Source organism: Capsicum annuum, chromosome 4 (assembly GCF_002878395.1).
Source record: "Capsicum annuum cultivar UCD-10X-F1 chromosome 4, UCD10Xv1.1, whole genome shotgun sequence".
NCBI lineage: Eukaryota > Viridiplantae > Streptophyta > Magnoliopsida > Solanales > Solanaceae > Capsicum > Capsicum annuum.
In genome coordinates this window covers 228428201-228500289 of record NC_061114.1, presented here as the reverse complement: position 1 = coordinate 228500289, position 72089 = coordinate 228428201, and the positions used below count along the sequence as shown (strand labels likewise).

At 35.4% G+C, this 72089-nt stretch overlaps 7 protein-coding genes across 9 annotated transcripts in view; 3 read left to right on the top strand and 4 right to left on the bottom strand.

Moving 5' to 3' along the window:
* The first annotated feature begins 1008 nt into the window (after positions 1-1008).
* Positions 1009-2227, top strand: LOC107868538 (peroxidase 9-like). The gene is made up of 2 exons (XM_016715234.1): positions 1009-1230; positions 2024-2227. Exons 1-2 carry the CDS (start codon positions 1009-1011, stop codon positions 2225-2227), a joined length of 426 nt encoding a protein of 141 aa, XP_016570720.1.
* Positions 2228-26756: 24529 nt separating this feature from the next.
* Positions 26757-29918, bottom strand: LOC107866916 (uncharacterized TPR repeat-containing protein At1g05150). The gene has a single exon (XM_016712960.2). The coding sequence runs from the start codon at positions 29477-29479 to the stop codon at positions 27071-27073; it is 2409 nt and encodes an 802-aa protein (XP_016568446.1). The 5' UTR covers positions 29480-29918; the 3' UTR covers positions 26757-27070.
* Positions 29919-34287: 4369 nt separating this feature from the next.
* On the top strand, positions 34288-41108 carry LOC107866914 (kinesin-like protein KIN-7F). Of its 3 annotated transcripts, none has more exons than XM_016712958.2 (14): positions 34288-34505; positions 35433-35828; positions 35967-36056; positions 36140-36240; positions 36341-36454; positions 36538-36619; positions 36707-36774; positions 36867-36932; positions 37039-37163; positions 37285-37621; positions 37961-38044; positions 38129-39313; positions 39552-39862; positions 40417-41108. In XM_016712958.2, the coding sequence occupies exons 2-14, from the start codon at positions 35603-35605 to the stop codon at positions 40721-40723; spliced, it is 3096 nt and encodes a 1031-aa protein (XP_016568444.1). In that variant the 5' UTR covers positions 34288-34505; positions 35433-35602; the 3' UTR covers positions 40724-41108. The 3 variants fall into 3 exon arrangements, with proteins under 3 accessions (XP_016568444.1, XP_047267309.1, XP_016568442.1); XM_047411353.1 differs by having other exon boundaries at positions 34289-34505; positions 35567-35828; positions 39546-39862; XM_016712956.2 differs by having other exon boundaries at positions 34289-34505; positions 39546-39862.
* LOC107866915 (protein ACCUMULATION AND REPLICATION OF CHLOROPLASTS 6, chloroplastic) lies at positions 41062-47692 on the bottom strand. Its single transcript, XM_016712959.2, has 6 exons — positions 47087-47692; positions 45367-45591; positions 44661-44921; positions 43605-44568; positions 43223-43356; positions 41062-41548 (listed from the first exon to the last, which is right to left on the bottom strand). The coding sequence occupies exons 1-6, from the start codon at positions 47636-47638 to the stop codon at positions 41255-41257; spliced, it is 2430 nt and encodes an 809-aa protein (XP_016568445.2). The 5' UTR covers positions 47639-47692; the 3' UTR covers positions 41062-41254.
* A 5363-nt stretch (positions 47693-53055) lies between these two features.
* LOC107866913 (probable LRR receptor-like serine/threonine-protein kinase At4g36180) lies at positions 53056-56934 on the top strand. Its single transcript, XM_016712955.2, has one exon. The coding sequence runs from the start codon at positions 53322-53324 to the stop codon at positions 56697-56699; it is 3378 nt and encodes a 1125-aa protein (XP_016568441.1). The 5' UTR covers positions 53056-53321; the 3' UTR covers positions 56700-56934.
* A 4422-nt stretch (positions 56935-61356) lies between these two features.
* LOC107866912 (V-type proton ATPase 16 kDa proteolipid subunit) lies at positions 61357-65136 on the bottom strand. The gene is made up of 3 exons (XM_016712954.2): positions 64834-65136; positions 63597-63882; positions 61357-61737 (listed from the first exon to the last, which is right to left on the bottom strand). Exons 1-3 carry the CDS (start codon positions 64913-64915, stop codon positions 61605-61607), a joined length of 501 nt encoding a protein of 166 aa, XP_016568440.1. The 5' UTR covers positions 64916-65136; the 3' UTR covers positions 61357-61604.
* Positions 65137-67723: 2587 nt separating this feature from the next.
* Positions 67724-72089, bottom strand: part of LOC107866910 (lysine-specific histone demethylase 1 homolog 3) — a 15819-nt gene continuing 11453 nt past the window's right edge. Inside the window, exons 7-9 of the mRNA XM_016712953.2 lie at positions 71561-72089; positions 71356-71430; positions 67724-68362 (exon numbers count right to left, since the gene is read on the bottom strand). The exon at positions 71561-72089 is cut by the window's right edge and continues 188 nt beyond it. Of these exons, the coding sequence (XP_016568439.1) occupies positions 68297-68362; positions 71356-71430; positions 71561-72089 (670 nt within the window). The 3' untranslated portion in view covers positions 67724-68296. The remainder of the gene's footprint in view (positions 68363-71355; positions 71431-71560) is intronic.

Sequence of the window (72089 nt, the reverse complement as noted above, 5' to 3'; positions counted from 1 at the left end):
CAATCCCTTCTATTGCAAACAAGAAGGCACTGAGCAGAAGAAAATCAGGACCAATAACAGCATCATCATTATTGTCACTTGGATTGAAAACACATGGAATTGCAACCTCGTCTTCCATGAGAATACCAACTCTTATAACCGAGTCGAAAGTCGAATTAAGAATTTGAATTTTATGAGTTGATGAATGTTAATATTTTAAAATGGTGACATCCGGATATATACATATATTGTTAGGGTTTGTCTAATTTCTTATTTTATTTGGACTCTATACAAGTATTTTAATTCATAAAGGTTTTTTAATGAAAGGACACAATATAATCTACAAGGACACAATATACTAAATTAACTTCACGATCACTTATGATTTGCGATTTGCGACAAGGAAATTAAATTCACGATAGCAAATTTCTGGTCCAAAACTAGTTCATCTAAGTGATTAAAAAAATATATTGCTTACGTACTAGTTTGTGATCAGGTTGAAAGTAGGCAAAAAGAAAGTTATAGACATATTTGAACAAACAAATGTACGTTTAGCTTAAAAGACAAATTGCTCATATATATATATATATATATAAAACTCGTGAACAAAGTATTCCGCTTTAGCAAAGTTCCGGAGAAAATGAGCTGAGTATCCTAACCAGCTAGACTACAATGGATTTGCCTATACCACTTGCAACATTATACTTATAGTAAGGACTATCTACAAATCAAAAAGGTCAAATTTCTTCACTTTCGCTTGGAGCGGCTCACTCCCTTGTCACTTAAAAAAGGGTGAAGTCGCCGAAGCAAGTCAACAGTCCAAAGAGTCATCTTTGAAGGCTACTATGCATCCCTATTCATAATAGAGTGTAAGATAGGTTTAGGTATAGCAGAACTTGACCCTACAACCATTAGGTTAAACGCCCAATGCTTTACCAATTGAGCTATACACCCAAAAAAAAAGATGTAGTATCTAAATTTATCATACAAAAATTTGATTTTTCAATTTCGATCAAGTCACCAATTAATATGGCTTCTCTTGGACTAGTAATGTTTATTTTATCTTGTGCAATATTCCAAGCCTTTCTAGTTTCCAGTACCAATTATGGTGGTCTTTTACCAGAGTTGTACCAATTCTCAAGTCCTCAAGCAACTGAAATTGTAATCTCTGTTTTGGAAGAGGCAATTGCTAAAGATCCAAGAATGGCTGCTTCTTTGCTAAGACTTCACTTCCATGACTGCATTGTCCAGGTATAAAACTTTTAGACACATTTTTGTATACTCCATTGTATTTTGGAGTCATTCATATCCTTATCGTTAGCAATTCGTCTCATATTTTCTCCTAATGCTAATCACTAGTAAAAAATGTGAATTTCAGACACCCTGAAAAATATTAGATTTTATCATATTTCTAACAAGCCAATTTCTCACGAATTCCATGAAAAGTCACTTTTTTTTACCAGTGTAATGGAGCTCCAATTTGAAGTATACAAAGTAATTTTAAACCTTAGTCAAAAAATAGGGGTAAATTTTGACCTTTTTTCATTAAAAAAAAGTATTTTGACACGTAAAATTCAGTCAGTCCACACTAAACCTCCATTATGGTTAAAGACAAATACATGATCAGTTGTAAATGATTAGGTTATAAATAAGGGCAAACAACATAAATCTCGATAGTTGTAAGTTTAATTATAATCTTTTTTTGATATTTTGCATAATTACTGAAAATCTCGATTTTCGGTCGGTCGAGATACATAATTAGCTCCCGATATATTTTTTTCAATTTTGCATCTGTTGAGATATATAATTAGCTCCCAATACATCCAACGAAGATACAAAATTAGTTGGAATTTTTATAATTACTGTATAAGGATGAGACTTATGTAAATATGGTAAGTTAAGGTATATATTTATATTATTTTTCCTATAAATAATTCCAAAACATATATAATGAATGGTAAATTGAGATGTTTAAGATGAGTAAATTTGGACCTTTTTCCCTCAATAAATTCAATAATTTCATATATTTTTTCTTGCGTTATAGGGATGTGATGTATCCATATTATTGGATAAGAGTAGTGCATTCAAAAGTGAAAAGGAAGCAGGACCAAACAAGAATTCGCTAAGGGGATTTGAGGTAATTGATGAGATTAAAGCTAAATTAGAACAAGTTTGTCCTCACACTGTCTCTTGTGCTGACATTCTAGCACTTGCTGCTCGAGACTCTGTCGTCCTAGTAAGCATCTAAACTTCAAATTTGCTTTCTCATTTCATCTCAAAATAGATGCATGACCTACTGGGAACAATCTATGTTCATGCACCTTATCAATGTGGTACCCGATCCGCCATATACATATCCATACCGGCGTGGTACCCGATCCATCATATACATATCAGTACCGGCGTGGTACCCGATCCAACATATACATATCCGTACCAGCATGGTACCTGATCCAATATATACATATTTGTACCGGCGTGGTACCCAATCCATCATATACATATCTGTACCGGTGTGGTTCCCGGTCCAATATATACATATCCGTACAGGTGTGGTACCCGATCCAACATATACATATCCGTACCGGCGTGGTACCCGATCCAACATATACCTATCATTATCGACCAACCCACATTCTATACTCAATCATTCTATCAAAACTTTTTAAAATACAAAGATGCAAAGCCAACTATTTACACACGAATCACTTATTCTTCTTTCAACGGCCTAAGTATGAAACTTGAGTTTTACGAAAGCAAGATAAAGATGGTTAAAAGATTCACCTTGATGAAGACCAACATCCAAAAACACCTATTTTTCACTATCAAAGCTCCAGAGTCCCGAATTCAATTCTGAAAAGTGCTATGAGATTCTACATGAATCTACTATTCGAATTTCAACACTAAGCAAATCACACCTAATCCACCCAAAACACAAGCTCTCTTTGAGACACCTGACTCAGTTTCTAGCCAAGACTATCCTAATTTCTAACGGGGAGGTAAGTCTAGGCCAATTCTTTGCAGCTTTTGTCTTTTGGGGATCAACTCTAATGCCTTCGGCAGAAACAATATGACCAAGAAAAGCAACTGACCTTAGCCAAAAATCACACTTGCTAAATTTGGCGAATAATTGATGGTTTCTAAGAGTTTGCAAGACAATTCTAAGATGGTTGGCATGATCATCTTCACTTTGGGAATACACAAGAATATCGTCTATGAATACAATGACAAACATATCAAGGTCCTTCTTGAACATTCAATTCATAAGGTCCATGAAGGCTGTTGGAGCATTGGTTAACCCAAAATACATGACTAGAAACTCAAAGTAACCATAACGGGTTCGGAAGGCTGTCTTTGGAATATTACACTCTCTCACTTTAAGCTGATGATAGCCGGATCTAAGGTCTATCTTTGAGAAATAACTTGCACCTTGCAATTGATCAAACAAATCATCAATTCTAGGAAGAGGGTACTTATTCTTGACTGTGACTTAGTTAAGATGACGATAATCAATGCACATACGCAAAGAACCATCTTTCTTCCGCACGAATAGAATAGGTGCACCCCAAGGAGAGACACTGGGCCTTATGAAATCCTTATCTAAAAGATCTTTGAGTTGCTCTTTTAATTCCTTAAGCTCTGCGGGTGCTATACGGTTTGGAGGAATAGAAATAGGTTATGCATCAGGAAGAAGGTCAATCCCAAACTCTATCTCTCTATCGAGAGGTACCCCTGGGAGATTTTCCGGAAAAACATCAGGAAACTCATTAACTATGCTAACTGACAAAAGAGTTGAATTTTCAGACTTAGTGTCTTTAACTCAAACTAAATGATAGATGCAACATTTGAAAATAATCTTTCTGGCCCTAAGATAGGAAATAAAATGACTTTTGAGAGATACTGAACTCTCGAACCACTCGAAAATTGGTTTATCAAAAAACTGAAACTTGACTACACGGGTACGATAGTCTATAGATGCATAACAAGAGCAAAGCCAATCCATATCCAGAATAACATCAAAATCCACCATGTCTAACTGTATCAAGTCTGCAAGCATAACTCTATGAAAGACTGTAACAGGACACTTTTGTACACTTGCTTGGAAACAATTGACTCGCCTACGGGGGTAGAAACTAGAATGGGCTCGGAAATATTTTCAAAACTCACTTTAAAATTCACAGCAACCAATGGTGTCACATAAGAGAAACTTGACCCAGGGTCCAACAACACATAAACATCAAAGTGAAATACACGGAGCATACAAGTGACAACATCGGGAGAATCCTTCTGCTCCTGGCGGGATGATAGGGCATAAAATCTATTCTGGCGCTGTCACGCCTCAAAACCTATTGGGGCGGACTGGCACTCGTAATCGAGGAGGTCCAAGAGAACCAGCTGATAACCTTATACTTCTCATGCATATCTCTATGACAGCCCGAAATTCGGACAGCATCATGTCGCATATAAAAGGAAATAATCACCTGTATAAGCTCGAGTACACATATATATGTATATACAATACTTGGCCGTTGGAGCCATCACGTCTACTAACAAAACACCACCTTGACTGTACATTAGGTCTACAAAGCCTTTAAATAATACACAGAGTTTAACTAAGGTCGGGACACACCCCGCCATATAACTAACTTCTATACAATACCAAAAGTGACTGGATATGACACGGAAAGCCCCGAAGCAAACTGGATCTCACCAAAAGCAGCTGGATATCCTGGCTCCTACTTATGCGGTGTATGAGCTGAGGTACCTGTGCCTGCAGCATGAAATGCAGGTCCTCCGTGGGGGACGTCAGTACGAAATATGTACTGAGTATGTAAAACTGTAGATAATCACATATGATATAGGAGCTCAATAGAAATCAGAAATAAGTGAATAAATCATAATAGAAGTGGACCACACTTACTAGAACTTGTGACAACCTGTGCATTGTATTTATTCAATCACTTTACCTTCGTTCTTATCATCTTTGTAATCATTACTGTACTGTACTATGACCATTAGGCTGCCTCCAGTACATATCAACTGGGATCGACCCATGATAGGATTATGCCCCTGGGATACCACCCATAAACACATAAATAGGGATCGACCCATGATAGGATTATGCCCCTGGGATACCACCCGATAAGAGAGAACTTCCATCATTTAGTTCAATTAATCTTTGAGATTGTTATTTTGGTTGCCACCGCATTTTTGATACTTTGAAACAATGATACATCAATAAGATACATATAAATATACCATCAATGCAATAACAATGAAGTAAGAACTCATTGGCACATCAATGAAGTGTTTTGGAGTCATCAATGCCATAACAATGAAGTAGGAACTTATTGGTATATCAATGAAACGTTTTGGAGTCATTAATAGTACATGGATCTTGTTTGAGTAACCGAATACCTTCTGACATTCATTAGTGCAATAAACATGTAAGATTTGGAAGACAAGTAAGTATTGAAATGTCTTGACATCTTGTAGGGTGGAAACAAGTTCATTGGTAACGTAGGACATCATACAAAACCATTATGGATCACATGTTACTGAATAACTTTGGAAACTTTCTTAATAGAACAATTGTTCACTTTCATGCCAAAGATATGGTATAGAGTATGCTTTACATACCTGACTGTCAACCTTCAACACTAGTCCCAAATGGACTTCTCGTCTTTTAGGATTGCTTATCTACAATGAACATATATAGCAATCTAGTATTAGCGACCAAACGTTACAATTCAATTATTTGAATTCACCAAACTAGTGGTTAAGTAGTAAGCCTTAATTACACCATAAAGGGTGTCACTTTAACCCTCTTATACTCCAATTACATTCACATGCCATGCATATTCATACAACATCCTCCAATATCAACTTTGAATTCATTTATCCTTCCAACCAATCCATTAAACCAAATTGAGCCATAGACATAAATAATCATCAATTCAATAGTATATCACCATATCCACCTTCCATAAATCAATTACCATATCCACCTTCCATAATTCAATACAACCAAACCATGCAAAATAGTCCCTAACCCTATTTTCATCACCTTTCAATAACAACCAATACATATAATCCTCTATCACACATATACATATGGAAGAGAACAAAGGCAAACAATATTCATACCTTAGAATTCACCTCTTGATTATGCAATCCTGTTTGCACAAATAATAGGTGCCGTTCGAAGCTCTCGAGATGACAAACGCAATTATCGGATTACTTTGGAATTTCTACGGTTGAATCAAAAGTAATTTAAAGGTCAAATTTGGCTAGGATTTGTTCTTTCTCAATGATTGATAATGAAAATGAGTTTTTGAACTCATATACATATATATATATACACATATTCCCGTCCATAATAAAATAGGGAATGACCAAAATGCCTTTAAAATTTAAATAATGCCAAATCTGTCCTTTGGTGGACTATTTTGATAAGCTAAAGTAGATCGGCCATAACTCTTTGCTCCGATATCGGATTTGGATGAAATTGGTATCGTTGGAAAGATAATTCAAAGGGATTTCATTTAATATAAAGTAGGCCACCCATTTCATCCTGTACAAGGAGTTATGGTCGTTTGAAGTTGACCCTAAAAATCTATTTTGAGAGGCTGAAGTAAAACGAGTATAACTCCTTAATCAGACGTTGTATTTGGATGAAACCAATTGCATTGGAAAGAAGACTCAAATATCTTTCTTTTTATAGGTCGCAGCTCTCCCAGTTCATTATATTAAGGGAGTTATGATCGTTCGAAGTTGACCCAAAAAATTGGCTGGCCTCAGTAGTTTGTGTACAGGAAATTTTCCTGCACATTACTATTCCCAAATATCCCGGCCACCATTTTATAGTTTCGAACGTGCTCGATTACATTCGAAACCTATCCGTTTTTGGAAATCTTTATATCGTTGGAAAGCTTATTCAATAACCTTCGCTTGGAACCATTGACGGGCAAATTCCGATATGAATACGCCAATACACGTTCTTGAATACGGGGTGTTACAGGCGCTGACCGCCATTAGTGCTGGATGAAGCACCCTGAGTAGGGGTTGCACGGGCCACGAGAGATGGAGCACTAGTAATCTGAGTCTGAGGGCGAACATCACGGTTCCCCTGCCTGTCATGTGGGCAATCTCAAATTTTATGGCCCATCTTTCCACAACTAAAACAACCTCTCTGTTCAGCCCAACACTCACCCGGATGAACCCTGCCACACTTAGTACACGGAGGATAGTTAGGCCTATTACTCACTGTGTTCTGGGACCTAGACGTCAAATGCCTAAACCCTTGCTCCTGCCTACCTCTAGGCGCAGGAGCACTAGCAGATGAAGGTGCTGGCATGAATGAACGATTCTAAAACTGGGGGTGATTCCCTCCATGTGATCTGGCCTATCCATACTTCTATTTCTCGGATCTAGCCCTCTTGTTCCCTCTCGTTCTCTCCCTCTCCCTCAACTTATCTAACTCGATCTGCTGGCCATGCAACATCAGTTTAGGAAGATCCATCTCACTATCAACATGGTTGTCCTGCACTCTTTCGCTACTTAACCAGATACTCCAGTCATGAACTTAGTCATACTGGACTTAGTGCCAGTAATCAGACAAGGAGCATACTTGTCTAGCTGGTTAAACTTCAGAAAATACTCCTTGAAAGTTATGGGGCTCTTCTCAAGTTCATAAACTCCTCAATCTTTGCTTCCCTCATTTCCAGTAGAAAGAACTAATCCAGGAATGCCTCCTAAAACACCTACCAAGTCATAGCAGCAACACCCTCACCTCTACCCTTCTTCCAGGCAATCACCCAGTCATATGCAATATCTTTCAACCTGTATGAAGCCATATCAACACTTTCCTCTTCGGACATATGCATCATCTGCGTGATCTTTCTTATATCCTCAAGATATAACAGAGAGTCCTCACTTGCCTTAGACCCATAGAACTCTGGCAGATTCATTTGCATGAAATCGTAAATCCTAGCAGCAGCTAAATCACCTCCATGTTGAGGTGGAATTGGGGCCTGGTTGGCCTGAACATTTGCAGTGACAGCTTGGGCTAGCGCCTGGAAGGCTTCCCGAAATTCATCATGGGACATATTTTAATTCACAAGGTCTGCGGGTTGAGGTGCCCGGTTATTGATTCTCCACACATAAGCTCTGTGAGGAGGCATTATCTGTCATAAAAGAGCATGAGTTAATAGCAGAGAGAGAAAACTGTAAGCATGAAGGATTATGAAAGAAAGAGATTACTTTTTCCTAAAACGTCCCGTAGCCTTATGCTCATAGATATGGCGCGCTACACACCGATGATCAATACTCTACGTAACACGGCTTATCAGACTCCCTGGGACTCTTTAAACCTTAGGCTCTGATGCCAAGTCTGTAACGCCCTGAAAATGGGTCCTGAGGCATCACACGGTGCTTAAGGCTAAGAGTAGCTCCAGGCTAACCCTTTGAGCCTACTACTGCACTTAGTACTCATTTTAAAAATTTAAATCAGATAATAAGATTAAATCTCATCCAAGTCACACTGTGAATATCATGTTCAAATCACAAAATACTAAAAAAAAGTCTGACAACACAACTGACAGCCTCGTCTGACAGAGCCTCTACAACTCAAGAATAAGGAGCCATTCGGACAGATCCCCAACTGACTCACACTTACAACTTTTGATAATACTAAATATTAGGAAGTTGGGTCCTCGAACGGTGAGGATTCGCCACTGCAGGAATATAGGCAAAGGCACTCGGAATCACTGATGCTGCTGGGACTGAGCACCTGAACCTATATTATGAAACAATGTAGCACATAGACGTATATGTGGGGGGAATGTACTGAGTATATGAGGGTGTATGCATTTAAGTAGGCAATATTATTAATCTTTATAGAAATCATGTATGCTGACAATAATCTCACAAAGCTTGAATAAAATCTAAAATATAAACGTCATAAATCATGAATAATGATACATGTATCGTAAATTTCGTGAGTCATTATACTTAACTCGAAAATCTGAATTTTCTCCTTTTTATTCTCAAAACTCATAAGCTACAGAAATCTTTAACCAATACTTTTAAAATTCATACTTCTTTATCGAGGAGGATAGAACTTCTTGGAAACTAAAGGACTCAAATCTTTATAAACTTAAGACTTGGAATTGGGAAGCTTTGGACTTTTATGGATTTGGGAGTTTCTTACAACCGACATAAACCATGTGAGTTTACATAGAGTCCAACGTCTTACCCAAACTGGGGAGAGCTGTTCTACCCTTGCCATCGGAATAGAACCTTAACTTTAATTTTAGTGATCACTATCTCAGCCTTGGGCTCACACATCTCAATCCTATGGTGGCACATAGTTCTGGGGTATGAAACCTCGGAATCAAACCCAACTCGGTGCTAAATATTATTCTCATACTCAAGCTCAGAATTCTTTAGGAAATCCACCTTAAAATAACTCAAGGGTATATAATAAAGACCAAATTATGCTTCTCATTTCTTTCAATCATGAAAAGTGTGGATTCCTACTGAACTCAATATCAAAACTTCAATCTTGATTCAAATATTGGTAAGAAATTTTGTTAAAGGAAAACTCAATATCATAACATCATCAAAACTCAACTTCAATTTTTGATATAAATATAATAGTTCAATCTTCCAAGAATATAGTCTCAAAATTTAATACTTGTCACATATCAACTCAAAATAATAATTCATACTCAAAATCATTCTTGAAATTTATTCAACAATATTAAAGGAAGCGTACAAATCACAATATAAACTTTTAGATCAAGGCAAAATAAGTAGTAATATCATGAAATCAACAACTTGAATAACTCATAAGTTCATAATCTTCAAACAAGATAATTTGAATATAGCTTCACTTATAAATCATAAATACTTAAATAAAATTGACTTTTGGGCACAAGAACGGAAGGATTATTCTTGTTCAAACCCCACATACCTCAAATTTGTGACTTTGGATAAACTTGCGATTCCGGAACTCTACTCGTAAAAATAATAGGTGCTCCTTGAAGATCTCGTTCCGAGGATTATGATTTTTGAATTATTTTTTAAATTTAACAGATAAATTTTGGTGGATCTAAATTTTTGGGTTGGAAGCAGTTTGTTGGTTTCTGGAGAGAAAACTGATAAATGGTACTATACTGGCCAATTGAATCTTAAATCTCGTCTTAAAAAAGAAGAAGATTGAAAATTATTGGGACCACAGGAGTGCCAGGGCGTCGCCCAGCCAAGAGCATCGTTGTACCCCAGGCGACGCCTTGGCTAGAGCGGTGGGCAAAGCAGGGCGGCGCCCGCCTTATAGAGGTAGAGTACCTGGGCGTCGCCCCCTTATCGCGGAGACTCACTGGTTCGAAATTCAAACATGCCCTAAACGAGGTTCAAAAATTCCGAAACTCACCCAAGATGTAATATTGACTTGCCCCATCGTAACGCAACTTGAAAATTGGAAAACGAATGTCGAAAAGGTCACGAAATAATTTATCGAAGTTAAGGGATCAAAAATAAACTAAGTGTTGGAACACTTAGCCAAAAATTCTAAGTGTAAGGCTTCTATTAATTCACTCGGAAGGCTTTAACGACGAAGGAACTTCACGGGGTCTTACATTTATCCACCTCAACTCCACATGCTTTATCCCATCAATTCTAAATTACAAAAATATAAAATAACACAATCTTCTACTCATTAAACCTAACCTACCTGGACGTCAAACTTTTGAATGAAGCAAGCCGTAATAAGAATTTTATTTCTTTTCCTTCATGCCTTGGATTAATCAACCATCTAAAAATCAAGCAACAATAAGAGTAATTAAATAATTAGTCTTTAAACAAATATCTTGAGGATTCAAACTCACTAGTTCTATCCTTACTTCAAGGTCTATATCATTTCCTAATGTCAGTAAGCCATTAATTAGCTCTTTCAAGATTAACCCATCTCCATTAATGGGATTTTTATGCTAAAGATCTTATCTTTACGGAATTCAAGGTTCCTGACCATCAAAATTCATAATCTAGTTTATGAAATTCATGTTAGGAATCTTCAATTTATAGTTTAGAATCGGCTCTAGATCATATTAAAACACCCATGAGTACTCCCCAAAAAAATTCCACCATTAAAGGTCTTTCTAAGGATTCTAAGATGTTAAAATATTAAAAGACATAAGAAAATAATGGAAAAACTTACCTCAACGAAAAAATTTCACCTTAAACTTTGGAAAATCACCTCTATAGCATAGGAGAATGAAATTTGGGGGTTTTAGACCAAAAATATGGCTGAAGCTGATTTAAATATTATCAGAATTTTTGCTACAGCAAAATCCCATTTCAGCTTGGACAGTGCTCAGTAAAACAGTCATAACTTTTTACTTCGAATTCATATTAAGGAACGGTTTATTGCGCTGGAAAGAGGACTCAGATATATTTAATTTGATGGGTGTTGGGTTTCATAACACCTTATATTCTAAGAGATATGATCATTTGAATTTGGATCTAATAGAAATCCATATCAAAACTGTATCAGAAAGCAAGTTTTATGCTTAACTTTGTGTTAGGGATATTGTACGGCCTTAATTCATACCTATAGAAATTTCAAACTAAAGTATTGATATTATCACACTTATTAATAATTAAATTCATCGAGCTTGAGTCTATCTAGACACATTCGACGGCTAAAATCTTCACCTGAAAGTTTGAGGTGACCTAATAAATAAAATTTTGGCTATTTTGGACACAAGTTAATATTGAGGAATGAAAATTAAAAATTTTCATGAATTCATTATGAATAATTTAATAATGACGAAATGAATCGTTACAATCAGATACTAATTTACCATCTGTTCATCCCCGAACGGACATTCAATGGAGAAAAGTACGAGGGCTTATACTGTACCCTATTCACTCACTCGATATCCTTTTTAAGATATACAGAGTCATTCTTATTTTTATCTAATAATATTTTTATTACGAGCTTTACTTAACTCGTAAATACCTGAAGAATGGTTCTGTCATGACCCGAGCCGAGCCCTGGCCGCGACGGGCATTCTAAACCATCAAGGATCGAGAGACCCCTATAACTCCTCAAACCACTAGTGATATTGTCCGCTCTGGGCCCAGGCCTGCACGGCTTTAAAACACGTCACTAAAGAGTTAGGCTTGCTTACTTATATACCCAACATCCCTCCTGTGTTTTACCGATGTGAAACTTCATATTCTAAGTAGGGGTGTTACAGGTTCCCACACCACTAATACATAAACAAGGTCAAACAAAATAAATCGATTACAGGTCTTTAAAAGTCTCATCACCAATATCACATTCCAAACAAGTTTTCGAATCGATCAAATTTTGTAGGTATCAACAACCTCTACTAATTTTTGTCACTTTTAGTTAAAACTCATAATTTTGTCAAGCATTAAGAATCTGTGCACATAAGGACCTCAAAAATAATGTCACTTAGCTAGTCCTCACAAGGAACCTATTATAATTTCAATGATAGAAATGCACAAAAATTCTAAATATAGTCTCACTGATCGGTCCACACAAGGATCCCCATGTAATATCAAATAATTGAACCACACAAGGATCCCCATATAATATCAAATAATTGAACCACAACGATCCATCTACAACGTCATTAACAAGAACCTCTCATTACAGAAAACACATATCACCTCAATCTTTTATTCATGTCACTTTTTCACCATCTTTTCTTGACATTATGTTCTCATATTATCCTCTCGATTCTCATACCATAAATTTCATCAGTATAATAGTACAAAAAATAAGTAAGCACCATAGAACTACTAGTTTAGAATAACAAGAAATCAAATAATCCCATCACAATTATCAACAAAAACAACTTTGTCAATTTTCATCATTTAAATTCAAACCAAAATAATTCACAATAATGACAAAAATCTAGCAAAAAAAGTTTAGCCAAATATCAAACACAAGAAATTAATAAGTTCACAACTTTCACAAGTCTTTACCTATTAACAATAACTTTTAGACCTTATTAATAGATATCAATTGAAATCTCCTAGATTTTTATTCAAAATTACTAAGATACCAATTGGAATCAACTACATTCCAATTAAGCTCTGTTAAGATACCAATTAAAAATGTCTAGATACCAATTGAATTCAATCAAGATTAGGACGGCACGATGGAGAGAAGAAAGGAAAATGACTTCTACATGCCTCATAGCCTTTCAAAGATTGGGTGTGGGATCCTACACATCAATCTATAGAACTCTACTTGACATTGCTCTTCTACTTGTGGGACCAGTGAACCTAACGCTTTGATACCAACATTCACAACCCATACTAATGGATCAATATTTTTTTTGATAAAAATGTGAAAGATTACCATTAACAAACAATAAGGTATACAACCTAAAGAGCCTCCAGTGTTCTGGGAGAGAACAGTTAGAGATCAAGGAATCACCACATCTAAGTACACAACTATTGTATCAAAGTGCTACACTTCTGTGCTCTCTTTGAGCCTCTAAGCATCTCTATTCTCTCCCTCACTTCTTGTTGTATCTGCATAGTAATAAATTCTGCATTAGTATTCACTTGTTGAAATATCTTTCTATTTCTAGCCTGTCATATGTGGTAAATCAAGGCTCTGTATATTGAAACAACTTCTTTTTGAAATAATTTCATATTTTTATTTTGATCCATTGAAATGTTTCATAACACTCCTTGTTATCAAATTTGATTGCAAGCCATGCCTTTAAACGGTCCTTCATCTCTGTTGTCCATTTGCAATCCATAAAGAGATGTGTCTGTGTTTCGAGAATACTTTAACCATATAAACTACAGTTAGGATCATCTACATGTATTTTATCTTGATTAATCTTCCCCTAATTAGCAATCTTTCCTTACAGGCTAGCCGGGCAATGAATCTTTGTCTTGGCAACATGGCTGAGCTCCAGATTAGTTCAGCCTCCTTTAATCTTGGATGTAATCATTTGAGAGCTTGGGAACTACATGAGATTGAATATGACCCTGACCAAGTCAACATATATCTTTCATTTTGATACCACGTAACCATTTGTGCCTTGAAACTGTTTAATTTCCTCAAGTACCAGCTGGAATCAGCAGGGGGTGTGTGATCCCATATAATTGTTGTACCTCTCATATATATTTCATTCACCCATTTCACCCATAATACATCTACCTTCATAGCCACTTGCCATAGTAGTTTCCCTACTAAAGCAATATTCTAATTTTCACGTCCTTTTATATTTAGGCCTCCATATTTCTTTGGTACACACAAATTTTCCTAGGAAACCAGAGATATCTTTCTTTTTCCTTTGTATCACTCTATAGGAAATCTTTGCATACCCTGTCTATCTCCTTCACCACACTTTGAGGCAAAATGAAAACTGCACACCAAAAGTTGTAAATAAATAATAACACTGCCATCACTATCTGCAATCTGCCAGCATAGGATAAATACTTGCCATATGAATTTTATATTCTTGTGGTAATTTTATCCACTAACTATTGAAATTCTATCTTTGTCCATTTTTTGTATGCAAGTGGGAGCCCTAAATAACTAATAGGTAGAGTGTCCGAAGAGAAATCAGTAGTGGAAAAGTATTTGCTATTTCAGACCATCATCAACTCCTGCAATAAATATGTTTGATTTATCCAAATTTGCATGTAATCCTATCACTTGACTAAAGTTCTCCAAAGTCTCTTTTACTCTACACACTAATTTCATATCTCCTTTGCAAAAGATCATAAGATTATTTACAAAAACCAAGTGAGTTAACCTAGTCGATTTGCACACTGGGTGAAAATAAAAATCTGGTAGGTCACTCATTTTGCTCAATAGTCTTGATAGGTACTCCATTACCAAAATAAACAATAGGGGTGGTATGGGATTCCCCTATCTTAATCCTCTCTTTCCTTCAAAATAGCCATAGCCCTCTTCATTTATCTTTATAGAAAAAACTTGTTTTAGTCACACGAATCATTACCATATTGACAAAGGATTCTGGAAAGTCATATCCCCTTAAAGCTTCTTCAATAAATTTCTACTTGACCATGTCATAAGCCTTCCTCAAGTCTATTTTCATTAGGGATCGAGGTATTGTCTTTTTGTTATAGTGTCTCAACAAGTCATGACAGAGTAGCACATTGTGGATTAGTGATCTCCCTTCCACAAAGGCTGTTTGTGAGCTATTTACCAGACTAGAAAGTACTACTTTCAACCTCAAACAAAGCACCTTTGATATACACCTGTACAACACATTACAATATGAGATCGGTCTATATTGACTGGCCAATTCTGGTACTTTCACCTTTGGAATTAAAGATATCATAGTAGAGTTTATTTGTTTAAGCAATTTACCATTTTCCAAGAATTGAAGTATTTCTCTTGTGATATCCTCACCAATCAAACTCCAAGCTTCTCTAAAAATCCCGCTGCAATAGCCATCAGGTCCCAAAATTTTGTTGATTTCTATTTTGAACATGGCATATTTGACCTCTACCTCTGTATATGTCTTTATCAACTCCATCTATTGTGTCACGGTGATCTGAGGTCCATTCATCAAGATATTATCAACTTCTCTAACTCTATTTATTGCTTCCTTTCCTAGCATGCTTTGATAGTATTCCATTATTATTTGTTCTACCTTGTTAGGATCGGTGTAAAGAATTCCATGCGCATCCTTGATTTGTGTGATAGCTTGTTGTATCCTTCTCTTCTTAATAATGGAATAGAAGTCTTTAGTGTTGTCATCTCCCAGTTGTATCTAATTTGCTTTACTTCTCTGCTATAAGAAAATTTTTCATATATAATATGATCTCCTGAACCTCTGATTTTTTTCCTTTTCTTCCTGTTATAGGCTAGAATTGTTTGGATCAGTGCGTAGCCTATTTAGCACTTGTATTAATACAGCTCCATCCTCCTCAACTTCAACTAAAATATTACTACAATAGATTTTATTTAGTTGCTCCAATCCCTTCTTCAACAATTTTAATTTCTTCACTACCTGAAGCATTTTACATCCATATATGGGAGTTAACTAGACTTCCTTAACAATCTCCAGGAACTGTGGGTACTTTGCCCATAAATTGTGGTATTTGAATGCTCCTTTCTGTATGTTATTTCTGCCTTTTTTTGTAATCGTCAAGGGGCAATGATCACTTATTCCTTCCATTAGAAATTGCACCTTTATCACTGGTATAGTGTCCAGTCATTCATTAAACAAATGCCCAGTCCAACTTGGAATAAATCTTGTTGCTTCCATGCTTGCCATTCCATGTATACCTGCTGCCACTATATGGAAGTTCTATCAATTCACAAGTAGTCACACAATTTTTATTTCCAAAATTTCTCCTAGGCTTACTGGTTCCCACCAATTCTTTCCTCAGCCTCAAGCACAGAGTTAAAATCTCCAATTACTAGCCATGGTGTATTAATTATACCATTTAGATCACCTAAATGACTCCATAAGCCCCTTCTTTCTGCTTCTGTATTGAAAGCGTACACAATTGTCAACTGAAAACTAGCTCTACAACACTGGTAACACTCTGTCTAGTGCTTGTTATTACTTTGACTTTATAGTAATCAGGTCTTCTAACCATATAGAGTTCCTATGTATGATTGACACATGATTTATATCAGTGCAATATAAATCAATTTTTACTGTTTTAACTTGTGAAGTGTTATTTAAGCAAGATGTTTAAAAAAATGAAGTGAAATAATTTAGATGACTATTCTTATGATTAAACTGTTAAATGTGTTTTCAAAAAATGTGCGAAAAATTCAAAAGACAAATACTACTACTTATATATATTCAATCTGTAATAGGTATTATACATGATTGACACAGATGATATACAATTTATTTAGGTATTGTAGAAGAAAAATTACACTCCCTCAACTCATAGGAGTTGATTAGTGCACATCACCAAAGAATGTACCTAAAATGAATGAAACACCATAATGCACAGATTTATATATTTAGAGTACGAGTGAAATTAAAATTAGATAATTTCAACCTAAAGAAGACATAAGCATTATTCTATAAATTGAAGCGTTGTATTTGAAGTAAAATAATATCATTGCAGCAGAGGCTATTATATTGCTATGAAAAGAATAGTCTTTTTTCAAGAAAAAAATGAGAAAGATAAAAGTATTCTTGCAGCAGGATCCTATTAGATTCTTGTTGGAGCATTTTCACATGTTCTTTGATTGTGTCCTGTTTTTCCGCACTGCTCACATGAAATTTGTTGCTTAAAGTAGTTCATAATACCCTTTTCTCGATTGTTATTTTTTATCTACCTGACCTTAATTTTCAGATTGGTGGCAGTACTATATTAGCTGATATCTTTGGTGGAATGTGTCAAGCTGTTTCATCAGGAAGTGGTATAATTGGAAGTTCATATGCTTTCAAGAAATTTTTTTGTGTAATATGGAGCACAATATCTTTGTAAGTTCATATGCGTGTAAGTTAGCACCGCCATAGCATGTGGACAAGGTATGCCATCTACTTGAAATTGTAGGCAGGGGCATTTTTTCGCGCATGCAAACAATAGTGTGTTTTCTAGTTTCATAAATCACTACATAAGAATAGTGAGTAGAACCTATCACCTGCAATGTACAAATGTATTATTAAATAGTGTGGCACATTAGATTATGTAAGCGTCTGTGAAGTAGAAATAAGAAGTTATGCCTTCATTTTATCTAACAGAATGAGATTTGCCCTCATTATTATATTATATTTGTTTTTCAATTCTATAAATGTTGCTTCTGAATGCTGTCTATGTTCATTATTCCATCTCATAACCAAATTCATCATGAATTGTAGGAATTTTTTAATTGGCAGGTCTCTTGCATCTTTATTTGATGAATTTAAGGACTTTCCTATGCTTGAAGTCATGAATATCGACCTGTTAACATAGGAATGAGCTATGGACCATTTTTCATAGCCTATATCAAACAGATACTTTTTCATCCTATTATCGATTTTCTTTATGTCTTTCATAAGTCGATCAAAGTCTGCCTTTATGTATGTTCTGTCCATTGTATAGAAGATCCCTTTTAATTGTTTTTTATTCTTCTTAAACCTACCCTTGATGTTGTTCCATAGATGGTAGATGCATATACAGTGAGCCAAAATTGGATATACAATTGCAACACCTTTTAATATGATATCATCCCTATCAAATACTACGCCCATGCCTTCTTTTTCACCAAAAACAATGTTAAACATGCAAAAAAATTATTTTCATGAAGCGTCATTTTTAGAATCAACAACAACATATGTTGTATACAGAAAGTTTCTATCAGTGCACGCCATTATATACATAATTTTGTCTAAAAAAAATTCATAAAACTCACCTGATGCATCCAGCGCACTAGCAGACAACATTGTCCCCTTGTATGCAGATTTCAGAAAAATTTCATCAGCAACAATGGTAGGCATACAATATCTGTAACCCCTAATTGATGTATTCAACGCGATAAAAGAATATAAAAAATAATTGTCCTCCGTTTTGTGTAGCCTTGTGAACGATCCTGGGTTTATTGTGTTTATCATGTATAGGTAAGCTGACAATTTAGCATAAGATTCACACTGGGAACCTCTGACCAGTTCAAGTGCTTTTTCTTTGGATCTATATGCTTTTTTGTAGTTCATCCTAATTCCATACAAGTTTCTCATTTTATCTGTGATCTTTGCTGGAGTGTATGTTGACTTTAGATTTAAATAGTTATGTTTCACCATTTTAGCAATGGTTAATGAAATACCATGCCATTATGAAAGCATTTTGTCCGCAATTGGATAGGTGTGATCATCGACAAATTTTTCCACCATGAAAACTTCTGAATTTTATTAACTTGAAGATTTAAAAGTCCAATTGCATCATTGATTGATACACTTATAGTACCTAGATACATTTATATACAATAATGGTACATTTATATAATATGGGTATACAGTAGATACACAGTTCATATGTAGTACTTTACATACAGTAAATATACAGGTCCTACAGAGTAGTTACATAGTAGGTATACAGTTCATGTGCAGTACTTTATATGTAGTATTTATACAAGTCTCATATAGTAGTTACACAATAGGTACACAGTTCATATGCAATACTTTATATGCAGCATATATACAGGTCCCATACGATAGTTACACAGTAGGTACACAATTTATATGCAGTATATATATAGGTCCTATACAGTAGTTACACAATTATATGTAGTTTTTAAGCAAGTTTATACCTATATTCCAACAAAATATAAATCTTATACATTGTTGATACAGGTTATATAAAGTAGTTATATAGCTTATTCCTTGATGATGATGATCTTTTCACCTTAAATTGGAATCTCTCACGGATTGCATAATATTTTATCACACTTGATATTATTTTTTTATCCCAGTACAATTACCTTTCTTCAACATCTCTATGAAGTGGATCCTTTATTATAGATTCGGGCTCTTCTTTCATTTCTTCCACAGAAAAATTATCTTCAATTGTATAATCAGAAATAGGTATCGGATGAACTTGAATAGCAGTCAGAGATGTTTCGATCAAATTTTCAATCAAGGATTCTCCATTTTCAAATGTGTTTTGTAGTGTTATACACAATAGAAATTCATTTATATCCAAAAAAAATTTCTTCATCTCCATATAAAGTCTAACACTCATATCATTGTAAATTGTCATAGATCCACTCTTTACAATGTATTTTATCATCATTAAACTAGAATTTCACTGTAGATTCAACTGCTTATACAGTTCATCAACAAAATATTCATACCTGCAATCCAAATTCAAAAGTACTCCATTGATTGTAAATTTTTCAAACTGCACCTCACTTAACCACTCTCCTCCCTATTGTAGCATAATTGAAACTAAAACTAAACTTGAAGTCATAATTTCGTATCAATTTCAACTAATTGATGGAGTATTTTTATAGATTTATATACAATTTATGAAAGTATTTAAGGTAATGTGTTGTATCTGAAATAGGAATTGTGAGGTTATATTGGAAAGGAAATCTTAAGATAAAATTGGAGAAGGAAAGTGTGAGTTTTAATCGAAAAGGAAAGATATTTATCAGGCCGAATTTTGTGGCTTTTTTACCGTGTTTACAATATGGTTAGAAGATGGAATTAGTTTAACGACTATTAAGAGGGAATTAAAATCAGGGGCTATTTTTGCGGAATTAGTTTTATGCGAGGGGCTATTTTTGTCCTTCTCCTTTTTTGTAATTACTTTATTAGGGTGGATATTTGTGTAAATATGATAAGTTAAAGTGTATATTTATGTTATTTTTTGAAAAAAAAAAAGAAGACATAAATTAGGAAGAAGAATATCAGTCAATAATAAATTCCATGCATACAGATTAGTTGACTATTTTCCTCAGGCTCGTTAATAAATTTATTAAAAATTTTGAAATTACAAAGAGAATTAACCGTAATAATCTAGGATGTGTGAATGAAAAAATGGAGGAGTATATGTGTGTTGAGTGAAAATGTCTGTATGTATTCTGAGTGTGTGAGAATATGTGAGAGTATATGCATTAAAAAATTTGAGGTGAATCTGCTATAGGGTTGGAAAAATGTAACGGGGTGTGTTGGACACGGGGATTGGGGTGAGGTAAAGATGAGGTGTTCATTTAGTTGGATGTGGTGGTTATTTTGCTATTCTTACTGGACAAGGAAGGTGGTTATTGTTGTTTTTTTGTGGGGAAATTATCATACGGGAGGATGCATGATATAGATATAGATAAATAGAGGGAAAGAGTGTTTAGTATTGAAAGACAAAGTTCCTTTCCCTCTCCTCATTCATTTCTTCAACACATGAGTGAGACGTTTCCACAAGCGGATGTGGAACAAGTTAAGCAACTTTGGCAGCAAATGGTGGGTAACCGTCAAGATTTTACCCGCGGTGTCTCGCATTAGAGTTGGAGTTGGTGTCTTGCAATTTGTTGTACGCCTCACAGTTAATTGCTAGACTTATATGTGAGTATAACGGCAGGGGCGTCTCAATAAAATTAATGGCCTAAAGCCGAGTTTTAATTAGAGGTATACATACAAAAAATACTACTATAATTATAATTTAGAGTTGTCTTATTTGTTCTTGCATAGTAATTGTTTTGGTGTAGTATTTTTAAAAACATATAACCTTTAACTTCTAGTTAATAAGATATTAGTCATTTGCTTGCAATGCATTAACTTGGATGTTGTTGTTAAGATTTTATTTATTAATATAAAGTTTGAATTGTTTAGTTCAAAGTTCTGAAATATTTATTCTAAAAATGAGATAGCATTTTCTCCCTTTTTTTTTAGATAATTTTTTAAAATATATTTCATAATCTTCATTATTATTTCAAGTGAATTTGAAATCATATAGTTTACTATTAAAATTTGTGAGGCCTCAAAATTTTAGGGACTTATAAGCTCCTTATTAGAAGCCAATCCAATCCAAACACGACCATCTACTAAATTAACTTCACGATCACTTATGATTAACATTTATGCAGATTTGAGACAAGGAAATTAAATTCACGATGACAAATTTCTGGTCCAAAACTAAATCATTAAGTAAACAAATGTACATTTAGCTTAAAAGACAAATTGCTCATTTATTTATATATAAATAGTCCGGCGAACAAAGTCTTTTGCATTAGCAAAATTCTGGGGAAAAAAAATAGAAAAAAAATATACATTTCCGTTGCCGGGACTACAACATTTTCTATATACAGTAAAATAGTATCCAAGGTTATAGTAAGGGGTCGTTTGATGTGAGGTATTTGTTATTATAGTCCCATAATAAAATGTAGAATTAATTTATCGCATGTTTGGTTTGAGGTATTAATTAGTCAAGGGATTATTTATCCCACTACTTATGTCTTAGTGATGAAATAAGTTATCACATATATATGATCGCATAACTACTTCTGAGATAACTTGTTCCTGTCTTAGTGATGAAATAAGTTATCACATATATATGATGGCATAACTAATTCTGGGATAACTTGTTCCCATCCAAACGACCCCTAAAACTACTATCAACAAATCAAAAAGGTCAAATTTCTTCATGTACTATTCTCCATTACACTTTGGATCTGTAATATTTTCCCAACTATTAGGAAAAAAAGACATAGGGTGTGTTTGGTTTGAAGGAAAACAGAAATGTTTTTTAGTTTTCTCATATTTGATGGCTTAAAGATTTTGGAAAATCCAAATGAACTTATCTTCCTTAAATATAAGGAAAATGACTTCTCTTCAAAAGGTAAGAAAAATATTTTTCAAAACTCTCTTTCAACTTACTCTTAAGTTGAAATATTCATACAACTCTCAAAATCACCAACCTCAACTCCAACCCCCAATCCCCTACCCCACCCCACCCCCTACCACCCCATCCAAAAAATAATTTAACTTACTTAAAAAAAATTCAAACGTTTTTCTTTCCCTTCGCTGCCCCACCCCACCCGTACCAAAATCCCCCCTTTCTTCCCCCTTCCAAAAAAAAATAAATTTTTCTTACCCCATCCTTACTCTCCTACCCCGACCCCCACTCTTATTACCTATCTTGACAACCTCAACCCCCACCTACCAACCCTCCCCTTCCCCCCAAAAAGTTTATTTTTTTTAATTTATTTTCTTAAAAAAAAAAAATTCAAAATTTTTTTCTTATCCCACCCTTCTTATCCTATTCGTTCTCATTGTTTTTGTTAAATATTAACAGATACTTTTAGAAAATATATACTTACCCAATTTGCATAGCGAACACAAAAATATACGAAAGAAATAACTTATTTTCCTAGAAAACGTTTTTCCTCCTTCGTATCGAACACACCCTAAAAAAAAGTATTTTTCAGTGTCAAAAATTATTTTTCTAAAATATATTTTTACTTTTAGCTAAACACTAAAATGTATTTTCTGAAAAGTATTTTTTTCATTTACCAACCAAACACTAGAAAAGATTTTTCGAAAAATATTTTTCCATCCACCAACCAAACATAAGAAAACAAGTAAGAAACCAACTTATTTTACAGAAAAAAAAATTCTAGGATAATGTTTTCCATGAAAAATATTTTCTTTCATACCTAACACACCCGTAATGACTCTTACCATTAACAAAGATCTCACCTGAGAGTAATTAATTTTTAAGTCATAATCAAAAGTTGAAGGATAACTTAGGATCATTTTTCTCGAAGATTTGCATATATGAAATTCATCCATTTCGTGTTATAGCTTTGCTAATAGGAAGGGAAAAATTGAAAGCCTTAAATTATAAGGAAGGATAGAATTAATTCGTTTTAAATAGTAAAAGAGCAAATTTAGTCATTTTCCCGATTTAGAAGACCTTTTGCATGTATAAGCCTTAAAGTAAAAGTCTAATGACAAGAAGATCATGAACTATCATGATTCATGATGAGAGTTAGGTACTTAGGTCCCTGCTTAGTTATATACTTATGTGAGTATTATTTGTAATTATTCCACTATAATACTAGATTTTCATGATGGCACTCAGTGTTTATACAAATCAAATAATTTAGTATTGATAGTTAAAAATCCAAATGGTAATATATATCACTTTAGTTTAATGTAGCGGCTGCAAAAATACAAAACCTCGTTATTACAAATTATGACATAGGCTCGATCAATTGAATATGTCTAGGCTCGCTCGAAAAAAAATAAAATATGACAATTATTTTGAGACCATAGGAAAGTATTTGTTGTACAGTATCCAATCGACAAAATGAACCACTATTGACAATAAGAATAATAGACATTAATTGATAAATATATTTGAAACAAACCATATCAAAATACTTCAAACTCTAAATTATATATACATATAAAAGGAATTAACGTCTGCACGCAACTCACCCTCTCCTAATCTTTGTGAAATTATACCACGTACTCCCTCCGTTTTATTTTAACTGCCCTTTTTCTAAAAATATTTATTTTAATATAGTTGTTCCTTTGAAGAAAACAAGAGAATTTTACTATGTTCTTCCAATAATATCCTTGTCATTAAATGACTAAACAAGTTATATATATTCAAATTTATATTTTCAAAACATAATTAATAATGTTAATTTGGTAAAATATACCCTAATAAATAATTTTCTTAATGGGTGTGTCAATTCTATAGAGATCAACTAATACGAAACGGAGGAAGTACTTTAACGTTGAAGAATCGTTAGATTGAGCATTTGCTGCTGGATTCATTTTTGACATCGAAAAATACGTCTCATAAATCTAGATAATCATGAAAATTCACATTGACTAACTATAAATATGAGGAAATAAAATACAGCAACACACAAATAACCAATAGATAGCAAGAAAACGATATCATCCTTTAAAGGAATCCCTCGACCACAAAAAAGAGAGATCATCAACAAGATAATCCCAACCATTGCATACAAGAAGCCAATGAACAGAAGACAATCAGCATCACCACTGTTATTATTATCACTTGGATTGAAAACACAACATGGAATTGCAACCTCCTCTTCCATGAGAGTACCAACTCTTATAACCGAGTCCAATCCAGAACTTGAATTTTATGAATTGACGAATACTGATGTCTATTTTTTTATTTTTTTTTTGTGTTATTTGGATTCTATATAAGTATATTTAACTCAGAAAGGTTTCTTGATGTAAAAGGACACAATATAATCTACTATAGTCCTTAATTAAGGGGAAGTTATTTTCGTTATCTCCGATTTCCTGTTTCACCCTTAATTGTCAATTTGAACTAGTAAGAGTTAGGTCATGGTCTGAGTGAGATAATATTTCTCTTCTTCTATGTATACATATTATTGTCGTGACGAAATCTCTGATATATATGTACAAAAAGAAAGAAATTGAGAAGCCCTAGTCCTAGTTGAATTAAGCACGACTATTCAGAGGAAAAAGGAATTGGGTTGGGGACTTGAGGTGGGAGTAAGAAAAGGTTCTTCAACTTTTTTTAAAAAAAAATTAACAGATTTTTTAAAAAAATAATTTGGGGGCTGAGGATGGGTGTCTGGGTAGTAGCCTAGTAGGGCTACTAGGGTAGGCGTGGGGTGGACGTAAGGAAAAAAAAAATTAAATGTTTCTTAAAAAAGAATAGTGTAGATCCGACACAGGTAGTAGGCTACTAGGGTAGGGGTGGGGTGGACGCAAGGAAAAAAAAAATTAAATTTTTCTTAAAAAAGAATTGGAAGAAGGCAGGGGGGGTGGGGTTAGGGGTTTTGGGGGTTGAGGTAGGGGTAGGGGTAGGGGTTGGGTAAAGAAAAGAAATTGATCAAATGAAGGGGACGGGTGGTATTTTGAGAGTGATATGAAATATTGCAACTGATTAATTTTAATTTCTTATTTTAAAGGAATTTATTTTTGTTAAGAAAATATATTTCAAAACTTTTCATCAAACAAATGATATATACTTAGATCATCAACTTCACACCCTTAAAGTAAAAGGCTAACTAGAAGGAAGATCATCAACTATCATGACTCATGATGAGAATTAGGTACTTAGGTCCCTGCTTAGTTATATACTTATGTTTGTGCCATTTGTAATTATTCCACTATAATACTAAATTTTCATGATCGCACTCACCATTTACACAAATCAAGTTAAAAATCCAAATGATAATAATTTAGTAGTCACAAATTATGATATAGTTTCGACTTTCGATCACTTGGATCGAACCAAACGGATACCCCTCTAAAGTTTAGTGGAGGTCATCAACCTAGGCTATTAGCCTTCATGATTAAGTGACAGTTTGTATATAAAACTTAGGGCTCTTTTGCTACAGGCAATAACGGAATGAACTTTAAAATGAGTTTATCTCATATTTGATTGGGATAAAATGTATGAGATAATTCATCCTGAGATTAGTTATCCCGTGATCATATTATTTTTATCTCATACTATAAATGAGATAATTAATTTTGGAATAACTTATTTCCGGAGAAACGACCCCAAAGTGTTTGCAATCATTAATACAAATATGGAACGGAGTAAAGACTTATCTTGGTGACAAATGGATTTTCCACCTATGATTTATATGAAATAATCAAAGCAATAATAAATGAATAAGGACATGAAAACAATCCATTTGCTTTTATACTTTAGTAATAAATAAGTAGCTAGTGACTGGGTCAATACAATTTGCCCTTTGTGCATTTGCTTCATCATTTATCTGATTGATTAATTATTGTTGCTTCAGAGACACCAATTCTTTAATACCAAGATTCTCTTTTTCTTTTCTTCACATGATTTGTGTAGTCCAGACTGGCTAAACACTCTTAACCAACATTCCCTTTTTAATTATTTACATTATGGCTTGCTAAATACACTTGTCAGACAGTTACAGAGACACATGGACCCAAAACTGATTAATTGAATCTCATTTTATCAAAAATTTAGATTCAGTGCTAGTGATTAATTATGATGAAGATGTCAACTAAAATAATAGCCGATTTCGATTTCGATTTATGAGGCAAAATGTGAATATATGGCCGACCCCGACTTATTTGGGATGGAAACGTGGATATGTTTTACACATGTTGGTCATTTATTCTCATCGACACAAGAAAAGCTTCCAGTACATGGCAACAAGTAAAATGCACGTCAAACACAAATATCAAAGACTCAAATTTTCAAGTTTCAACTTCAAAATTTATGGCCAAATGGGAGCTTAGATATAGACACTACAGAAATCAATGAACAAATATTCTTGTGCTAATAACTGGAAATGTGGAATCAATTGTTGATAAATAATGAACTCGATCCATAGCCACATACAATACTGCCAAATGAAAAATCAAATGAACACCATAGAACTTTACACTGATGAACTTACATGAGATGCAAATCCCTCAAAGGAGTCAGAAAAAGAGATGAAAAGGCACCCATAAAGAACTACAAGTTCCTACAAATACTGCCTTTAAACAAAGAATTGATGGTCGCAACTTGAAAGGATTATTGTACAAGAGCATGAAGCCCAGAGGAACGTGTTTCATAAGGTAGATATAAGTCACACCCTGAACATCTAAAAAACATGTAGGCGCTAGGAAGTGGCAGGCGTGGAGGAGCCTTTAGAATGGATTCCGAACCACATGCACTTATCTTTCATTGCCTCAGATTCATTAGCATATTCTTTAAATCTGTACTCTTCTAGCCTGCTGGTTGGAGGTACTTTTCCTTCACTGTAACACTGACTACACAAACTAAAATGTGATTTTATCTCCTTAAAGCGAGATCCAATGATTGGGTAGCGACAGGTTGCACAGACATGGTTACCATGACGATTCCTATCTCCCAATTCAAGCTTCAGCAAAGTGGACATAATACCAAAACCCCAATCCGGATCATCAAACATTGCAGTGAATTCTGCTAAAGACACCCATGATGCGTCCATCTCTCCATGAATTTCCAGAATTTCACTTGCTCCTTGGGACGGAATGTAAATAGCTCTCAGCAGTTTGATGTACCTTTGAGCATCAGTTTTCCTTATCTGGTTGCTACCCTCATTAACAGGACGCCACAACAGCGCCTCATATGCAATGCGTTTTCTTTTCTCTGCTGATCCTCCACAGACAGGAGCAAGAACGGCAAAAAACATGCCAAGATCTAGCCGACCTGATTCTGACTCGTCTAAAATAGAGAGAACTTTCTGGTTAATGGCTTTAACAGCTCCTATAAAAGTTTCTGGCTTCAAGAATTTAAGCAATCTACGCAGAATCTCCTCCAGCGAAGCCTTGCGTATAGACTTTTCTGGTACACCACCAGAATAAGACATTGGCACATCAGTTTCATCTATTTCCTTCTTTATTTGATCAACATCACACCGATTAAGACGAGTAATCCTCTGAAAACTTCTAATATCAAGAGCAGTGGATAAATCTGCTCTCAATGTGGTTTTCTCACCCACGGTCTTAAACTTTGAGGGTTCAACAATGATAAAGGCCTCTTCCCCATTGCCACCTCCATTCCCCTTCAACTTCTTTTTCTGAAGCTGTTTCAAATGTGCTACTGCATCATGCAATTCCACTCTGTTTGTCATCTTCAGAGCTTCTTTCAAAGCCTTCTTAGCTTCCTCAGTTTCCCCGGCCCCCAATAAAGCCACAGCTTTATTGAGCTGTGCTCTCCAATGATTTGGCCAAACACTTAGTACCCTAGTGTACATCTCTGAAGCACGCTGGTATCTACCCATATCCATGTAAAGTCCTCCTAAATTGTATAAGGCATCAACATGACCAGGTTTCAAATCAATAGCTCTCTGAAACTCCTTAATTGCATTATCATCATCACCCATCCCGTGCAATGCAGAAGCAAGATCACAATGTGCATCAGCATAATCACTCTTCATATAAATAGCCTCTTCTAATGCCTTAACAGCAGCCTTGTACTCACCCACACCAAAAAGTGCACTACCCAAAAGTTTCAAAGCTCTAAAATGAGTTGGACACAAAATAGCAGCTTCTCTATAATGTTCACAGGCACTAATAACCATACCTTGGCCTTCAAGAGCAATTCCCAAATTCACATGAATCTGCGGAAGCAAATAAGCCCACTGACTGCCACCAGCTTCAGCAGCCTCCAACGCCAGCAAGAACTCCTCTTTCGACTCACTATGCCTCCCGAGCACATATAAACAATTGCCAGCCCTGAAATGTGGCCTAACATCAGCAGGTTGCAACTCACAAGCTCTCTTAAAACTCACCAATGCTTCCTTAAACAAATGTTGATCATACAAAACCCTACCAATCGCCATATGACCATCAAAAGCTTCTTCCCTTGACCTCGCACCATCAGCCCTCGACCTCAACACACCCAACTCCTTAACAAACACAGCATAATCATGTCCAGTCTCCTCCCAATTAACCCTTTTATCCGTTATCTCAGTCGAAGGCCCTAACTCCCTCGACCAACCTTCCGAATACACATCAGAATTATCATTCTTCACCTTCCCATCTTTCGTTTGCTTCGATTTAAGCCTCTTAATCAATATCTCAAGATCATCTACAAGCTTCCATGTATCATCAAACACAATGCCATGATTCGGACTAGCTGCCCAAGCTGCAGTCCTCTGTTTCTTATGTGGTTCCATCACTCTCTCATCAGCAATAGACGAAGACGACGCCTCTTCAACAGCAATAGAAGTTCCAGCATTATCCTCTACCTTCAGCTCAAGACCAAGGGCCTCAAAATCACGATCAACATCACCAGCTCCATCATCATACGTCCGTAAAAGTCCCTCATAAGTTAGTCCCTTTTCACCATCAATAAACTCACTATACGTACGAAATACCTCATCAAGAATAGCATTAATTTGCTCCTCGCTAAACTTCACCCTAGGGTTAACAGCAACAACCAACGCTGACATTTCCTCTCTATTAAGACCCCCATCACGATTAACATCAAATTGCTGAAAAATTCTCTTCACTTTCTCCGATCTGCTCCCTCTCGTAGCCATTTTCCCCCAAAACTAAAACCTCAATAAAAACACAATTAAACTATAAATCCTTAATCTTCACGAAAAAGGGTGTCCGAAAATGCAATCAAGATTCAAACTTGATGAATTTAGGGTAGAGAATTTGTGAAATTAGGGTTTTATAGTGAGAGCAATAAAAGGGGATTTTTAGGGTTAGGGTTTCATTTAAGGGAAATTGGAGAAATAGAGAAATGCGTATTGGAAAAAAGATTAGATTTTTGGTGGCAATTTTTGGATCTGGAGCAAAATAAAGAGGAAAAAGATGAAGGGGGGCAACAGAGGAAGAAGAAGAAAAGAAGACAACTGTTTTTGTTCTGTTTACATTTTTTTGCTTTTCCTTTTTCTGGTTGTGATGATGAGGAGTTGTGGTGGGGTAGAGTGACTGGAAATTGGAAAATTTCAAAGATCATAGACTTTGTATTTTTATTTTTATTTTTAATTTGTTTTGGCTAAAATAAGAAAAAGTTCCAACTGTCAAGAAAAAGAAAGAAGGTAATTTGTTAAAAGAGAAAACAAAAGGTAAAAAAAAAAAAATCCTGTACATTAAAAATTTTGTTATAAGCGGATTTGAGAAAAAGATTACATTATAAGAATTTATTGTACATAATCTTATTGTATATTTGTGTAAGAGATTATTTTTATAATTTAAATTCATAATTTTTTTATCACAAAAAATAACTTTATAATTTATTCCATGGTTATCCATGAAAAAAAAGAGTGAATTGAGATTTTTACATTTCAATTGGTAGATGAGAACATGTGAGTTAATCATGATTAGTTATAAACACAACACCTGTCTTTTGTCAATGTCATGCCTTTTTGGTTTTGGTTCGTAAAAGTATTTGCATAGGGTAGTTATATTAAATCATCAATTAGGTCAGTGAAGACATATGTCATGTATTTATTAAATTGTAAATATGTTACGTGAATAATTTTTTACCATTTTGTGTGCACATACAATCATATAAGTTGTTTTTTTCCGATTAGATGCTTCACGAATCATATTTAACTTAAAACATATTTTAAGTGTTTTCGTGTAGAGTTTGCATTTAGATTGTTCTCATGAATATACACATATTTGATGCAATAATAACAATAAATTTAGTATGATATCATAATGTGAAATTGAAAAAGGTTAAATTGTACGCAGACGAACTTATTCATATATATCTTGTGAGAATAAAGAGGTTGTTCTAATAGAACCTAAGCAAGATAGTTAAAGAAGAAATACTAACAACGACAACAATAACAAGATAATAAGATAAATGAAGTAAGAGAAACAATCAGGTAATACTAGCGATCAAAGAATAAATAAACATAAAAATAGTACGATTATTCATGATACTCGACCTCTATACTTCCTATCAAGACCATGTTATCGATAAATTGAAGCTACGTCATGTCTTCCCCAATCACCTCTTTTTAAGACTAATCACCTCTTCTTGCCCTCAGGCCACTATATCAGCTTCTCACACATCGGAACATCCATACACCTTTTTTGCACATATTCAAATCATCTAAAACTTCTTTTATGCATCTTATTAACTATAAAGACTACTCCCATATTGTTAATTAGATCTACCATTATCTTGTCCATTAATAATTGAGCATAACATTGCAAATGACAGTATAGCAAAAAAATAAGTAGGAATAATACTTGGAATTCATTTGATTAATTCAGCTTTGCTATTGAAAATGAAAGTCAAAGTAAGAAATAAATAGAGAGATAATATGTAATATTTTTCATTTGATTGATGAGTTGAAGATTGAACAAAATCCAACCTTAGAATCTTCAATCCTAAGTTTACTCACATGGCTGCCACTCATCCTATTTCTATCTTTAAAAATTTGTAGTCATTGTTGATTAAGCACTTTTCAAATTATTGGTTTAATCAAGATAATGTAACTTTTATACTATCTAACAGAAAATAGCACTTTAATATTTTACACGTGAAACCCAAGGTAATACATAAATCTTCAATAAAAATATAAAGAAAATTAATCAGGTCTAATAAGCACTAAAATTATTCGAAAGATACCTCCTTAAGGATTGATGTTTAACTTTTTGACACCGTTAATAAATTTTAACAAATATAGAGTTCCTTCCACCTTCCGTTCCAGTAAGTTTAACATAAGTTAGTTTGACTTAATATGAAGTTTAAGAAAAATAAATAAATGTGTGTGACATAAATAAATCTAAGATATTTGTGTGTTTATAAATCACTTCATTAAAGATAAGATGAACATTTTAAAGTTAAATTGTTACTAAATATAGATAATATCATTCTTTTCGACACCGACTAAAAAAGAAAGTAAATCATTTAAATAGAGATATGATTAGATGCCAACAAACTAGTTCGGAAAGACTTCAATCTAGCTATTATTCCTTTCCAAAAAGTTTTTGGGATTTTCTATGGTCTATGAATATTAAAAATAAATATAAACATTTTATTTGAAAATGCATTATAAATGTGCTTCCTGTTAACCATATTGTTTCAAAAAGGTTAAAACATAATTGTGATGTATGTAAAAGATGTGGTTTGGAAAGTGAAACAGCTGAGCATATGTTGTTTAGATGTCATAAAGCCCAACTAGTTTGGAAAATATGTCCGATAAATTGGCCTGACGTAGAGAATACTATGAATTTTGCTAGTTGGTGGAACGATAAGGTTCATAATGCTAATCGATATCCTGATTCTATTGAGCTAAATAAGTTAAGTGTCTCCGTTATGTGGCAAATCTGGAAAGCTAGAAACGCCTTAGTATTCAATGGAGAAAACTATGATCCTAATGAAATAGTAAACAAAGCACTTTTTGACTACCATGAATATAAAGATAACTTGCTACTAATCTTTCTACTCCATGGATAATTGAATGTCCTAATGATAAGAATATTACTATTGTACAAGATGGTGTTATTATATTTGCAGATGCTAGCTTACATAAGGAGAGGAAGATGGCAAGCATTGAAGTGGCAGGATAGCTGCTGTAAGTTACTTCAAGCCTTTGGCACCCCAATTCAATTTGTTGGGAAGGTCATCACTGCTGAAGCGTTGGCGATTCGTGAAGTGTTGGGAAAAGCTATGGAAAATGGATGGACGAGAGTTCAAGTATTATCGGATGCAAAGAACGTGGTGGATATGATACAAAAAAGAAGTGTTGCATCTTGGGATCGGAGATAGAAACAACCTGCGAGGATATTTGGAAGTTGATGAATTTCTTTGAAACTGTAGACGTAGTGCATATCCCTAGATCTTGGAACAAAATAGCACATAGTTTAGCAAAGTTCTCTATTTCATTGTTACAAAATTCTGTTTGGTTTGCTAATTATCCAAGTTGGATTGTAAAAGATGTTATAGCATCTTTTAACACCCTGAAACTTGCTATGAATTAATATAAATAGTATGTTGGTTGTTAAAAAAAAAAGAGTATAAGAAATTGAAAACTCATGATCAATTATTTGTGGGTTTTCTGATTTTTGGAGGTTTAGGTTGAATTTTGCTATTAAGACTGGTTGGTTTTAATATTAGAATGTTAGATATGGAATTTGAAGTTAATTTACATCAATCTGAATGAAATTTGGAGTAAAAGTGTGTTAAATTTCCAAGAAACTAATATCCTCTTTGAATTGCAAACAATTTATTCAAAAATTATGATGTAAGTTGTACTAAAGACTAAAATTTCGGCGATCCGATAAGACTCGCGAAAATCAATTCGTCGAAAACTCAATATTGTCTGCTAAATTTTTTGAACAATTTATTTTAAAGTTATGGTACAATTTATATTTATCTCTTGGTGATTCGCTAGGACATGTGACAACTGTGAAGTCCATCAATCTAAAACTCCTAGTGATTTACTAAATTTTTGAACTATTCATTTAAAATTACAATATAATTTATATTAACCTCTTGCTAATTCGACAGGACTTGTGAATTGTGATAAATCCATTCATATAAAATTCTTGGTGATTATTCGACATGATATTTTATATTAAACTTCTTACATGAAAGCTATTCTTGCTTAATTTATTTAAAACAATATCAAAAGTCACAAAGTGACGCAAAATAATCTTATTTATATTAAACTATACTATATGTCGCTTTAGTTGCCATTTCACTATGGAATTTGCACAAATAACCTTTTTGAGTTTACTATTTAAATTATGTCCCAAGTAATCCAGCGTGCTAAATTTCCCCACAAATGCACTAATAACAACACAACAATATACTAGAGTATTCCCACAAAGTAAGGTTCGGAGAAAATAAAGTGTACGTAATTCGTATCACTATCTCCGAGGTGAGGTAGAGAGCATGTTCCCAATAGACCTTCCGCTCAAGATAAAATATAGTCTAGAAAAAGATATAAAATAAGTATAAAGATAATAAAAAATAACAGAACAACAAATAGTAATTGAACAATACTATCACAAAATAATTCACAAACAAGCTAACCCAAAGCAACATATATCATCAACAAAAGTACAAAAACAAAAAACTACAAACATATTACTATGACTACTAATTAATAAAGACAAACACTCCTACCTAATACCATAAATGCACTAACAAATAACATGCACATAATTTAAATAGTAGTACTAATCTTGCAAAAAAAACGTATAATGCAAATGGATAAAAATGTACTAATTAACAAAGCTTCACCTTTCCAACGGTTGTTATTAACTTCTTTCCAAATTCCAGTTTTGTTAGTTATGTATTAACGGTACGTATTCACTTCAAACTTCCATACAAATAGCTAAGAAGAAAAAATTCTCAGCTCGAATTTGATAAATTTTGTACACCATAAATCTCATGATTCCGAGTTTTTAGCGTGTTTTCAGCTCACCCCATTATCTTTAGAACAGCAATTATCATCATTTTTCACTCTCCCAAAAACCAAAAAAATAAAAATATTGATTACATTTTCTTCTTTTTCTTGTTTAACTATACAATATTTTAATAGCTGTTCCTTTGGTTTGACGGAGCAAATTTTCAAATACCACAAAAAGGTGAGCATGGTGATGATTTTTTGTTGAGGATAGTAGCGGTGATTTTGATTCGGTTTGTGGGGTTAGTTTTTTTGATAGAATGTGTTCAAGAATTCCATGTTTATGAGCTAAAGAATTCATTTTTAGGTGCTTTTCCTTGAGTTGTTTGACCGAATGTGTCCAACGATGGAATGTTTATGAGCTAAAGAATCCATTTTTAGGTGCTTTTCATTGAGTTGTTTGGCACAATGCATCCAAGAATTGCAGTTTATGAGCTAAATAATCTACTTTTAGGTGCTTCTCACCAAAGTTTTTTTTCTGAGTTTTTGGGGTTGAGTTGTTTGACAGAATGCATTCAAGAATTACATGTTTATGAACTAAAGATTCCATTTTCAGGCGTTTCTCATTAATGTTTTTTTCTTAGTTTGTGAGGTTTAGTTGTTTGACAGAATGCATTCAAGAATTGCATGTTTATGAGCTAAAGAATTCATTTTTAGGTGTTTTTCGTTACTCTTTTTTCCTCGGTTTGTGGGGTTGAAGGGGAGCCTTGGAGTAACCGGTAAAGTTGCTGCCACGTGACCAGAAGGTCATGAGTTCAAGCCGTGGAAACAGCCTCTACCAGAAATGCAAGTAAGGCTGCGTACAATAGACCTTTGTGGTCCGGCCCTTCTCTAGACCCCGGCATAGCAAGAACTTTAGTGCACCGGGCTGCCCTTTTTTTTTTTTTTTTTTTTTTTGAATAATCTCAGTTTCTTTGGTTGAGTTGTTTGACAGAATGCATCCAAGAATTGCATGTTTATGACCAGCTAAAGAATCCATATTTATTTGCTTTAAGTTCTATTACTATTGTTCTCAGTTTGTGGGGTTGAGCAGTTTATGAGCTAAAGAACTCATTTTTAGGTGTTCTTTTCATTTTTTCTGAAGTTCTGTTGTATTGAATTTGGACAGATAAGAAGTTTATATACGAGGTTCCACTCGAACAAGTCATAACGAAAGCAGTTCCTCTCTTTCAACATGAAGAGAGGGACCATATGACAAACTTGTATTTCATTGATATAATCTTTTTGTTGGTCCTCTTCAAGTGCATTGATTCATAGGAAAAGAAGAGGGTGCTGAAAATGAGCTCGGTGTATGGAGAGGAGGCATCTCAATATGGTGATGATTACGGATCAGTTGCACACGATGACAAAGAGAAGATTTTTGTCGCAGTTAGATTAAGGCCGTTGAATGAGAGGGAAGTTACAAACAACGATGTCTTGGATTGGGAATGCATCAATAACACCACAATTTTATATAAAAATTCTATATCAGAACGTTCATCGTCTCCTACTGCTTATGCATATGGTAAGAAACTTGAAGTTTTTAACACTAAGCGAAACATTTTAAACCATTGTCTATTATGAGTTTTTCGCAATAGTTCCTTCCCTTCTATTCATCTCCCATGTCTTTTCCTCCTGAAAATCGGTATATGCAATGGAACAGACAGAGTATTTGGGTATGAATCCACCACAAGGGAGGTGTATGAGGAGGCCGCCAAAGGAGTCGCGCTTTCAGCTCTTAGTGGTATTAACTGTAAGTACTAGCCCTTTTTTCATGGTCCATTTGCTGCTGTAAGTGATGACATTACAGTAATAATGTATGAAATGGCTTTGCAGCGAGTATCTTCGCATATGGGCAGACAAGTAGTGGGAAAACGTATACTATGTCTGGAATCACCGAATACACTTTAGCAGATATATATGATCATATAAGCAGGGTGTGTAAAACTTTCCTATTCTCCTTTGTAATTCATTTATGTTGTATAGAATTCACAGTGTCTAATGCTTTAGGTGCCTTTTTCTTTTCAAAAATTTTAGAATGAAGACCGACAATTTACACTTAAATTCTCTGCCATGGAGATATACAATGAAGTTGTTAAAGACCTTCTAACCCCGGATGATACTCCACTTAGACTCCTCGATGATCCAGAGGTGAATATATGTTTTAAGCATGATCAAGTTTTGTTTGATTCACAGACGATATTTTGCAAGTAATTGTACTCTTTCATTTTCAGAGAGGAACTGTAGTTGAAAAACTTAAAGAGGTAACCTTGAAGGACTGGAACCATCTAAAAGAACTGCTGTCAGTGTGTGACGGTAAAACTTAAAAGGCTGATACTGCTATGTTGGTAGTGTTTCCGCCAATTTTATATGATATAACTTCAATTGTTACCATTCTTGCAGCTCAGAGGAAAATAGGAGAAACTGCTCTCAACGAAGTGAGCTCAAGATCTCATCAGATTCTGCGTTTGGTTAGTGCATTGGTTACAAGATGGCTTATTCATCATAATATAAAGGAATTATATCATTTTCTTGACTTAGCCGACAAATTATCTTTTTGCAGACAGTTGAAAGTACTGCTAAGAAAATTGTTGGCTTACAAAATGCAAGCACTTTGACAGCGGCAGTGGTAAGGAAAAGTACCTTTGCTTAGACATCACCTTGAAGGATCTTTGGAGTAGTCGTTACTTCCCATTAAAATGATGATGGCCGATATTTTGTTTTCTTTCCTGCAGAATTTTGTTGATCTTGCAGGAAGTGAGCGTGCTTCTCAAACCTTATCAGCAAATGTCAGAATGAAAGAAGGCTGCCACATCAATCGCAGTTTGCTGACCCTTGGAACTGTCATTCGCAAACTAAGGTTGCGACATAACTTCAGTTTGCTGAGCTTCAATCTTATTTTGTTTTGGCTTCTTCCTTGGATCGCTAAAAGGCTATTTCGATAAACCTTGTTCATTAATATATTTTTGTACTTCTCTCAGCAAAAAAGGAAATGGACATGTTCCTTTCAGAGACTCGAAGCTGACACGTATACTGCAGAATTCATTGGGAGGCAATGCCAGGACTGCCATCATTTGCACCATGAGTCCTGCACATAGCCATGTTGAGCAATCTAGGAACACTCTGTTGTTTGCAACTTGTGCCAAGAATGTCGTTACCAATGCAAAAGTTAACGTGGTAATGTCAGAGAAGGCACTGGTGAAACAATTACGAAAAGAACTAGCTAGATTGGAGGCTGAGCTAAGGAATTTATCGGCACTTGCTGCCTCAGGTGGATCTGCAGAAGCACTGAAAGAAAAGGAAGCTCTGATAGAAAAGGTACAATTGTGACTTAACCTTCACCAAACATCTAGTATTCTGGTCTTTAGGCTTCTCCATCATGCCTATTAGACATGGCAAGGAAAGAATTGTTCCAAAACTAAATGTTTCAATGATACTTTATCTTTTTGGTTTGCGTGATTGAGGCATTGATGGATCTCGAAACTCACTGTTTTAGCATCAATCCTGTGAGTCTATTAATGCATATGACTGCCTGTTGATGCAGTTGGGGGCAGGACTATAGTATTTGTCATAGATGACAACTCAGATTCAGTGTTTCTCATTAACTCAGTGTTTGTCAATATGTATAACCTAGTCCCTTTTTGCACGATGATGCAGATGAGCAGAGAAATAAGGGAGCTAACCGAGCAGCGTGATCTTGCTCAGTCTCGTGTTCACAATTTGGCAAGTTCAGGGTCATGGGTATGTACTTAGACTTGAAAGAGCTCATAAACTATTCAGTTCATAATACATCAGAGAGCTTAATCTATTCTCTTTCTCTTGTAGACCGAACTGAGTAGTGTGTCATCTCCTGATAAAGCCCAATGGCTGGATGACTATGCAGCATCAGAAGTATCAGAATGCATATATCCTTTTCGTCCTGATACTGGATCCGTTGTATCTCATTCTGACCAATACGAAGGCCTTAATTCTAGCAAGCTAGGTGATCAGATTCCTGACCCTCCAGAAGATCAGTATCTCTGTGATGACACCTCTCCGAGGCTGTTTATTGAGAAGTATTTTGGACCAGATCCGTGTAAGGGATGGGAAAACATTGCTCAAAGAACGGTTCAACATTTGGAAGATAACTGCAAGGAGGTTCAATGTGTCGAAGTAGATTCTAGCACGAACAGTACAAGCTCTGGTAGACATTCATCACCTCGAAAGGGAGATCAGGATTCAGGTTTCAGTGACGTAGATCGTAAGGATGAAGAACCAAAGCAGACTAGACATCTGGTCCCGGAACAATCTTCTTCTTCTTCCGACTCAGAGTCTACTGTCTCAGATAGCTTACCAAGAAGCAAAAGCACTGAAGCAATAATGATTAACGTACCAGTTATAAAACGGTCTGAAGTAGCTAAGGAAAATGTTGACATATCCAGTGAACCTGATGAGAAAGAATTATCTATTAAAAAGATTGATCTTGAGAAGAAGCCGTCTCTTGAGAAGAAGCCTTCTCTTGAGAAGATGCCTTCTCTTGAGAAGAAGTTTCCTCGGATGGGGTTTTCTGCTGATAATGTTAAGGTGTTAACCAAAGAACCCAGCCGCTTTACGATTGAAGTAAAGCTCAAAATGTCAGGTGAAGAGAGTGAGAAGATTTTTTCTGAGGAACTCAAAATGTCAGGTGAAGAGAGTGAGAAGATTTTTGCCGAGGAACTGAAAATGTCAGGTAAAGAGTGTGAGAAGATTTTTGCCGAGGAACTGAAAATGTCAGGTAAAGAGAGTGAGAAGATTTTTGCCGAGGAACTCAAAATGTCAGGTAAAGAGAGTGAGAAGATTTTAGCCGAGGAAATGAAAATGTCAGGTAAAGAGAGTGAGAAGATTTTTTCCGAGGAACAGAAAATGTCAAGTATAGATAGTGAGAAGATTTGTGCTGAGGAACTCAAGATGTCAGGTGAAGATACCAAAAAAATTAGTGCTGAGGTTGAGGTTGCCAAATTTGTGCCTGAGAAGCAATCTGAGGAAAATTTGGTAAGTAGCTAACTTCCTACTTGAGACTAATAGCTAGAATTGCACATCCTCCTTAACACAAGAAATTCTTAAATGTTCTTCTTATGTAATACATACATCGATAAGTTTTTAAGACATTAGAATCAGTTTAAGACGGTAAAGTCTCTGTCTGCAAACCGTTCAGACTGGCTTCATTAGTTCAAGACCAACATAGCATTCTTCACTTATTAAAGAGTTAACTCTCTCTTGCTAGGTCCAGGATAATGAGCCAACCTCTAAGGACTTGGATAACTCTATCGGTGATTCCTTAAATTCAGAGAATGAATCAGAGCCATCTCCTTCCAGACAGTCGATGGAATTTGAGAAACAAAGGCAAGAGATAATAGAACTATGGGATGCATGTAATGTACCCCTGGTTCACAGGACATACTTTTTCCTACTCTTCAAAGGGGATCCAACTGACTCGGTTTACATGGAGGTGGAGCTTAGAAGACTGTCCTATCTAAAGAATGCATTCTCTCGAGGAGCTAAAGTTGTGAAAGACGGTCAAATCTTCTCACAGGCAGCAAGGTACTCATTATACATTTTTATTTCCTGCAGTTTTTGGAGATTTCTTACATGGGCTGCTCTATCTTGAGGTTACTCATTTGATACAGGGAAGGGAAAGGGAAAAAACTACCTTTCTACTATAGCGAAATATCTTAATTTTACTCTCCATTACACTTTAGGATCAGTCATACCCTTCCTCAGCAATTTGTCTCGTATTTGCCCTTGATGACAATGGAGCTCTCCCAAGAACTATAACGGAGGTAATTTTAAACCATTGTCAAAAGGAGAGGGGTAAATTTAGACTTTCTCCCGAAGTGTATTGACACGTGGTGTCCACCCAATCTATGCCACCATGCTAGAGCTCGGTTAAAGTAAAGGGCAAATACGAGACAATTTGCTAAAGGAAAGGATATGAATGATCCAAAAGTGTACAACAGAGAGTAAAATTAAGATATTTCGCATAGCAGAAGGGTAGATTTGGACGTTTTCCCTTTGATGTACTTCGACGATGTGAATTTCCTCCATCTGAAAGCGATGAAAATTGACGCGTAAGTACTCTTATCCTTTTGAAACAGTCTAAGTGCTCTGAATCGCGAAAGGGAGATGTTGAGCAAGCTGCTTCTTAAGAAGTTTTCTTCAAAGGAGAGAGATAACTTATTTGAGAAGCGGGGCATTGGTCTAAAAACTAAAAAGAGAAGACTTCAACTGTGCCATCAGTTATGGAAAGATACCAAAGACATGGATCACATTAAGGAAAGTGCAGCATTGATCTCCAAACTAGTTGGATTCGAAACACAAAATGAAGTTCCAAAAGAAATGTTCGAACTTAACTTCTCACCAGGGCCAAGGAATCTCAGGTCTTTCAGCTGGAAACCAAGATAAGCCTAATGTGATCTGCCAAAGCAAAAGATTAAGGATTATTTGAAGCATTGTAGTAGCTTCACAATGAATTGACCCCACTAATTCATGTGAGTTTAGAAGTTTAACCTCACTCCCATAGTATCTAAATACACAAAAAAGATGTCCCATACTTGATACTTAATACACCTTTTCCCCCTACTTGTCGACGAGCTTTATTAATGTACATTATGTAAATTCAATCCACAACCTCGAAATCTCAAGTTCAGAGAGTCATCCCTGTATGTAGATGTATAAGTGGAAGATACATTACAGCTTATATGTAAAATAAGACTCAAAATCATTGGGACAGCATAGGAAAATTGTCTTCAAAAGGCATCATATATTGCAGTTTTTTCTTGTTCTGGTTTCCTGGTCATTTTTTCGACTTCACTCAACATTCTCTGATCAAACAAGGTACAAACCAAAACCAACTACTTACCCGACTTTGAAGTAAAGCAAAATAAACAAAAAAAAAATGGACTTTACACGAAATTTTGTCAACATATACATCCATTATCGTGATTTAAGAACAGCTCCTTCCACAATTTTCCAACCGGAGTTTACCCAGGACATATCGTATCTAGTTGTATAGGTAGTACTGTATGAGTCATTGTGCTCCGGATGGGTTACATCAGTTAAACTTGCTGATTCCTCAAGAGTAGCTTCCACAATAGCACGTCGGCCATCAGCTGAGACAGTCACACTGTCAATTGCAAGGTTTAAAAGGTTGTACTCCCAAAACCAACCATGCTGAGCAATTTCTGTTGCACGGTCTGTCCAAATCTTCAGCATCTGACCATCCAAAACCTGGTATTTGGACGATACTGTCAGGCAAAATGCAAAGATGACACCAGAAATCGCAAAGAGGTAGATAAAATGCATTTGGACAACAGCAAACAACAAAAAAGATGATGGGTAGGTCCTCATGGAGACGCTAAATAATCGTCTGTTTACAACGAAAAAATCACTTATGCTGCAAAACAACTTGTATGGAGCAGCAGCTAAATTCTATAAGAAATCATTTGGCTATTACAATAGTTGGCCATATGGTGGTATTTGTTAAAAAGATAATATCATAACACTGTATAGAAATTAAAATAGAGCAGCTAACACCCAATCCTATCCCTTGCTTTGGCAGGAAGTAAAGTCTATTCAGAATGATGTCCTTACGAGTTGGTGTCCTTAAGAGTTGGTGCACTAGTTATTTCAAAATGGTTCACTTTGATTTTTAGTGGCATATTGCTTCAACAGTAAAATGAATACATCCATGTTCCACACATCAGAAAAAAAGGGCAGCCCGGTGCACTAAAGCTACCGCTATGCGCGGTGTCCGGAGAAGGGCCCCACCACAAGGGTGTATCGTACGCAGCCTTACCTTGCATTTCTGCCAGAGGCTGTTTCCAAGGCTTGAACCCGTGACCTCCTGGTCACATGGCAGCAACTTTACCAGTTCCACGCATCAAAAAAGGAAAAAGAATATATTATATTCATCTCATTAGTAGATATTCATACTAGTTAAAGAGATGAAGCACCATCAGTCAGTAACTTCGAAAACTACTCAGAGGTTAGTGGTAGAGGTGGGAACCATTGATCATTGATGCCAATTAATAGACTGTGCATCACATTGAGCCAGAAGTCTAAAACAAGGAGATCTATCAGAGAAGGTTCTTAAGCGAGCATACAACCAAATGGAGTGCAAAACCAAGTCAATCAGATGCATACTACTTGGCAATTGGAATGCCAAACTATGGCTCATTGTTTCTCTCGACCTTTTTATTAAGAAACAGAAAAAGATGAGTTATAGTCCGGTGTGCCAAGTAGTATGCATGTCATGGACATTTTTGCTCAATTTCTTCTAATATTTGGAGACTCAAAAATCTTTGCATTCCAAAAGGTATTACTTCCATCAGAGTTTTTAATGAAAATTCAGTCCTTTAACATAGACAATATAGGAGGAGGCTGCACTACATTGTACTCGTTCTCTTATTTCGTAATTGCTCTTCTTAGGTATCTTAATCTTCATTTTGAACAGATTTTTTATATGTTCTAAGTTCTATATGGTTGCTTAAAAATATAATTTTCGGTAGACTATGGGTTACAAGAATTGTCTAATTGTTTGTCCCTATTCATGTTAACGGTTATCCCCTAATTTGCAGTCTTCCCCATTTTTCATGTGATGCTACAGCTTGTTCATGTGTCATAGATTACTGGACTCCTCCTTGCTGAGGTTCTCAGTGAGGAAGCTGTTCAGATTATAGGCTAAAATTGATTGTAAATCCAGGAAAAAGCCTAAGACAAATGGAAAGTTAGGTGGTAACTGGTAAGGTTTGATTAAAGGCAAATCGGCGAACTTACACTTTTCCAGTGAGCGGTATCTAACGGAGTTTGGCTACAGTCAAGAAGATCTCAAAGATTTCAAGTTTTATAGTCTATCATACTAGTAAAAATAATCAGAACTATAGAAAGATTACATATTCGTACCTCTGACAATCTGTTGAGACAATGATCTGTTCCAAGAGACTGGGATTTGATATTCTGCCACTTCCTAACTATACTTTCTGCAAGCCTTGCATCCATTCTAGGAAACTCAAGAGGATTTTCAATTAGAGAGGCACCTGCAATCACAGGTAAAAATTCTGATCCAGAAAAAAGGGAAGGATGGAGGAAGAAAGCAGAACTGAACCCCTTATATAATTTTTATAAGATAGCTTTACAAGCTACCACTTGTAACAAATCATAAAGAAAATCTTTACACGGGCTGTTGAATGAAGTAGCAGAGAAACGAAGAGGAGAATAGCACCACAGATCGTATTTGGCCAACCCCGAGGGTTATTTAGAAACTAAAATGGTCAATGAGTCATACCCACATCGATGGCATCTGAGGCAATGGCTGAACCAGTAGCACTATGTTGAACTGAAGACCCATGTCTGAAGGAAGAAAGCTTCAATCCAACCAAAGTCAATAATCCAACTGCTACTCCAGCACACATAATCTTCACACTTGCATCTTTTATTTTGTCGGTTATCAGATCTTGCTCTTGATAGTCAGAACCCACTCTAGAAGGATCCTCAACCGTCGTGATAAAATTATTTTGTTTACGAAGCTCTCCAAGATCGTCAAATGGCTTAGCGATATCAAATTCATTCGTCTCATTGTCGCCATATCGTCTTACACTGCCTTCCCCATCACCAGCAGGAAAAACTTTCTGTAATGCCTGAATTGCACTAGCTTTAACACTATCAAGCACAGCTGTAGCTTCAGCTCCAATCCTTGCAATAGCTGCAGCAGCTGCTAAAGGTGAAGCACCACCACCTTCCAACCTTTCCAAATATCTTAAAACAGTAGGGTCATCATAATAGTCTCCAAGTTTGAAAGTGACATCTTCTGTCTCTCTAAATCTGGGAAAGACCACTTCCATCAACCAGGTCTCCAAAAGCTTACATAGTCCAGGGAGCAGATCATTTTCATTGTCATCCTTCGAGTGTTCTGCAACAAAAGTCACAATAGATGGATCTCTATAAGGCGAGTCTTCAATGTCTAGGCCCAACCATGAGCGACATCCATCGACTTCTCCAACAAGCAGAGAACAAAGGCCCCTCTCCAAAGCAAAGTCCATTTCACGGTTTTCTCTAACAGTGTAAACAGACACAGAGCCGCCGTAAGCTGTTACTTTGGTCTGCTGAAGCTGCTGAAAAAGGTTGTCAGCATCTTGGATGAGATGTGGTTTTTTCCCAACAAAAGCTTGAGCAACAAGTGCAAGCGCTACCCCGTAAACTTCAAAGCTTTCTGCAGGAATGTTACTTGGCGTTGCGACGAACAGGTCCACCTTTTTAAAAAAAAAAGAAGAGGATAATGAAGAAAGGGAGTGAAAAGAACAGTTACACAGGAACCAAAATATATGAATGAAGTTAAGCCAACCTGCTCAGCAGCTGTCATCTGTAGGAAGGCCTCATTCATGAAATCTTCCCGTGTGAAACCCCCAGAAATTGCAGCTGCTCCTCCTCCTCCAACAGCCCACAAAATATTGCGCACACCTTGAAGACCCTCGGCTCTTTTCATTCGATATTCATCACCAAGAGGAAAAGCTAGAAGTTCAAGTACATAGCGTGGATTTATCTCTTCCAATGTCTCATCTATCTGGGATTGCAGATCAAGGGCAAGATTACTTGCACCTTCTTCCTGTAAAATGAAGATAGAAAAGCTCCTAATTATTTGCACTTCCTTGTAAGCTTACAATTCACCCCAAAAAAGGCATGCATTTAAGCAGATGATAGGAAAAGAAAAGCGCACACCAACACCACACACAAACATTACAAAACAAACAAACAGAGATGTCCTTAAGTGTTTGCCCATGACTAATATCTAAGACTATTGAATGATGGATGACCAAGAAGAACACTATACTCACTAATAGGTAAAACTGAACGAAGATTCAGGAATCAGTACAACAATATAAACCCTAATCTATCACTAAAGTTGTTTGTTAAGAGACATTTGCAGCTGTAAAGCTGGGCTATAGTGCATAAACTATAGAAAACAGCTATTTCTATGTGTGTTCCCGTCTATATAGATTTTTACCATCACATTAACTTTAACTGAGTCATATCATCAAAAGTCACTATACCTGCAACAGCTTAAGCGCTCTTTCAAGCAGTTCACAACCTTTAACAAAATCAGGAGGTGAAAGTGCCATGACATCTCGGGAATGGTCAACATATGCGAGTGCCATAGCCAAGACCACATCTTGCTTGAATGACTTTGGCAACCGCTCTTTAAGCAAGCTTTCCCCAATCTGAAGAACTAATTCAGTCTCACCAGCTTCTTGCAAAACACATAATGCTCCAGGAACCTGTAAAATCCATAACATTCTTGTAAACTTTGCACCCCACTAAAACTTTAAAAATGTTCAAGTTTTATAACAAATTCAGATACAAATTTTATTTCACTATCCGTTAGTTAAGCCTTAAGAGCTAATTACAAGCAATTGCAAGTAGTAACTGTCGATTGGTGATCCAGAAAATAGGTACATGACAAGTTGCAACTGGTCAAATTACACCGGTCATGTACAAAAACTTTTTCTTACACTTGCATACCTTGAATAAAAACATTTAACAATTACCTTTAACAATGGTAAGTGTGGATTGGTCATCTAAAAAATAAGGTAAGCAACAAATACAACTTATTAAACTACATTGATCATGTTGCTTTCACTGTATATAAACTTTTCTTATAACAGCGGAATTAGTTATGGCCCACCCTAAGGACCAACGCAGCCTTCAAAACTCGGTGATACTGGGCCCGCCCCTCAACCTTTTCCGCTTAAATACTTTGATTAGTTCACATAGACAGAGCTAAAACCTATGACTTAAGTTACAAGTCCCTCAACCTTTGCCACTTGAACTAAGCCTAGCCGGGCGCTCTCATTGTATATAACTAAATTACAAACTTTTACAGTTTATCTACTGCTACTTGCAATTGGTAATATGGAAAATAAAATAAGTAACCTGCTGTAAGCTAAATTACATTGACAGTGTAAAATGACTTTACAATGTCCGTGTATATAACTTAAACTCAAGCAACAAAGATTAACCTGACATACGTGGCGAGCCTAGGTTAACACAATAAACTAAATACCGAACCTAAAACCAAGTTAACAGCAAGCGGAATTAACAAAGTCAAACTCACTAAGGGGTTGTTAGGTAGCTGGTTAGAACTACAAAAGTACTAGTTATTCCATTTTCTACCCCACATAAAATAATGCACTAATTTCCTCATATTGTATTACATGTATCAGTTATGCCGATTTCTAAATTCCAAACTAAAGGTCGTATTAATTGTATACACGAATAACTTATTTCCTAACTAGCTACCAAAGGTTGTATAACTTAAGCAAACATTAATCCATGGATATGCTACATCTTTACTAGCTACCAAACGACCCCCAATTTTCTCATAACTTAAACATATATTAGTTCTGCGGATTTCTAAATTGCAAACCAAAGTCATATTAATTTAATACATGAATAACTTGGTTCCTAACTAAATTACTAAATTGCAAACCAAAAGTCATAAGTACTAGTTTTGTACATGAATAACTTAGAGCCTAACTAAATTTCTAAATTGCAAACCAAAAATCATATTAATTTTATACATGAATAACTTAGTTCCTAACTAACTACCAAACATTGTATAACTTATACAGAAATCAACGCATAAATAACTTAGCTTCTTTACTAGCTACCAAACGATCACTAACCGCTTCTCAATTAGCTAAAATAGTATTCAATCAACAATGTGAATAGCAAAAAGCAAAAATTTGAACAATAGAAGGTAAAAAATGATACTTTATCAAAGGGGACCGGAGTTAGAAGAGTATCGAACTCATGCTGAGCAAGTCCTTGATTGTATTCTCTACGAGAAGTAGAATCCGCAAGGGTTTCACAAGCAGCTTGAAGAATCTGTCTTCTACCAATCAACGCTTCCTGACTGTATCCATACTGCGGCGGCTTTGTAATTCTAGCATCGTAACATCTTCTTATACCGTCACTTAGAAAATGAGCTTCGGCACCAAGCACTCTGTAGAAGTCTATAGGTATCGAAATGTGACGCTCTGGAGGAGCGATAGGAGGTGGAAGAGTAGTAGCGGAGGTTGAATTTTGGAAATCTAGTGAGTCGGAGGAGGTGGACGGGAGGAATTGGAAGTCGGCGAGTAGACGATCCGCCCATTTACTGGCGGAGAAATTAGTTGCTCCGCCGGTAACGGCGTTGAGCCTCGACGGCGCCGGCGGTTTTTTACTTCCGGCGGCGGGGAGTTGTGAAAGGCGGGGAGTACAAATGGGGAAGGTTAAATGTGTTAATGCTTCCATTGTTGAGGGAGCTTTCAAAAATGTGTTCATAATTTCATTGTTTTTTAAGCTTGGTGCTTTGCTTTACTCTGTTTCAGATATTTTTTGGTCACTGGTGAGGCTGTGTATATGGGCCGATTTTTTGATGGGCCAGATATTTGTTGTTGGACCTGGGAATTGGATCGTATGGTGGGGTAGCGGATAGGCCCGTTCCATTTGAAATGTTGAGCAACTTCATCAAAATAAATCTCGACGGTTTAGAGCTTAATTATAGAAAATTCTGATATTTTGCACACAACAACAACATACCCAGTCTACTGAAATTTAATTTTGAGTCTGTCGATATACATAATTAGTTTCCGATACATCCAACGAAAATATATTTTTTTCCTTGCAAAGATACATAATTTGCTCCTGATACATTTTTTTTTATTTTGGATCTGTCGAAATACATAATGCATCCAATGAAGATACATTTTTTCCTTAGTAAAGATAAATAATTAGCTCCCGATACTTTTTTTCGATTTTGGATCTGTCAAGATACATAATTAACTCCTAAAAACATCCAACGAAGATACATAATTAGTTGATATATTTGTAATTACTGTGTAAGGGTGAAAATTTGTGTAAATATGTTAAGGTGTATGTTTATGTTATTTTTTCAAATAGTAATCCTCTTTTGACGAGTGAGATTTACTGAGGTGGCTGAGCATTTTCACCATCAAAAATAGGTTGATGGGTTGATTCACGTTAAACGGTAAATGAGAGCACTGTTAATCCTCCTGATGTGGAGTGGTAAAAAAAAAAAAGAAAGGAATAACGCTCTTAGGAGTGGTTTCAAACTATTTTAGCGGACAAAATCATAAAATTCTCCAAAATTCTAACAGTGCATGCATGTTCTCAACTGACAAATAAAAGAAGGTAAAAGATGAAATGCAAATACCCAACCAAACTTTATATAAAATGTAGGTAAAATCTTTACTTATTTGAAAGGAACCTACAATTTGAGCTATAAAATCGGATTGGAATCGTGATACACACATGTAGATATACCCTAAACTTTTACCTAGTAGAGTTTGATTCCTCATATTGTAATCTCTTCCTCTATCTTTAATTATTGTTTTTTTAAAAGAACATATTTGCTACTCAAAATCTCACTATGTAATACGTAATATAATTTTTACAAATTATTGCTATGTACGATGGATACATTCTCTATGTTTATCATATTGCATAGTTTTCCTTGGGACATATGTAATATTCCACATTAACAACATCTGAATTTCGGAATTTTTACACTATATACTCGGAAACTATGTATGCCAATCCAACTATAACAACTATGATATATGAAAAAATAGAATGCGATGATAGTGTTTTAATTATCTTTTGTAACATAAAAAATTAATAATAATGTCTAGATGATCATTGATATCTACTAAAAGGTGTCATATTCGCAATGTTTAAGCTGACTACTTCTATTTGACAAACACAAAAAAACATGCAACATGGAACATATCGCCATTGACAAAATATGAAGACAACTTCAATCTCACATTCTGCAAGTACAACAATAAAAAAGACAAACTCAAATTCCTTACATGAAGGAATTAAAAATCCCGTTGTACTTTCAGCATGATCATGTGTTTGCAAGGCTGAATTGTAAGAAATTATTGGTCTCTCGTGTTTACACCAAATTGTAATAACTTATCATGATCAAGTGATCAATTAAATAAATTAAGAATATATATATCAATTAGTAAACATGGTTACTTAATGACCGAGTAAATACATGACATATATTTATTTATTTGATGTGAACATCCAATACACCTACTCTTTTACGAAATATGTGAAGATGATGAATGCTTCAATAGAGAAGAAATGGACAAGTAACGAGTTCACAAAATCACTAGAGAAATATTGCAATTTCATTGCTTATTTTTCCTAATTAGTTGGCTGTTCCATTAGCATCACTAAAACATTTTTATTTATGCTCTATCCTATATATATATATATAAAATACTAGTACACATCTAATAAGTAGGGGTAATTTAATAAATTATACCTTTTATTCATTATTTTTCTTAATGAGGGAGCGTGAAATAAGCTAAAATGACACTTTATTTTGAGATGGAAGAATACTTATTATTGTATGGGAGTTTAATGAGACAAATGAAATATTATATCAAGTTATCCGATAATAACATTTGTTTGTACATCCAACTAATTAAACACGATATTACTTATAAGGAATATAATCTATGCTAATTTGTTTTTTTAAAGTGCATGACAAACCGAGCGACCCCATATGTAGACTAGAGATAATTGAAATTTCTATTATTATGATGATGATGTTTGGTTTGTTAGTATTGGATAACTATTTTGGTAACAACATATAATATCAAATGTGTATCTTTTGCACTAGGAACCACATCCATTTATATTACTTCATTCCATATCTACATGAGACCAACTAAATATCCCATATATATATATCCCCAACCATAAGAATTTTAGTGGGTGATAGTGAAGAGTGGTCCAAAGAACATTTTTTATTGCATTCAACATCCTCACATCTTAAAAGTGATGGAGTTGAAAGAGGGAATCACAATGGAGTAATTGGGGAAGGCATGACCACTACCTAGTAGTATGACGTAATAAATAGGATCCATTTACTTTTAATTAAAGATTTTGAGTTCAAACTTTGAGTATATGAAAAAAAAATTTAATCGGAAGGTAGTGCTTCTTCCTTTAAAGTTTAAATTAAAACTAATCGGGGACTTCCATAAGAATATCAAATATCAGGTCAATTGTTATTTAAAAAAAAAAAAAAAAAAGTATTAGGACACCACTTAGGGTTATGGTGGAACAAAGTACAATCCACTAGCCCTTAACCGGGGCTCTACGTTCCGTGTGGAAAAAATGCTAGTAGTGAGTTAGTGCTTGTCCATCTAGAGTTAGTGTTTTTCCATCTAATGACCATAAGTGGCACGGAACCCAAATTGGTCGAGACTCCGGTACAGATAACAAAAATCATACAAGAAATAGAAAACAATAATTGGAAACCATCATTAAGGATTGTGATGGGATAAATATGATTCCTCCATACTTAACCAAATGTCTTGAGTTTACGATTTAGATATGAAAAAAATAATCCTACAGGCTAGGGAGTTGGTAGTTTTCTCTTTAATGAACCTTACTCTGACACAAATCTAAATTGATCGGAGTTTCCATATAAATATTGAACACCAAATCAAAAATCGGGAAAAAGTGTAATTGGACACCAAAAGAGGCCCCAATTCATGATATTGATTGCAAAATGAAAAGAAAAATTATCTTTATTGTTTAATCAATCTAAGAACTTTAAAGAAACATAATCAAGAAATCAGGCTAAAGGAGTGAACATCGGCTTTAATGTAATGGACACTATACACATTTGATAACATGTTTTTCCTTACGTGACCCTCTCAACCAAAAACACACAAAGAATCCAGTCGCATTTAATCTTTTTTTTTTTTTTCGGACCGATATTCGGTATTTATATTAGAGTCTGACTAATTTAAATTTATATCGAAAGTTCCACTACGGAGGTAAAATGCTCCCTGTCAGAGACGATTCTATACCCTATGCTCGAATTTAAAACCTCTTACTGAGAATGAAGAAATACTTAACACTCCACTGCGACTTTTCCACATACTACGAACCACATCCATTTAATCATTGTTCTTCTTTTTTTTTAGCGGGCCGATATTCGATATTCATATTAGAGCTTGACTAATTTAAATTTGCGATGAAAATTCCACTACGGAGGTAAAATGCTCCATTCTATACCCTATGCTCGAATTTAAAACCTCTTACTGAGAATAAAGAAATACTTAACACTCCACTACTAACTTTTTCACATACTAGGAACCAAATCCATTTAATCATTGTTGTCAATGTCCTTTTACCTCATCCATATTGTCAATTAATGAAGGAATAATAACTCTATTTTGTCAAAAGCCGCAGAAAGGTAAACCCTTTTTTTCATGCACTTTTTAAGACTTCACTTTTTCATATTAAAAATAATATAAATTGAGTCATGTCATCCAAAAAGTAAAATTATTATAGTAGGTGTTAGAATGGCCCTTAATTTAGAGATGAGGAAATAAAATTGTAAGTTGATGAGTAGGAAGAAATTACTGCTACCTAATACTATAAAATTGTAAGTTTTACCCTATAAACAGGCTGGTTTTTACTTTTTGTTCTTTAGTAATTGCACTTTTACCTAATATGGCACAAATTCTCTAAAAATTGAAGTTTCCGACTTAGCTTATGAAATATTATGATACGAAAGTATAAATTTATATTCAACGAAAAAGTTATTTACTATGCAAGACAAAAAATTAAAATTAATACAGAATAAGGAAAAAGGTGCAATTGTTTAAAATTTGTTGGTATATCTTAGATCATTTTATATAGTTTAAGGGAAAATCTAACCTTTTGCCCCTATAAAAGGCACACATATTAGAAATGTTTATATTAATATATAGTCACTTTGAACAAACCTAATTCATTTCAATAAGGATAAAGGTAACAATCCTATCAATTTATAAAAGGGCAAATTCTCCCCTTGGATCCATTTATCTAATCTAGGTACTATTGCATTAGATTAAAATCAATATTCTTACTGTTGCGAATGAGAACAAGGAACTCTGAATAACCTTTCTGGGAAGAAGTAAAAGGGGAGATGGACCAACAAAAAGGGGGAAAATAACATAAATATACATCTTAATTTATCATATTTACACAATTTTCTATTCTTCCAAATTAATTATAAAAATTTCAACTAATTATATATCTTTCTTAGATTTATTGGAAAGCTAATTATGTACTTTTTGTATATTCACCGGATGTATTTATATATCTCTACATACCAAAATTAAAAAAATATATCGGGAACTAATTATATATTGTTACAAATGAAAAAAATTGTATCTTTGTTGAACGTATCGAGAGCTAATTATGTAACTCGACAAATCCAAAATCAAAATTTTCAATAATTATATAAAATGTTAAAATTTTATGTAATTAAATTTTAAACCGTCGAAATTTATGTTGTTTGAAAAAAAATAAAAAGTTTCATTGTCACCCACAAAGGGTAAAAAGTTCTTCACATGGAATATTTACTCTAGCATATACACGTTATATCTCCCTCTAAAATAATTCGAGTCTGAAATAAGTGATAGATGTTTATGCAGTTATAAATTATTTTATTAAAAATAGAATAAACATTAAAATCAAATTGTTACTAAATATAAAATTTGTCATTCTTTTTCTTACTTAAAAAACAGAAGAGGAGTATAAGTTGGGTCTCCGAAAGAATTACATACGTGTTTGAGGCGCCAAATTAATATTTTTATCATAATTAAATAATTATATTTAAATAACATGAACTCTACATGCCATTGTTTGGGTATAGTGTATGTTTAACACGAAACGAGTAGTAATTTGGCGTAAACACCGATGCCCAATTAAGTTTTTACTCTAACAAAGCCACTGTGCATAGCACAATACATGGCGTTAGTCTTTGTCAGTCCCTTCTTCTTCTTCTACTTCCCAAACTGATTTTTTTTTTTAACAGTTCATACGCTCCTCTCTTCCCCACTTCCAATACAAACTCCATTAACACACCCAACTTCCCCTTTGTTCTTCCTCACTTCATCAACTTCTCCTTACCCCACTCTTTCTCATGTCAACGGCTACTTTTCTTCTACCTCTCACATTGCTAATTGCCACTGTTTTTTCTATTTCAATGGCGGATAACGTAACCGAAACGGAAATGGCTGCGCTGCTCTCATTCAAACGGAACTTAGAAGACCCACTCGGCGTATTAGACGGGTGGGATTTCAACACTCCTTCAGCACCATGTGATTGGCGTGGTGTATTTTGTAATGCCGGCAGAGTTCGTGAAATCCGCTTACCTAGTTTCCACCTCAGTGGTTTGATTACTAAAAATATAGCTAATTTACGACAGCTACGTAGGTTAAGCTTACATTCTAACCATTTTAATGGCTCTATACCACCTGAATTAGCTCAATGTGCTTTGCTACGTGCTGTTTACCTTCATTACAACTCCTTTTCCGGTGAAGTTCCTGCTGCTATTTCCAATCTCACCAATCTTCAGGTTTTGAACCTTGCTCATAACTTTCTCTCCGGTCATGTTTCCGGTAATGTACCTGCAAGTCTCAGGCTTCTTGATCTTTCTTCTAATCTTCTCTCCGGTAGCATCCCGAGCAACTTCTCAAATGGTTCTCAGCTTGAACTTTTAAACTTGTCGTTCAATCGATTTGCCGGTGAGATTCCGGTGAGTATTGGTATTTTACAGAAGTTAGAGTATCTCTGGCTCGATTCTAATCAACTTTACGGCACTTTACCTTCAGCGATTTCGAACATTTCCTCGTTGATACACTTGAGTACTAGTGATAACCATCTGCAAGGTTTAATCCCTGCAACAGTTGGTTCACTTTCTAGTTTACAGGTAATTTCATTATCGGGAAATCAACTATCTGGTGTGGTCCCTGAATCGCTTTTCTGTACTACTAGGATCATTGATTTAGGTGTTAATGCAATCACGGGTTTAACTAAACCCGAGAATGCAACGTGTTCGAGTGTTTTAGAGGTCTTGAACCTTCACGGGAATCATATTAATGGTGTTTTTCCTGAATGGTTGACGAATTTTTCGGCGTTGAAGGTTCTTGATATCTCTGGGAATGCAGTTTCTGGGACTTTGCCTAATAGTATAGGGACTTTAAGGTTGCTTGAGGAGTTAAGAGTGGGTAACAATACATTAACTGGTGAAATTCCTGCTAGTATTGTGAATTTTGCTTCACTTGAAGTACTTGATCTAGGTGGCAATCGTTTTTCTGGTTTAATTCCGGAGTTCTTGGGTAATTTGATCGCGTTGAGAATGCTGTTGCTTAGTGGGAATCGGTTTTCTGGGTTGATTCCAACTAGTTTCGGGAGTCTTTATGAGTTGGAGTTTTTGGATTTGAGCATGAATGATTTGAATGGGAGTTTGCCTCAAAACCTTATGATGCTTACCAATTTGAGTGCTTTGAATTTGTCTAGCAACGTGTTTTCTGGTGAAATTCCAAGAGAAATTGGAAGGTTGCAAGGGTTAGAGAGTTTAAATGTCAGTAATTGTGGGTTCTCGGGGAACATTCCGACTAGCATTGGAAGTTTGTTGAGGCTGACAACTCTTGATTTGAGCAAGCAAAGCTTATCTGGTGAATTACCCTTTGAGATTTTCGGGCTGCCAAGCCTACGAGTTGTGGCTTTACAAGAGAACATGTTAACTGGGGATGGTCTTGAAGGTTTTAGCAGTTTATCTGGTCTGGAATATTTGAATCTGTCATCTAATGCCTTTTCCGGGCAAGTTCCTAAGACATATGGTTTCCTTACATCCTTGAAAGTTCTTTCCATGTCTAACAATGGTATTAATGGCTCAATTCCAGCAGAGTTGGGCAACTGTTCTGGCCTTCAAGTGCTTGAGCTTCGAGGAAATCATTTAACAGGTCAAATTCCAAAGGATTTGTCACGTTTATCTCATCTAAGGAAGCTTGATTTGGGTCGGAATAGACTAACTGGGGAAATCCCAGAAAACATCTCTAATTGGTTGTCTCTGGCTACTCTCTTGTTGGATTCCAACCATATCTCAGGTCCCATACCAGAGTCATTGTCTAGATTGTCAAATTTGGAAATGCTCAATCTCTCGTCAAATAATTTGAATGGATCAATTCCTTCAAGTCTGTCTCTGATTTCCAGCCTGAAGTACTTGAATGTTTCCCATAATCATCTCGAGGGTGAGATTCCAGAGGCTTTGGGTTCTCGGTTCAAGGACCCTTCTTTATTTGCTGCGAATAAAGATTTGTGTGGAAAGCCATTGAAGGAGTGCAGTAAGGGTAAAAGGAAAAGAAAGAAGTTGATCTTGTTCATTGTTTTGGCTGCTGTAGGGGCCTTTCTCGTGGCAGTGTGTTGTTGTGGGTACATCTATGGACTTATACTTTGGCACAAAAGGCTAAGAGGACGTTCAGCCGAAGGGAAGAAGCGAAGCCCAGGCCGTGCAAGTTCAGGAGGAGAAGCGGGTCGTGGAAGTGGAGAGAATGGAGGTCCAAAGCTTGTTATGTTCAACAACAAGATTACTTATGCAGAGACTTTAGAAGCGACGAGACAATTTGATGAGGAAAATGTGTTAAGCCGTGGAAAATATGGCCTAGTATTCAAAGCCACTTTTGCAGATGGAATGGTCTTGGCTATCCGTCGACTTCCTGATACATCAATCGAAGTGAACACATTCCGCAAGGAAGCCGAATCCCTTGGCAAGGTGAAGCATCGCAATTTGACTGTTGTTCGTGGATACTATGTAGGACCACCACCTGATGTTCGACTTGTCATATACGATTACATGCCTAACGGAAATCTTGCCACTCTTTTACAAGAGGCATCTCATCAGGATGGCCATGTGCTCAATTGGCCAATGCGCCACCTGATTGCGCTTGGCATTGCTCGCGGCTTAGCTTATCTTCATTCAGTTACATTGGTTCATGGGGATGTAAAGCCACAAAATGTATTGTTTGATGCAGATTTTGAAGCTCATCTTTCTGATTTTGGTTTAGATAAACTAAGCCAAGTAGCAACCCCAGCAGAGACTTCAACATCCTCCACCCCAGTCGGAACTCTAGGCTACATAGCACCTGAAGTGACATTAACCGGACAACCTACAAAAGAAGCTGATGTATACAGTTTTGGGATTGTATTGTTAGAGATACTAACAGGAAGAAAGCCAGTAATGTTCAACGGGGACGAGGACATTGTCAAATGGGTGAAGAGACAACTACAAAGAGGCCAAATTTCAGAATTACTCGAGCCGGGGTTGCTTGAATTGGATCCTGAATCATCAGAATGGGAAGAGTTCTTGTTGGGAATCAAAGTTGGTTTGCTTTGCACCATGCCTGATCCTCAAGAAAGACCATCGATGACCGATATTGTATTCATGCTCGAAGGCTGCCGCGTTGGTCCTGATATTCCCTCTTCAGCTGATCCTACAACTCTTCCTTCACCAATGTGATGAAAAGTTCAATTCTTTGCAATGAAAATCAATTTGCAGGAAAATTTCCTTCATTTTCTCAGTTCAATGTTGTTCATGTATCTCTTCAATGTATTGTTACTCCATTCATTATCATTAACTTCTTTTTTCTTTAGAAAAAAACAAAACAAAAAAAGTTTGTACATTGTTGGTTGTGTGCAAGTATTAAATTCATCTCTGATGTGTTTGTAAATAAAGACCTCATCTTTCTTCAACATCTCTACTTAGAGCCTGTTTGGATCGACTTGTTTTAGTTGTTTTAAAGCAATTTTTGTAGTGTTTAAGCACTTTTAAAAGCCATAAGGTATAAGTCAATCTAAACAAACTCTTAAGAAGGATGAAATGTGTAGTACATTAGGCACATGCTCATGATAATGTGTGAATCAATTAAATACATATCACCAACCATTAGTAGTCAACAATCTCAAGGTTTTTGGCTCATCCTTCATTTTCTATCTTACACTAAATTATTACACTCCTCTATCCCAAAATTTTCATAATCTCTTTCTCGAATCCAATTATAAAAATATCGATGACTTATTTTAAATTATAAACTTAAATTTTTATTTTTTTTTAAATTAAGCTTTGTGTTCTACCAAATATCATCACAGAGATTGTAAGGGACAAGTTAATTAATAAAGTGGTATGCGTACTTTATATAATTCAGAATTCAGGGGAATCAGGTGGGACCAATAACATGAATTCCCGCCAAAAGATTATAATGAAAAGAATAAAATAAAGAGAATAGATACAAGTGGAAAATACAGTAGTATTCAAAGAGGGATAAATATATATAAGAAAGTAGCCGTTAATGTGACAGTGAAAACTGAAGCCAAACTTTTTTATGGGAAAAGAAAATTTGTGGGGTCACACACTCCCAGGCGTTTCCATTAGCCTTTTGGGATCGTTTGGCAGAATAAATTGAAATGTTAATGCATGCATTAATTTAATGTGTATTAGTAGTATCTTATTTGATATATTTTTTTATCTTATATATAACTAATGCGTGTATTACTAATACCTCAAAATTCATGACATTAGTAATGTAATGGATCTAATGCATGTATTAATATACTTAAAGACCCTATTACCCCTCAAAAAAAAAATTCGCAACCTTTCCAACATATATGTTGAGAGTATTATGTAAAAAAGAAAAAAAAATAGAAATTATATAATTCATGTTTTTTTTAATACATCGAACCAAACACTGCATAAGAAAAATACAAGCATAACTAACACAAACATTACTAATACACTATATTTTGCATTATTCTTATACACTCTATCAAATGATCCCTAATACACGTATTATCGGAAACAACCTCTCTATTTCACCTGAGGTAGTGACATGGTCTGCGTACACTCTATCCTCAGACCTCACTGGGCGGAAATACATTGGATATATTGTTGTTGTTATTGGTGGCGTTAGATACACATATTGAAGGTCGATTATATTTGAATTCACATCATTAAATTTCATATTGAAGGTGAGACATTTTCTTACGAAGGCAACTTTAAATTTTGCAAAATTCAAATTCGAGATTTCTATTTAAATAAAAAGAGTATTTATCACTCCATGTTAACTTTACAACACCAAAAACAACCACATACTAAATGTATTTTCACAAAGTAGAGTTTAGAGAGGGTAATGTGTATGCAGTCCATACCATTACCTCAGATGAAGTAGAGAACTTGTTTTCGATAGACCTCCGACTCATGATAGATAACAATATAACAAATAAAAAAATATAAAAGCACATAACAAAACTATAACACACTGCCTGAATAATAAAAGAAACAAGATCCACAAGGTAATACTATAAAATCAAATACATCATCGAAACACCACGAACAAGAAACTTCAGATGCAGATACAAATCAAGCATTCATCCCTACTATCTATCACGGCGAAACTCCTACCCACTAATCTTTTATCCTAATTCGAGTCTTTCACCCCTTCCTATCAAAGATCATGTCTTTCGTAAGTTATAATTGTTTCATATCATACCTAATTAATTTTGATATTACTGGTAATTAATTTTACGGGGAAAGGGAACTAAATAAAATAATAATATTTTTATTATGTGTTATTTTGGTGGACTATTTGAGAATTGGCTTGTCCAAATAAGAAACCCACGTCGGATTTTACGGAAATAAGCTACTGCTTTGACCAGCTATGTGGTCCTCTCTCCTATCTTATTCTGATTATTTATTTTTCTAATAAATATAAATAAATATATCGTGACTTTTTTTACACATAATATATATTATAGGTAAATGAACAATATTTGGAGGTTAATCTTATAAGGATTTTTATAAATAATCGAAGTAATTACACTCTAATCGAAGTAATTACACTCTCTCCCATTTTTTTAATTACTCTACTCTTTTTCTCTATTAATATACATAGCATGACCGACATATACATAACATTTTATATATATGTTGGGATTTTTATAATATGCTTAGAGAGTTGAGATTTTTTGTAATATTGAAAACATACGTTGTGTATTTGTGTAATTTTTAGTTATATTAAATCATATAAATGTTATTAACTATCATTATTTGAGAGATATATTCGCGTAGACATGTCGTGTGGGCTCTTTTACCTATTTTTTTTAATTGTTTTTTGTCCTTATAAAATGTTACATGTCAATAATTTAAAGTATAAACTTAAAAATAAAATATATGAAGAGTAAAAAGCAAAATAGGATATTAAATATCAAGTAAAGACTAATGATGTCCCTTTCGTTTTTTACAACTTTCGTTTTTGATGTCAATAAGACCAAGCTACCTGCAAATTCTCATTGGATCTCGACTGTTCTTAACAACGATGGCTATTCATTTAAATCTTCGGGTAGCACCACTAGGTGGAAATTCTCGTATTTCATATGTACATGTTCTTGCGGCTCGGATGAGTATTCTAGTTTATATCGTTACAAATATAAACACTTTTTTGTTCCTATTAACAAGACCAAATTAGTCGTCATTACACCAAATGAGATTTGTGGTCGTTACCTAACAATGAATTTAACAACATAATATAATAAAATTTAATTAATAATAAAAATAAATATTACATTCAAACTAACAACATGATATGATACAATGGGTAACAACCATCCAAAGCTGGATTGTGATGTATTATTCGACCTTGAATTTTTCAAATTTTTGGATTCTCTACTTTTTCTATAATTAAAATAATACAAATAGATCTATCTGAAAATAAAATTAAGTGAACAACTAGAGTTGGCATGATGGTTCAGCACCATGTTCCTTAAGCAAGAGGAGCAGATAAAATTAAGTCAGCCACTAAAGTTGGTATGGTGGTTCAGCACCATGTCTCTTAAGCATGGGTCGGGGGCTCGATCCCCGCCTCTGGCGAATGGAGCAAACTCAGTGGTCAGTTCCCTACCGCTTAGTGCGCTGACAAAGGAATGGAGGATTAATCTCATGGCTGGCAGTCTCACGATCGTCGGCTGTGGAAATAGAGGATTAGTCTCATGGTTGTCGGCTGTGAGGACCTTGAAAAATAAAAAAATAATAAAATAAAATTAAGTCTTGTGAATTTCTGACTCCACCTAAATTATAGTCTTCAGAACACAGGCTATATAACATCAATATAAAGTACTTGACTTATCAGTGATGGGTCTATGTCAGATATGAAATTTATATGGCTGTAATTTTTAACCTATGGTGAAACATTATTTATTGCCTATTTATATTCTGATTCACCACTTTTCATAAAAGGTTCCCACTTCGTTCTCCTTACAAGTCAGATTCTTTTATCCAAGTAGCAATGATATTTAAAATACCTATATGGTATATGTATGGAGTAATATGACATTATTTTAAGGTTTTCATAGTTATATACTTTTATAATATTTATTAAAAAAAAAAAGTATACATGCCAGTTCCAAGAATCAACTAGCTTAACGGTCGAAATAATGGGAAACTGGAATTATGAATTGCTTTGCATGTGGTAGAATACATAATATACTATACGGGATCGTTTGGTGTGAGACATAAGGAATAAATAGCTTTGAAATAAAATAAAAGACTATTTTATCCCATATTTGGTGTGAGATATTAGTTCGAACTGAAATTATTTATCCCGATATTAGAGCAAACATAATAATCACTATTATCAGCTAATATATTCATTGCAACACCACAAACAAGAAGACTTTTTCCTCGCTTCCTTAATAATGCTAAAGCCATTTTTTTTCTATAAATTTGAACCATCTCAATATTTATGTTAGCTACTAATTTGGTGCCTTGTTAAAGACTTTACCAAGCCATTATTGAAGAAACTCAAGGTAATGCGACAAGTGGAGTCTGAAGAGAATAGAACGTATAAAGACTTTACCCCTACCTTGACAGGTAGAGAGGTTGTTTCCGATAGACCCTTGGTTAGGAGAAAGCAAAAACAAAAAGAGAACTTTATATGTGCCCAAAGGGAATCAAACCCCTATGCAGAAGGCCAGCTAAACTCTAGGTAATACAAGGCCACGCAAATGCAACTTACCAACAAAGAAGAATATTTGAAGTTAAAAGTAGAAACTTCAAGTACAAAACATATATAGAACTGTTCTAATCTACAGCTGATTGGCCATGCAAATCTACACTACAGGGAACATTTTACAGCAATCCAATTATTGTATTTGAAAAATGGAGCATCAGAAAAGTTGATAGTATCTTTATTGAGAGATCTAATCTACAGCTGATTGGCACAAACGAACCAATTCTTCTAGCCAAAGCAATCAAAAATACATAATGTCAGAGGCCAACACTAACAAAAAAGTGATTTCAACAGCCAGACTAGCTTGTCCGACGTGTAAGAAAAACAAAGATACTTCACAAATATAAAACAGGTGCACTCTTTCTCTACTCTGCTCTAGATTGACCAGCGCGAGAAGAAAGGATGATACCAACAATAAGGCCGTAAAGAGCCAAGGCTTCAGCAAAAATAAGGATCAGAATCATTCCAACAAAAAGCTTTGGCTGCTGTGCATTAGCTCTGCAAATAATAGAAACAAAGAAACGTACCATTAATTGGTCTCTCATCTCACCTCAAGTAAGGAAACCTCGTTCCCGAGTAAAGGATAAATGAAGAAGTGCAATATGCTACACAAGGAAGCCTTATGAAAGAGCAGTGAAGTTGTGATTATCAACCCTACATTAGTTAACCAACAACTCCTACATGACTACAACGTGAAACTGTTACTGTATATAGTACTCAGTTAAGCCACCAAGGCCTAAAAGTACGATAGCTAAGCAACAATGAAACCGGGTTTCTTTTCTTTTTCCTTTTTGATAACCAACAAATCCCTAAGGCCCGTGGCTTACGGTTTTAAACTTGGTGAATAAGGGATCTACATCTATACCCTCCCCACTTAAATACAAAGCTTGTAGAAGGATTTGAATCCGTGATACGCGCCTAGCCCATACATGCCTTGCACTCTTACTGCTAGACCAAAGCTTCCCTGGAAATTCTCTTGAAACCAACAAAGAAAAACATAATCTTTTATGGTGAATTTAATCTCCACTTTCCCATTCCAACCCCCAACATGCAGAATTTCTACAGGCCTATAGCCCAACATTCACTTCAACCCCAACACGCACAATTGCTATTGCCCAACGTTATAACCACCAATCTCCAGCATCCCGCTTTTTGCACCCTCCCTCAGCAACACCAATCAGTCATGAAGAACGGTTCTATAGTTAAACAGAATCAATCATCCAGGATCTACTTATTCACAAAAGATCATCTATTAATTTTATCACAGAAAACAGTCACGCAAGTAAAGATCGAGGAATTGGAATTTGCAGTGAGCCCTATGTTAAAAGGTGAAAGAAACAGCCCACAATCTTTGTTATCCTCAAATCTCTCACGCAAATACACAATTCACCATTACTCATTTCAGACAACTACGTAATGAAAATCCTGGAAAAGATTAAACCTCTAATAAAGGACCACAAATAAAAGCTATGCTAGTAATTCCGGACGGATCATTACATTACAACACATAGATATTCCATAAGGTAACAAAATCGTGCCAAATTGAGTAAAGATCCAAATCTACACGCTCTTTAACTTAATACCAAAACAAGAATACAATTAAACACAATCAACCAACCGACACTGTGATATCAAAATAGCTGATATCCTCTGTATAAATCATGTACATCTTAATGAATTTCTATATCCATTTCAATCCTAAATAATTTATATGTGAACACTTTGTTTGGATGGTTGTTACATATTGATTCATAATGTATTATATTGTATTGTACTATATTGTTTTAATGAATAAAACATTTGGATAGATTGTATTGCTTTCCATCATTACAAAATGTCACACATCAATAAATTTGAAGGATGAACTACTAAAAAAGTAGGATATGGGTGGAGCTACCATAAAAGGTAGAGTAAAGGATAAAATACGATTATTATATTCATAAATAAAGACAAAACGAGAAGAAAAAAAAGTAACGACCTGATCAAACCAAGTCAATTGTTACCCAAAATGAGAAACTACGTGATCAGACTAAGTCGATCATTACACAAAATGAGAAACAACGCAATCACACCAATGGATCGTTACACAACATGAGAAATGACGCGATCACACCAAATCGATCATTACACAAAAGAAAGACAACATGATCACACCAAATTGATCATTTCATAAAATCAGAAACGATGTGATCATACAAAAACCGATTGTTACCTAATGATGGATTTAGTGATATTATACCATAAAATGTAAGTAACAATCAGAACAAACATTGTATTTAAGCAAACAACACGATACACTATAAGACAGCACGAGGATTAAACAAGATATAGAAAAATTAACAGAAGCAGAAAAATACCTAACACCGGCATCACCAACGATTCCAATAGCCATACCGGCAGAAAGACCAGCAAGACCACAGGCAAGACCAGATGAAAGATGAGCATATCCATCAAATAAATAATAGGACTTCGTTTTAGGATTAATCCCAGTACTAATAATAACAGCAATAATTAACCCATAAATACCCAAAACTCCAGCCATAACAACTGGAACAATAGACTTCATTACCAATTCTGGACGCATTACACCCATCGACGCTACTCCTACACCACTTTTCGCTGTACCGTAAGCTGCACCCATACCTAAATTAACCCAAAAAAAATACGATTAGATTTATAAAAAGGCAGCCTGGTGCACTAAAGCTCTCGCTATGTGTGAGGTCCAGGGATGAGCTGGACCACAATGGTCTATTATAGGTGGCCTCACCTTGCATTTCTGCTAGAGGTTGTTTCCCTGGCTTGAACCAGTTACAATTAGATGGATCACAACGGCTGATTATACGTAGTTTTACCTTGCATTTCTGCAAGATGTTGCTTCCACGACTTGAACCAGTTACAACTAGATTTATAAAAGGACAATTCGGTGCACTAAAGCTCCCGTTCAAGGAATGTCTGGATCACAAGTTTCTATTGTACAGAGCCTTACCTTGCATTTCTGCAAGAGGCTGTCTCCACAGCTTGAACTAGTTACAATTAGATTTATAAAAGGGTATTCTGGTGCACTAACGCTCCAACTCAAGGAAGGTCTGGATCACAAGGGTCGATTATACGCAGCCTTACCTTGCATTTCTGCAAGAGGCTATTTCCACGGCTTGAACCAGTTACAATTGGATGTATAAAAGGATGGTCCAGTGCACTAAAACTCCCGTTCAGAGAATGTTTGGATCACAAGTTTCTATTGTACGCAGTCTTATCTTGCATTTCTGCAAGAGGTTGTTTCCACGGCTTGAACCAGTTCAATTAGATTTATAAGAGGACAGTCCGATGCATTAAACCTCCAATTCAAAGAAGGTCTGGATCACAAGGGTCTATTGTAAGCAGCACCCTTAGTTAGAACGTCTGGATCACAAGCGTCTATTGTATGCAGCAGCCTTAGTTGAATTTATGGAGGCTGTTTCCACGGGATGAACCCGAGACCTCCAGATGATATGGCAGCAACTTTACAGAGTTACAATTAGATTTATATTCCCCAAAAATAGGAAAAATTCATAGCATAGATGTAATGGAAATGGAAAATTGGAGCGAAAGAGTTACATGAGAAGACTAAGGCAGCTGCAGCGCCGAGGAAGCCGAAAAACGGTGCCGTTTCATCGCCGCTAAACCTCGAAGATCCCATTTTTATTCTTCTTCTTCTTCGAATTTGGAAACAAAGTGATTAGCGATCCGAGTGTGTGTTAATCAGAATTGTTGGATGATTGATTCATCTACATCCATGGTTTAAAATGGGCCTTGACCCGATTGTTTCTACAGGAGTATGTGGGGCCTTGGCCCATTCTGTGAACGCTATTTAAGTTTTTCTTGAACAGTATTTAAGTTATAACTGTAATGTGTAAAATTGACTTGATATCTAAAGTTAAAGACTCTACATAAAATGTTTGGGAGATGTTTGAAGTTTGACATTTACATGTGCAAATATCTGGCTTAGTTGTTGGGCCAGGAGCTAAAACGGCTAAAGACCAAAGGTATTAGTAAGCCCAACACCAGGTTTTCTTGAGATCCAGGTTGATTAGGGTTAAAACTTACGCGCAATCGATGTATGTGTCATGTGTTTGAATTTAAAATTCATGTTACTTAACTATAATTAATTAACATATATTTTACTTAATTTAATTACTTAATCATAGGTAAAAATATTAATTTGACATATACACCGAATGCGTGTAAGTTTTTACAGTTGATTAGGAAAGCAAGCGACAAAGGGATAAAAGGATAGTCATCTATAGACCATGGGATCATGCGTATTAGTGTAATTGTCTGTCCCTTAGACAAAGTCTACCCTTCTCACCTCCAATTCTTCCTAAAAGTGTTTATAATGCACCTGAGTTAATCAGCTCAAAAAAGAGACTAGATCATGTTGAAACTGAAATTACACTGAACCTACTGTGGATATTCAAGTGATGGTTTAAAGTTTAAACCAATAAAATAATGTCCACAGGCATTTAATTACCTTTAGATGCCAAAAGATGTTCCACTAAAATCGTTCCTGTCCTTTGATGCAAACATAACCCTTGTAGCATCTAATTATAGAAACAAACATCGAGCTGCAAGAAACAAACATTGTATACGTCTTCAAATGATTTTGTAGCAATTTTATATTCACTCGGAGATATTTATTAGAAGGTCGAAAAGAGCAGGTAATAAACTATTATAAAGAGACTGCAACAAACCCAAAGAATGTAGCGTTTTATAAAGGGGGGAAAACACAGACGATGCTACATTTACAAAAAGCACCGGCAATTCAACTTCAGAAACCATGTTTAAGCTCATCAGGAAAACTTTCTTCTCAGCTTCCACCTTCAACCTGGTTTATCATAATCACATGATTTGCACACTGAAAATCGGAAAGATAAGGTGAATCAACACTCAACAGCAGCAATTGGCATGACACATTTACTGGCAAGCAAGTGCCTGTGCTCAATGACAACAAAAAGAAGAACTAGAAATTGCATGCACATAGATCTTGCGTGCACCACCTCTCAGTAGATCAAGGCAGTCAAGAGAAGTAGGAGGTGAAGTTACGAGCTCTCCTGGGCACATATAAGCATGTGTACACAAAATACATCACGCTACTAACTAGATGCTAAGAAAATTATGTAAAAGATGTTATGTATTCGACTAACACACACTACAAAGAAATCTGGTGATTAACTAAACAATGGAAGTGGGAACAGTTCCTTTTGCAAACAGATTCAGCACAAACAGATAGATAGGCTGATTAGAAGACCATAAAGTCTACTATAACTGCCCAGTAAAATGAACAATGATCACTGGAATAAAGAATTTCAGGCTTCCCCTTTGTATGGCTGCCTGACCTGAACACATCAGAAGACTTATATACAGCCTTGGACATATGGAGAAAGAGATATTTCGATTGGATGCTTACAATCAATATCATTCTGCACTGAAACAGCATAACTGATGCTTCGCCTTTATCTGCTGCCCACAATTATGTATCTGCCGCTAGTATTCCATTCCAAGATGTTCAATATGATAAGATATATGTTTCTGCAGAATTGTATACGATCAAATTTCACCACACAGGGCATACTACTTGCCAGATTGATGGTCAGTCTCCTCGAAATCTTAGAGAGACACGGAGTGAGACAATAGGAGGAGAAATGACCACAATTTCTAATTGGCAACACCAAATATGAAGCAGGCCCTCAAAAGCAAATAGATCAGGACTATATAATGAGACCCAACAAATCCGAAGGCTCAGTCAAATCAAGAAAAGCAACCTATAAGGATTGGATATATAGAAAGTCAAAAGAGAAGACTCTCCTCCTCCTGCCCAGTATTCTCTCAGCTAAATGCTTAACCTGACAATAAAGGAAATATATAAGAACAGATAGCGTATGTGAGAAATCAAAGGATTACTAGTGTTATGCATAAAGTTCTTTAGCATGCATGTCTTCATCAATTGCAAACTTCTAATGCAAAATGAAATGCATTTGATTAACATAACATTTCCATTGAAAGAATGAGTACAAGGGGCAACAATCACCTCATTTTCACCATAATAATAACATGTACTACCCCGAAACTTGGCATTCACCATCGGAGAGAATACAGATCATTCTTCCCACAAGGGGGCAAGATGAGGAAATGGAGAAGGGGATATAGAAAACTCACTTATGTAATCCCTTTGCTCCCTCTTCTTTATGCCTTCTTCACTGGATGATGCAAAGGGATTAGGAAACTTCATGATCAAAGATCAAGTCACTTGGACACGATCGCCAAAAGAACATATCTCATCAATGTTCTCTTTGATTGTGTGGAGCAGTCCACAGATCAGAGAGAAATTTGATATAGCATATCTGAGAGATTTCATCTTCAGTACTAAAAAATCTTCAAGAGAGAGAAGATAGAAAATTTTGCTTTTACTTATTCTGAGAAATAAATATTTCAAAATGAAGGAAGCATATGACGCCCTCAAAATGTTCTGTATATTTGTTGCAATGATAGAAATCCTGAGCTGTACACATACCAAAACTAAAGAAAAGTCAGAAGTGATTGTTCATCAAAGGGAAACCATGAACAGAAGGAAAAAAGGGCTACTTTTTCCCTATATAATACAAATTCAAATCTGACTACCAATTCTAAACCTAATCTTGTCATCTCTGAAGGAATTCATGTCTGTCAGCAGGAGTAGAAGTATAACATTCACAGGGCAGACACGTTAATCTTTTCACCCTACTTTGCCACCTTGAGAATGTTTTTCTTGCACGCACACTGCAACAGAAATGTCAGAAGTCTCAAATTTGCAGGGCAATTAATCAGTGTCTCTGACAATAAACAGTCCATGATACGCTCAACAAAAGAGTCGTCTTTCTTGACTGCAGCTCTGTAGACAACTACCTTAGCAGGCATAATTTTTTAATGAAGCCTGCATTTCTCACTCGCCAATGATTGTTGTACCCAGTCATGAAAAAATTGATCAGACTAACCACCCTGTTGCAAAGCATCAATAAGGGTGTGACTACTCATCCTTTGTCCATTATGATTTTGCACCCGGCTTCATCTGCAAATGCCTTTCAATCAACTTGTCCACGAAATCTCTAATCTGCAGATTTACCAATACAACAAATCAAAGGCAGAGAACCAATGAAAAGTGAAAAAATACCACTCATATTGAGCAAATGTTATAAAAGAAGTATTTTTATTTGCAATATATCTCCAAAGACATTCACATAATTTTTACTCTTATTTATTTTTATCATAATATATCTCCAAAGAGATTCACATAATTTTTACTTTTATTTATTTTTATCATAATAATCCAACCTATCCAAAGGTCTGCACGACGGAAGACGTAAAAGGTTTTCATGTGCCATAAAAATGTTTACTGTGGTGAAGGGCAGAATTGGAATAAAAGCAACCATTTTGACGATTACATACTATTGAGAACTCCAAGAAAAGGAAAGAGTGAAAAAACACAAGATTAAGGATCACGTTTTTCTGCCAACACTAAATCTTTTCACTTGCACAAAGCTTGAAGAGATGGAGTAGAATATTTTCACTCTCAACATTCAGCAATGTTTGCAGCTGAGTACAAATGCATGAAGACAAGAAGTTTTGCATTTGTCACCCTTGTGAAGAGGCGATGCTTGATCTTCTCCGTATTGTCCCATTTTTATAGGATGTCACTAGAAGACCATACATGAAGGCAAGACGAGTAAATATTAGTTCCTATGATTATGTTGCATGTTTTATTTCCTTTTTCTACTGTAGGGACTAGTCATATTTTTGCAAGGTTTATCAAGATATTGAAAAGTTAAAAGGGTTTGCAAGTTGCCCTACGACCCAGTTTAACTGAAGAAAGAAACAAACACTATCTCTGGAAACTTAACTCACTATAAACGTTTTAAGATCTTGCCATCCATTGCTCGGTAGTCATTAAAAAGGGAGGAAATTACAAATCACCATAACTGTTACATGCTTTCCTGTCCACAGTCTAGAATTTGAAACATACGCTTCTCCTCCTCTCTTACTCTAAAACCAAACAAGAGAAAACAGTTCCCTTTCAGTAACTCCTCCACTCACCCATTCCCATTCCATTTCCCTATTCTTTCTTTTTTCTTTTTTTTATAATCATGCTGTTTTGGAGGGATGGCCTTGGCTCAGCGGTAAGCTTGCTTACCGTGGTGTGGCAGGGTCGGGGGTTCGAAACGCCCCTCCAGCTTGGTGAGGGCGCGTAGGTCAGGCCCGGAGTGGTCCCCCCCTCCCCGACACCTACGGAGTAGGTATGAACCGGGTCGTCCCTATAATCATGCTGTTTTCCATTCTCTTCCTCTGCCTAATTTACCCCCAAAACAAAAAATCTCCACTTTCTGCTATAAGATATATGTAAAGGCACTTTATCTGAAAACAGCTAATGGTAGGAACGTTTATCCTTTATTCAACAATTTCATATTTAATCAATCAATTATGCCTCAATCCCACTTAATCTCATGATTCCAATAGTAGACAATTTTCGTTGTAAGGAAAATTAGAGACTAAACCTAAAATCAAAGGTTCTCTATATATCTCACTCATCCCTATGGACAAAAGCAGGTAAACACCCATACCTAATGTAAGTGTGATCCTCAAATAAGATAATCCCACTGCTCCAGTGTATCTACCACACTGTTTTCTAATTAGCTCTTTCAAAAAAAATGACACATTTCCGTAATGAGAAGCTTTATAGCCGCACACATGTTATAGTAGCATGTTTAAGACTAGAAGATTCAAAATCTAATAGTCATACAGATGTAATAAAGATCACAAGTTCCAAAAGTTTCTTTTTTTCTTAAACTCCTTGCCGAGTAAAACTGTATCGCATAGATTGAAATGGAGGGAGTAATTTTCTTTGGGAAAACGAATGTCTAAATAAGATATTAAAGATCAAGCAAAAATAATGTGTCAATTGCATAAGAATTTTTAGGGGGGAGATAAAAAAATGTTCAAACAGCAGATGTCTTCTTTCCTTTTGTGGGTTTAAAATGCTTGTCAAATTTCCAAGCACTAGACCAAGAGTAGCTCCTCTATATGACAGGAACCTATATTGTCAAGGATAGATCTCACCTAAAGTTCCAATCAATAGTTTAACTTCTAAACCCTCTCTATACCAAAAAAAAAAAGGAAAATCCTTTTCTGAGAAAGCAAAAAGGGGCAGGTGTTCCATACTCTTTAACTCTTAGCATCGATGAACTGCTTATGAATTTAAAGGAACTGACAGGAGAGGTCTTTGGCCATACTACAACAACAACAACAACAAACCCAGTGTATTCCCACCTAGTGGGGTCTGGGGGGGTAAGATGTACGCAGTCCATACCTCTACCTCTGATGAAGTAGAAAGGCTGTTTCCGATAGACCCCCGGCTCAAGGCACGAGATACCACACAAACACATAGTGCAGCACAGAAGCAGATTACATAACATAAATACGGCACCCATAAGTAATATAAAGCAGAGGAAAGCAGGGGAAAGCACACAGATTCGTAATACAACATGGAACACGGAACACGGAATCATGACAAGAATAAAACCCCCACCAAGTAATTCCCTACACTAGCGACCCGAACTGGCCCTAATCCTCTGCCGTAATTCGCGTCCTCCAGACATTCCTATCTAGGGTCATGTCCTCGGTGAGCTGTAACTGTTCCATGTCCCGCCTAACCACCTCACCCCAGTACTTCTTCGGCCTACCCCTACCCCGCCTAAAACCATCCAACGCTAGCCTCTCACACCTACGGACCGGGGCATCCATGCCCCTCCTCTTCACGTGTCCGAACCATCTCAATCGTGCTTTGGCCATACTAAATTTTGAAATAGTTGAATTTTATACACTAAGAGAAGGGTCAGTCTTCCACACTCTTTACTCCTATCTATGCATTTGGTTATGCTTATTTGCATTTCATGAAACCCACAACTTTTTTTAGCTTGGCGTGCTTCTTAAATGCATATATTGCAGACAAAATTTTTAGTTTTAAGAAACTTTAAGAGCAGCACAACAATAAGCAGTTAGAACCTATTAAACAATGCAAAAAAGGTCACATCAACTGAGCGTAGTTTGTACCTTGTTTTTACGTTTGAAATCGAGAAATTCGTACACAAGCATTGACTTTTCAGCATCCGTAGCATGTTCCATCACCTGAAGTTTGGAACAAGATCAGTTCACAAAGGACAGATATAAAAAGATTAAAGAACCTTAATTATGGGGAAAATTTTTAAAGAACCCAACAGGCTAGATAAGTTAAGGCGAGATTGGGTAAAAATCAGACCTTTGTAGCAGTTTTCTTCATTATGGATTTATACCCCTCCTTGTCCAGTTTCCTTGCTTTATAAAGTGGCATCAGCAAAGATGCAACATAATCTACAACAGCCTGCTTAATTCTTTCTGCTCCTCTCGGTTGATTATCTAACATCTCTTTATTTACAGTAATTTGTGAGGCAGAGCTCTCACACACTAATGCATCATGCTTTCTCATAAGCATTTGGGAACACATGTTTGAATCCTCTTCATCAGTGACATGCATAACTGGATCATAGAAATCTGAATTAGCAGCAGCTGCCTGACATTGCCACATTTCAATGGCATTGTAATCCTTTATCCCTACACTACTTGAGCTATCAACCCACGCTTTGGTGAATATACTACTATCTACAGGTGCACTTTCTCCAGAGTGCTCCTTAAAGTTAAACTGACAAGCATTGTCATTTGAGAGGCTACGCTGTGAGCGATTATCAGCGGACATTCTTGAACTGTCAAGGTTCACACCAGCAGCAGAAAAATCAACAGACCAATCCCTC

Bases quoted from the DNA above. Each gene is read 5' to 3' on its own strand.
- LOC107868538 (XM_016715234.1), top strand. From the start codon at position 1,009: ATGGCTTCTCTTGGACTAGTAATGTTTATTTTATCTTGTGCAATATTC. The intron at 1,231-2,023 runs GTATAAAACTTT...CTTGCGTTATAG, and splicing joins TCCATGACTGCATTGTCCAG to GGATGTGATGTATCCATATT.
- LOC107866913 (XM_016712955.2), top strand. From the start codon at position 53,322: ATGTCAACGGCTACTTTTCTTCTACCTCTCACATTGCTAATTGCCACT.
- LOC107866914 (XM_047411353.1), top strand. From the start codon at position 35,603: ATGAGCTCGGTGTATGGAGAGGAGGCATCTCAATATGGTGATGATTAC. The intron at 36,775-36,866 runs GTTAGTGCATTG...ATCTTTTTGCAG, and splicing joins CTCATCAGATTCTGCGTTTG to ACAGTTGAAAGTACTGCTAA. The intron at 37,164-37,284 runs GTTGCGACATAA...TACTTCTCTCAG, and splicing joins ACTGTCATTCGCAAACTAAG to CAAAAAAGGAAATGGACATG.
- LOC107866915 (XM_016712959.2), bottom strand. From the start codon at position 47,638: ATGAACACATTTTTGAAAGCTCCCTCAACAATGGAAGCATTAACACAT. The intron at 45,592-47,086 runs GTATCATTTTTT...TGGATTTTACAG, and splicing joins CTCCGGTCCCCTTTGATAAA to GTTCCTGGAGCATTATGTGT. The intron at 41,549-43,222 runs GTACGAATATGT...TCCAAATACCAG, and splicing joins GTCTCAACAGATTGTCAGAG to GTTTTGGATGGTCAGATGCT.
- LOC107866916 (XM_016712960.2), bottom strand. From the start codon at position 29,479: ATGGCTACGAGAGGGAGCAGATCGGAGAAAGTGAAGAGAATTTTTCAG.
- LOC107866912 (XM_016712954.2), bottom strand. From the start codon at position 64,915: ATGGGATCTTCGAGGTTTAGCGGCGATGAAACGGCACCGTTTTTCGGC. The intron at 63,883-64,833 runs GTAACTCTTTCG...GGGTTAATTTAG, and splicing joins AGCTGCCTTAGTCTTCTCAT to GTATGGGTGCAGCTTACGGT. The intron at 61,738-63,596 runs GTATTTTTCTGC...TATTATTTGCAG, and splicing joins GTTGGTGATGCCGGTGTTAG to AGCTAATGCACAGCAGCCAA.